Source organism: Podarcis raffonei, chromosome 11, assembly GCF_027172205.1.
Source record: "Podarcis raffonei isolate rPodRaf1 chromosome 11, rPodRaf1.pri, whole genome shotgun sequence".
Taxonomy (NCBI): domain Eukaryota; kingdom Metazoa; phylum Chordata; class Lepidosauria; order Squamata; family Lacertidae; genus Podarcis; species Podarcis raffonei.
Genome location: NC_070612.1, coordinates 37532267 through 37592965, shown reverse-complemented (window position 1 = coordinate 37592965; position 60699 = coordinate 37532267). Strand labels below are relative to the sequence as shown.

Genomic DNA, 60699 nt, shown 5'->3' with positions numbered 1-60699 from the left:
TGGTGGTTCCCTCACTGCAAGAAGTGAGGTTGTAGGGAACCAGGCAGAGGGCCTTCTCGGTACTTACGTCCACCCTGTGGAATGCTCTCCCATCAGATGTCAAGGAAATAAAACAACTATTTAACTTTTAGAAGACATCTGAAGCCAGCCCTGTCTAAGGAAGTTTTTAATGTTTGGTGTCTTAGTGTTTTAATTTGTTGGAAGCTGCCCAGAGTGGCTGTGGTCACCCACAGGTGGGTGGCATAAAAACTTAGCATTATTACTACCACTACTACCTGCTAATGCAGAGGTGTAAGCTTAGAAACAATTCTTATAATTAAAAAGAATACATCTTAACTGAATGGGGCAGACTCTCCACAGGTGACCTGAGTGCATGCTCAGTTTGTTCCACAGGGACTAGCCATTGATGTGAAAGTTTGGTTAAAAAAGGTAAAGGACCCCTGGACGGTTAGGTAAGTCCAGTTGTGAGCGACTCGGGTTGCGGTGCTCATCTCGCTTTACTGGCCGAGGGAGCTGATGTTCGTCCACAGACAGTTTTTCCAGGTCATGTGGCCAGCATGACTAAACCACTTCTGGCGAAACCAGAGCAGCGCATGGAAACGCCATTTACCATCCCACTGGAGTGGTACCTATTTATCTACTTGCACTGGTGACTATGGAGTGGCAGCACTCATCTCGCTTCAGGTCGAGATGAGTCCACAGACAGCTTTCCCAGTCATGTGGCCAGCATGACTAAACTGCTTCTGGTGCAACAGAACACCGTGACAGAAACCAGAGTGCATGGAAACGCCGTTTACCTTCCTGTCACAACGGTACCTATTTATCTACCCAAAAATGGACAGAACTTGCACTTGTGTGCTTTCGAACTGCTAGGTTGGCAGGAACTAGGACAGAGCAACGGGAGCTCACCCCGTCACAGCGATTTGAACCACCAACCTTCTGATCGGCAAGCCCAAGAGGCTCAGTGGTTTAGACCACAGCACCACCCGCGTCCCTACTGTGAAACTTTGAGGCTCCTACTCTCCCTTCTTTATCTTTAACTAGAACTTGGACCAGATAACCCATCAAATAAAGGGTTGTCCTCAGACAGCCCTTCAAGCAGTACATAAAGTAAGACATCATCGAGCTATCCCATATTAATCTTCTCATTTCCCTTTTCCTCAATTATTATTGCTTTTTTAAACAGTGGGGGGTGAATTCTTATTAAGTCAGCAGAAAGTCCAACACTGTCTGCTTCAGCAGCTTCAGTCAATGTCAGGATGAAGAGAGGAATGTCTTTCGCATGCTTTGCTTCTCCCGCTAGCCAGTAGGTGGGTGTGTTTAACAGAGGAAAAAGCAAGGAGGAAGGAGCCTGTCAACCAGCCTCCCCAGCTAATTAGCTCAGCCTACAACAAAGATAAGCGAGCTGGGGAGGAGGACCCCCTGAAGGGTCTTTTGAATCTGGGCAATGTCTGATTGGCAGATGCTGAGGGAGATTCTTTGGTAATCCAGTTCATCAATGAGCTGCATAAATTCAGGAGAGGGCTGGAAGAATTCAGGCATGTGGTGGACACTTTGTGGATGGAGTCTGCAAGAAGGCAGCCCAAAATGGACAGAACCTTGGAATCTCTACAGCATATAATCTCCCAAGTCCTGCCTCACAGGGACCCTGCACTTGCATTTAAAGACTGTAAGTACCAAAACAAAGTTTCTGGACTTTGCATTTGAGTCAGACAGAAACCTGTAACAGGGATGTTGTATAGATCAGCCCATCAAATGCTCTGCTCTCTGTGTGTGTGGTGTTTATCAATATATATTTTTCCTGCAAGAGTTAGTGCTGCGATTCTCACTGGCATGGGAGTAAGCCCAAATGAACTCAGTGGTTCTTACTACTGAGTAGATATGCTGTGTAGCAGTAAAACTTGGGGGGGGGGGGAATTGAGTACTATATTTGCAATCACAGAATAATATACTATACGTACACACTTAAAATCCTAGAAGAGTTTGATTATATGTTTAATAAAGTTTTACATGAAAACATGCTAAACTGTTTACCATTTACAATTGTACCTATATACTAAGATTTACATATGTTATTTCATCGTAACTCATGTATAACTCATATTTGTAGGAATAATGCTAGTTGCAAGTCACATGCACACTTCAAACTGCATCTGAAAACAATCCTCTTTATAAATACTGAGGCTGTTTGTTCAATAAAATTTGTATTAAAGTCTCTTAAATTAAGTTCCAAAAAGTTCTCAGTGTCTCAGACTGCAATCCTGTAGACACTTGACTGCAGGTAAGCACTGAGTAGGACTTACTTTTGAGTAGACATGCATACAATTGCATTATAAAACAGCTTCAATTTGCTGCCTTTAAGCAGAGACTGCTTACTTTCTAGTAAAAGCTCCGTTTATGGCTCCCTCTGTGATCTTTATAGGACAAGGTATTAATTCATATAAGAGAGGGCATCAGAATGCAACCCAAAATCTCTTGACTCTGTGCTTAGAAGAGAAAATTCTTATATATTAAAGAGGAAACCAACTTGAAAATTCCCCAGAATTTATCGTGGTGAATCAGACTAATAATGTAGTCTCACCTTCTCCATCAGCATGGTTTTTTGTTCAGTTCATTGCTTTTTCATAGTTTGTGAAAACTGTCAGTTATAATATTAGTCTAAATTACTCAGTCACATTGTAGAAAAATCACTAGGCTGCCTTTGCTGGGCAACATTTCACAGAGAAAGTTTATTATTATCTATATTACACTCTGCGGCACTATGGGGGAGACACTCTTTGAAAGTATCTGCTTAATTTCTTTGTCAGGAGCTATGGTAAGAGTTAGCAACTTCATCAGCCCTTTGCGTTCTTTCAAAAGGAGCATGGAATGAATGACTTTAAATAAGCAGCTGGCGAGAGAGAGCGAAGTTGTGTATCAGTTATTCCATACATAGTTTGACAGAAATCAAGAGTTAGACAGATAAACACAAATACAGCTCCTGAGGCCACCCAGAAGGAAAACTCAATGCCATTGCATCAGTCCCACGTTAAGCAGCAGTTAACAAACCTTGTGGAGGCAGAGACATCCCACAAGCACAAAGGATTTGATCTAGAAAAGGTGGGGAACTTCCCCCCTCCCCTCCCATTGTGGCAGATTCCTGAAGATCATCTGACAAGGTTTTGATTGAAAATGTATGTACTGGCCTCTCAGACAAAGTTATTGTGACCACCCACAGATTTGTGGGCTGGAAGAATGGCTACAATAAAGCAGGAAAGCACATGGGGCTGGAATACCATTTTCAATGGAATCTTATCACAAAGTGGGGTTAACCATTAAAAAAAATAGTTCTTCCACTATAATATATTGAATATATTGCATCCTGTTAACGGACTTTAGCCAGCTGAATGCTATCAGTCCCTACATTAATCTAGAAGAGGATGAACCTCCAGTAAATCAGTGTTTCAGAAACCTTACTTTCAATATAAGTGTCTGCCATGGGTTTGTATGGACTTGCTTTTTACATTAATTTACTGTTCTTTTCTGTGTTGACTTTAATGGTTTTATGGCTGTGCTTATTGTATTTTGTACATCACCTTGAGAAATGTATATGGGAGGCTAGTAGTAGTAGTAGTATTTATACATATATTATGTTATTTATTTAGAAGAATTCTATTATCTACATGAGTCCCAAAGGCTGCTTATATTTCCCATTCACTTCGCCAGCAGTTTCAGTATATAAGGTCCTATAAGGATTAAATCCTTGTTCCTACAATTATGGTATTTGCCAACCCTTTGCTTTCTCTTTTCCTGAAGTCATTCTTACCAGTATTCAAACTTGAAATGGAGATTTATGTAAAATCACATATGCACAACAAGTTTCATGGCACTATCTTAAAGCTCAGGGCAGATGTATCGTATGCTGCTTTTATGCATATTTTCTGCCCCTTTGGAAATGTATGTGGGAGTCAATCAGGAGTTTCATAGAGTCATAGAGTTTATAAGGACACAGACGATCATCTAGTCCAACTCCTTGCATTGCAGGAATATGCAGCTGTACCATATGAGGATCAAACCTGCAACCTTGGCGTTATCACCACCACACTATAACCAAGGCTGAACTTGAAATGTCAAATTGTCTTGAACAAGCTAATATTTGAACTTAAAATGCCCTGAATACATATACCAGATGCCGTTTCAGTATCAATGTTTAAGGAAGATATGTTGTTACAAACAGGAAACCAGATGAGAAGCCTTGCTTTGCTTGGTCAATAGCATTCTCTAGCTCCATAAGCCAGAGGGAAACAACAAGATGTGAGTTCTATGAATATCACCACTAAAGACCACATATTATTTGGTTGTTATGTTATCCTAATCACTTGGGAATAAGTCCCTTTGATAGTCATGGAACTAATTCTGAGTACTCTTTGTGCAGTAGGATTGCTCTGTAAATCCCTTAAAGTGGGAACAGAGAACCTGTGTCCCTCCAAATATTGTTGGACTACAATTCCCATCATCCCTGATCTGCTGTCTGAGGCTCATGGAAGCCGGAATCCAACGACAACTGGCGATCACAGTTCCCAGTCCCAGCCATAAAGGAAGCAAGCAGCACATTGTTGTGCTATTTTGAAAGAAAGATAATATTGCAGTTACATGATCTGACCACCAAGGTCCACATGGCCAAGCCTTGTTCAGTGCTGCAGCATTACAGATATGACATGAGCATCCTTAGACAACAGTAAAAGGGAAGATGGATTCTGTGGAATCTCAAAGGACTTGGGGTTATATGCAACTCAGTTCTACTCAGAGTAAACCCATTGAAATTAATGGACCAAAATTAGTAGTGCCCGTCAATTTCAGTGGGAAGGGGCACTCAACTGGTGTTTTATGGCAGGTGTGTTCTGCACTATGTAGTTGACACAATAATAGTCCTTTAGTGGTGGGTTTATTCTGCTTTATTACTTCCGTGATGGTTCCCCAATGCTACCATATTACTGCTGTCTGGAAGACCACAGCACAACAAAAGCAGGACCAATATATATATTTTAAAAGGCCAGAACATTGCTGGTATGAAAATGTAATGGGATTTCAGCAGGGAGGTATGAAAAGTATGGAATGCAGGGTTGTGTGTGACTGCCCTGATAACATCATGGGTGAGCAATAAAAAAAGGACATCTGCAGGGCATTGACTAGCAATGGATACAGCCCTTAGCTTATTTTCATCATGAAGCGGTTATACGATCAGCCCTTTACAATCTTCGCATTTTTCTGAATTATTTGAGCCAATTACTTTGGAGATGAGAGAGAAAATGCATAATACAACTGATGAGCAGTTCCCTCATTTTTTTTACAAAAAAAGGAGGGGCAGCTAAAATGTACTGTGTATTTTGTATCACAAAACCAGCCCGGATGAGGTAAAAAGGGGCAAGAGTGGAACACTAACCTGCCCCTGCAAGGGCTCACTCACAGAAGCAAGGAAATAGTCCCTCAAGCAGCAAGAGGCCCAAAACATTACTCAGAAAGACCTTTAAGAGGCCTGTACAGGCCAAAGACCAGATCCATTTGTCACAGGGAGGTGGGACACCTGGACAGAGTGCTCCTTCAGTGTTTCAAGCTATTCGTGCTTGTGTGTTACGGTTGACTCAGGTTGTTCCAAGGTCAACCAGAGTTAACTGAATTAAAAACAGGTTAGAAACCTACAAATTTGTGAACCCTCCACTCAAAGGCTATTTCAATTTCCCAGTGGTTTGGCTTTCTGCAAACTGAAAGGGAATTATGCCTTACAATAATTCCAGGTCTACCCTTGTTTGTAGGCCAATTACATAATCTGTAAAAACCACAAACAAATATCCATGGCCTCATCAAATGGCAGTCTGATGACCACAGTCTTTATGGATTTTTCCAGAATAAGCATGGCCACCATCATTCTTCATATTTATTGTTTTATTAATCATCTTGGGATCAGAGCAGTACTTGAAATGCACAAATGAGAGCGCCTGGGCCAATTTCAAGACACATGAAACTCCTTATTCAGGGGTCCTAATGCTAGTTTTGAAATTGTCTTTGGCAAAAGGCCTGCACAGGCAGGGAGCCAAGATCCCCTTCTGAAATAACATGATCCTCAAGGCCACCACCAGGAGACCTCACGGAGAAGTGGAAACACACGCTGATGCTCAACAGCTACACAAAGGATTATCTAGGAATAAATCACTGATAACTGCCTCAAGCTGAGGGCAGTGGAAAAGCTTCATGACCTCAACTCAAGTCCTCAAGAGAGGGGAAGCCAGGAAAGTAGAAACATAACTGGATGTTTCAGAAATCAGTTCAGAGACAATGAGTGGAGCAATGCTAGAGAACCTGTGGCTCTTCAGAAGTTGTTGGACTTCAACTCCCATCAGCCCTGGTCAGCATGGTAAATGGCCAGGAATGTTGGGAGTTGTTGTTCAACAACATCCTGAGACACAGGTTCTCCAAGCCAGGAGTAAAGTCTGGCCCTCATTTGACTGCCTTCATTAATCAGGAATCTCAAGCAACTGTTTCAGCTTTTCTAGTGGTACTCCAATATTCTTATTGGGCTAGAACTTATCTGATGAAACAGTACTATACTCTAAGCCAGTGTTTCCCAAACTTGGGTCTTCAGCTAAATTTGGACTACAATTCCCATCATCCTTGACCACTGGTCTTGATAGCTAGGGATGATGGGAGTTGTAGTCCAAAAACAGCTGGAGATCTAAGTTTGGGAATCTCTGCTCTAAGCTCAGGATGACTATGCATTCACTTCTTTTGTCTTTGAGGAGAAAATTAGACCTGTAAGCAGCAGGTGTGTGTTTCAGAATTGAATCCCTATTGATATATAGCAGGGATATGGAACGTGTCATCTTCCAGTATTCGTTGGGCTGCAGTGCCCATCATCCCTGGCCATTGGCAATGCTGACTGCTGCTGATGGAAGCTAGAGTCCAGCAACAGCTGGAAGGCTACAGATTTCCCATTTCTGCTGTAAAGGGATAAGAGGAGAGATGCAAAGCGTACTAGGGTGGGGCAATAGGGAGATGCTGAATGGTTCCACTTTCTTCTTGTACCTCGTTGGGGTTTTATTGCCCTCCTGACACTGAAAGAGATCGCTTTTAAAAAGCAGTTTGGGATTAGAAAGTGTAGGCATCGAAAGTATCCCCAAATCACTTTAAAATTTGTCTCCTATCCTACTGTTTTATAGCAGCTTAAGAGTACACCAAGTTCTAATGCGCAGGTTCACTGTAGTCCTCTTCAAAGACACCTGAGGACTCCAGGAGTTGTTCACAGAGTGCTCAGGATGCATCTCTTGCAAAACGCTGGTGTAGCTAAGAGTGGCTAAGAGATTGACTTGTGAACTGGGGAGTGCCTTGTTCATATTTCCTCTTGTGAAGATGGGAAGGGTGGGCCTTGGGATGGAACCACGCAAAAATGGCTTGGAAATGAAGTGAAGGATTTGATAATGGAAGATGAGAATATGACCAGAGATGATTCAGACAAATGGAGGGTCGTACTCTTGTAATGAACACATAGATGCAAAATTTTAGGTTGTGGTGAATAAGGGTCTTTTGGGTAAATAGCAGTTCTCTCTCTCTCACTCACTCACTCATGATACAGTAGTAACATGGAGACTGAGGCAACGTGTGAGGCAATTTATGACAGTGGTTATGGTCCCAATGCCCACATATGACCCTTCACCAGTCAATTGCTTTGTATATTTGTAACTCACACCACTTAAAGCTATCCCATAATGATATGCAGATCAGCATGGTTGTGCTGGCCCCCTGCATCTTTGGGAGCTCCTGGGACTCCAGTATCAAGTAGGAGCCCACTTCTGGACCGTCTTGGGTACCCCCTGCCCCTTGACTTCTTCCTCCTCCTCTTCTTGTCCCAGTGCTCTGATCAGCACTGGTCAACTGGTCTAGTTGCTATTTATATTTCCCACAATGCCCCTGGTGTACTGTCGCTCCAAGGCATGTGGGAAGTTGAACTGGTAGCTTAGACCTTGCTGCCCTGTGTTGCTCAGAGCACTCCCTGTTAACCACCAGATAAGCCTAACAGGAGCTGACAAGAGGGGACAGGACCCAACTGAGTCCCATGAAACTTGGAGACATATCAATGACAGATTAGCCCAACTTATGGTCTTAGCAGTATGAGGGAGTTATAGGCATGTGCACATTTTACAGCATTTTGATTTATAAAATGCAACATGGCAACCGAATTAATATTATATCTCTTACATCCATGTAACGTAACTATTTCAGCCCCATGGCGTTGCTTTTTCTCATTCTACACATTTAAACAATCTGCATGTATCAAACTGAGCCCAACTTTTACAGCTTCAGTCGAGGTGTGTGTTAAATTATAGCCCCTAATGGGAGGCAGCTGTAAGAAGGTGTGCCTATAAGTTATGGTATTTGTTTAAATGATATGGTTTTACTGATTATGTGTCATAGATTGATTGAGGAAATAGAAGACAATTTTAGTAGCCTTGCGACAAAAAAAATATAGTCTTTTACTTAAAAAAAATACAACTTAAAAAACCCAAATATGAAATGTATATTTCTCTGCAGTCAAATGGTTATTTAATAATAGTCTGACAAGTTAGTTAAAACAACTCTTCTTCTGAAAGCCCTTTTAAAGTATAAAACTGACTAAGCAGGAAATACTTACTGTGTGTGTTCTTTATAAACGGATCGTTTGTGACAATGAAATATTCCCAGGGTTATGGCTCTCTGTTCCACATTGCCAGGAAGACTGCAAAACCTCTGCTTGGATAATCCTCTTCTAAAATAAAAGGCACTGCTAAGTTCTTTGGGCACTGTGTGTCCTGTTTATTTGCAATCTTGGCATGATACATTCTTGTTTTAGTGCCTTCCTTCGTAACTGTATCTATTGCTCAAAAGCTGAGTTTGTTTATTTTTTTAAATCGAGAAATACAAAGGTTCTTTGTATGGAGCTGATCCTGTTAGTGGGGAAGGGAGCATTCATGGTGGACCATTCCCTATGCCCTGTTGTCTCGTGATCACCTCCCCACCTCTTCCTTTTTCCATTAAAAAAAAATAAAATATTTCCTATTGACACACATTCGTAGGTGGGTGCAGGAGATTAAGTCTCCATACATTCAAAGCACATTTAAAGCACATGGCTTCTCCCCCAAAGAATCCTGGGAACTGTAGTTTATCCCTCACAGAGCTGCAGTTGCCATCACCTTTAACAAACTACAGTTCCTAGGATTCTTTGGGGGAGAAGCCATGTGCTTTAAATGTGTGTGGATGTGGCCCAACTACACAAGCTCCAGGGCCGCCTTTTGAAGAGCAAGCAGAAGGGTTTCTCAGATTTTAGTGCTGTGACGTTTCATGCCAGTACAGTGGTACCTCGGGTTACATACGCTTCAGGTTACAGACTCCGCTAACTCAGAAATAGTGCTTCAGGTTAAGAACTTTGCTTCGGGATAAGAACAGAAATTGTGCTCCTGCAGCGCAGCGGCAGCAGGAGGCCCCATTAGCTAAAGTGGTCTTCAGGTTAAGAACGGACCTCCGGAACGAATTAAGTACCACTGTACTGGATATAATAGATACCCACAGCTGACATAATAGGACATCAAAACGTTTAGTGCCCATCCTCTTCCCTGCTGAGTTCAGGACAACCCTGAGACTAAGCTGGGGGAAGGGAGGAAGTTGACAGACAGTGGATGTGTTAGAAGCAGTTGTATTTTTCTAGAAAAAGAGGTTCCGGAACTCACCATGACCCGTGTTCTCTTATACAGTGGTACCTCGGGTTAAGAACTTAATTCGTTCTGGAGGTCCGTTCTTTACCTGAAACTGTTCTTAACCTGAGGTACCACTTTAGCTAATGGGGTCTCCTGCTGCCACTGCGCGATTTCTGTTCTCATCCTGAGGCAAAGTTCTTAACCTGAGGTACTATTTCTGGATTAGCGGAGTCTGTAACCTGAAGCGTCTGTAGCCTGAAGCATCTGTAACCCAAGGTACCACTGTAATGGCAATGGAGAGGTGCCGGAACTGAGTACCAGTGAGTCCAGCTGACAAAAGCCCTAGTTAGAAGAAGACAGGCAGGTGGTGGCTGGATGTGGGCAGCCTCCATAGACCAGCCTCTACTGCACAAACTTGTTGACCAGCTAGAAACAGACTTATAGCATAGACGTGCTCTGGCCCTCAGCCATTCTCTTTGCCCAGGCTTCCATTTTACTTTCTTCATTGTTACATTGAGCTAACGACATGGGTAACCTATGCACATCCTTTGTATAATAATTTGATATCACCACCACAATTCTTCTCACACTCATAGTTTAAGATGGTTGAGGTTTAACATGTTTTTTAAAAAACCCTAAATATCAGCTTTCCCTTAATGGCTTTTAAATGGAATTGTTACGAGACCTGTGTGCATATGTATGTGTGTCCTTATTAGGGAAAGAGAAGTGATGGATGTAAATCTGGGCGCGGTGCTGTTTTAACAGACCCAATCTAAAAATCTGAACTAGTTTTGGTTTGGAGGGGTTCCCCCCCCCCAGATCAGATATAATTCTTTAAGGCATGTTACCAGTTCTGATATTATCAGAAGTCAAAGCTGGGAGGGGGCGGGGAAGAATAAGGAAAGAATATCAGGGGAAGTCTTTGGTGAATGTAAAAGCAACAGGTCACCTATCATGCTTCAATCTACTAGATTGCTTTGATGACTTTCAGACATCAACAACAAGTAGCAGAGCACATTAAATAAGCATTTAATAAAGTCTGCCGGTCTCAAGGGAGGAATACAACTTTAATTTGGAAAAACAATTCATTTCTTTGTGGCTTGGGTTTTCACCTTTGTTCAGTTTGTGTCAAAGCTTAATTCTAACATCACAGATTGAGATAACCATCTGTTTTCCATTTTAAGTTTTGGTTTAATTGGGGAAAGGGGTCTCCATGACCTTCTGAAAGGTCGGTCAAATCAGTTTTTATTATTCCTATTATTTTACAGAGCCATTATATTTTCCACTTAGATCATCCATAGAAGTCCTTGAGTGAGAGACCAATCCAATATTTACATTCTATGATTCTCATAGAAAGCAGCTTCTCAGTATAGCTGGTCTATTTTTTTAAAAAAAGAATTTCCAGAGTGCCAATCACTACTTTGGAGGAAGAGGCAAAATAAAGGCTCTTACTGAGCCCCTTCTGAAAAAAAAGAATTATAATGCTAGATTTATTGGTTTTCAACAGCATCTGGGGACCTAATTCCCCAACGGTAGTTTTACATGCTACATTTTTCATCAACATGCAAGGCATTGTCTCAGGTTGCCCTCTTTAACTGTATCAGCCATTTGCCAGAGGCAAGCCATCCCATTTGTGCCACAGATTTAAATAGACTTTAGTCAATGTTTTGTTCCACGCCAACCCCCAATCCCTGAGTGGTGTGAGATTCTAGGGGGTTCCAGGCACTCACCCAGGGTCTGTGTTTCCTTTTGGAAATGAGGCACAGCAGAGACTGCAGTGTATTTATGATATATGGTTTATTTACACACACATATACAATCTGAGCCTACGACGAAGGGATTCACAGCATTAGCACCCCAAGAGGGTCTTGCTTCTCCCATAGGTCCAGTCTAGGATTCAAACAGACATCAAACATCGTGCTCTGCCTGCTGCTCTGCTTCTCTGTCACATAACTCCAGGCTCCCTACTCCAAGCTTCTGGCTCACATTGCTTCTCCCTCTCTACTCTCAACTCTGGCTTTATCTGTTGAAGGAGGGGCCCCACTCATTTGCTGCTGAATTCACGATCCACACACTTATGGGAAAATAAAGCCACTTCTTTCCCCACCCCATTCTGTGAAAAATCACCTGAGATGGACAGTGGTGTTCCACCCATTGACTCTACCCCAACCATCACATCCTCAGGTCTCCCTGTCCCACTGACCACATGTTGGGAGCATGTTGGTACAAGTTTCCAGGTCATGAGGAGAGCTTACACATGTTTATCGGGTTTACCTGTTCTGTTTATTTCTCCAGCACATGGATAGCATGGGAATGGGGTCAGGACAATATGAGTGAGATCAATGACTGATTTCTCCCACTCATGATATTGTATATGTGTGATGTATATTTTTAAACATCTGAACAAGGCTTAGAAATGTGTAATTTAAAAGGGTTATATATAAATCCTAGGCAGGGCTCTGTAGACAGGATTGCAGCACTGCTTCTCCCTGAATAGAAGTGAGACCAGGAAGGGAGACTGGGCTGTGTTTAAGGGAGCAATGCATTGTTAGTTCATTAACCATGAAGCCAACACAAAGTGGCCATTTGTGTCTAGTCTTGGTCAGCCAAAATCTATGACCTTTACAGTTTATGGATCAGGTCATCAGACTTCAGCCTTGGAAAACAATGAATTTATTGCATATCCAAATTTAATCTGTGGCTTCCTTTGCAGATTTCTTTCCCATGTCGACATCAATGTAAAGTTATAAAATACATCCATCATTTTTTAATGCAGGGTTGTAGTTTCATTCCCATGCAAATAGAGATATAGAGAATCATCGGTCATTACTAATGTATTGTCATTTCTCTGTTTTGGCAGTGAATGTTGTAGCAATGCTTCAGGAATTCTGGGAGAGCAAACAGAAACAGAGAGGTGTGTTTTCAAGTGAAGGCACAGTGGTCTACGAGTCACTAAATTCTCCTGGGCCTCCGTTTGTGAGTTATGTTACCCTGCCTGGAGGAAGCTGCTTTGGTAACTTTCAGGTAAGAATATACGCTGAAGCATTTTAATGAAAAAGGACTCTGCTGCAAGTAATTCAGCCTGCCATCATGACTATCACTCTCTCTGTCATAACACTAGAACTTTGGGTCAACCAATGATGTTGGTTTGGAACCAAAGGAAGTTTTTCTTCACACCATGCACACATTCAGATTATGTCTGGGCATATGGGCGGGTTTTGCTATGCTGCTGCTTATTTGAGAATAAAGCATTTGTGACTTACTTCCACCCTGATTCTTGAACACAACACATGGGAAGGATCAGGGGTGAAGGAGGCAGCGGGGCCTGCATGGCCCCTCCACCGACATGTCAGGAACCTCCTCTCAAGAGATGCATCAGTGGGACAAAACAAGTGTATACTATAGATAATGATGCATCTCTAAAACAATTTCCAACTCTTTTTAAAATTCTTATCTGTCTCCACCCTGAATTACCATGTGTCCTGATCCCCTGGCCTACTTGGCAGATGGTGTACCAAGACAAAGTCCCAAGTCCAGAAGCCAATTCACACAAGCCAAGTCCAGGAAACACAGTCTGGGGTCAGTCCAAGTAAGCCAAGATAGGAGTTCAGTAGTCAGGATACAGTCTAGAGTCAATCTCAAAGTAGAAAGCCATGAAGGTCCAAGGAGAAACCCAGGCAAGGTCCCTCAACATGGGCAGTTGAGCAGACACAGTACCTCAGCTCTGCTTCCTTCTTATCCTGTGTCTGCTGATTGCCGCATCTGGGCTTGACGAGGCATGTGACCCTCACCTGCTCTCAGATTGCCCCAGCTGAGGAATCACATGCCTCCTTCCCTGTCTGGCCAGCTAGTGAACTAGGCTGCAGGCCCTGGCCTTCCTCTGCTTCCTGGAGTGCCCTGCCCACTGTTCCCTACATCTTAGGACCAGCTGTGTTCATGGGGACAGGGGCCTCTCTGGTGAGGGGTCCCACTACTCAGCTTCCTGTGCACTAGCCCCTGCTTCCTCATCATCCTCTGTCACCCATGAGTATTTTCTACTGAGGTCCAGCACCGAGGGCCTTCTGGCAGTTCCCTCACTGCGAAAAGCAAGGTTACAGGGAATCAGGCAGAGGGCCTTCTCGGCAGTGGCACCCTCCCTGTGGAACACCCTCCCATCAGATGTCAAAGAAATAAACAACTATCTGACTTTTAGAAGACATATGAAGGCAGCCCTATTTAGGGAAGTTTTTAATGTTTGATGCTTTCTTGTGTTTTTAATATCCTGCTGGAAGCCACCCAGAGTGGCTGGGGAGGCCTGGCCAGATGGGTGGGGTATAATAAATTATTACTACTACTACTACTACTACTACTACTGCTACTACTACTACTACTACAACCTCTCCTTCCCCATCCCCACCTTGCTCCTGTGTGACCCACTCCCAGCTGCACTGCTCACCAGGATCCTTTTCCTCCTCCCCGAAATACTGCCAGTTCATGACACCATGTTACTGTATATTGGGTGCAGCGAGAATTCTACATTCTATTTCAAGAAAAATGCCACTCTTACAAACAACAGAAAACGCTTAACAAGAGAAGTCCCCTTTTGAAATCTGTGCCCCTTGCCGTTTTTCTTCAGTTGCTCATTCTAGGCCTTCTGTATGTTGTTTTTAATATTTATTTATTTATCTGGAATATTTATAAACTGTTATAACATTATGAAATACCATAGCGGTGTACAAAGCAATAAAAATAGAACAGATAAAATAGTTCTGAAATCAGATCCTGCCCACCCTCCTGGGAAAACCTGTAGAAAGTTTTCAGTGTCTGAGGAAATGTAGGCAGTGTCAAGAGTCTGTCTAACTTCAGTGGCTGGTGTGCATAGGAAGCTCTCAGAAGTGCAGTGAGCAGACTTAATTCAAGCTGGATAGAATTTCTTGAACTTGCAAGGTATTTTTAAATGCTTGTAGTGAGACTGGGCTGCCAAAGTTAGTTCCCCCCCCCCCATTTTACTTCTTAAAATATTATGTGAGAGAGAATTTGTGGTTAAATGTGGTGTGGTGAATTTGCTGTATGCTTTTTATAAAAACATCTCACTATCTTATATGTCATCATCGCTGCATAATAGTTCTCTTTGGTTTGCCATCACTTCCAAATACGTCAATAAGCAATCATTTCTATTACTCATGTCACATAAATGTCTCCCTTGTGCATTCCAAAAGTGCTTATAATGCAGTTTTAATGCTGTCTGTGCATATGGGTCATCCATTATGTTTAGCCTCAGTTATCAATACTTGTGCATCAATACCAACTTAGCTCTAGTTGTGGTAGCTGTCCAAGAGAACATTGGGCAAGTTACATAGGATTGAGCCCATCTTCTCTTTGGATGGGTCCCTCAAAAGCTTTTGTAAATTGATCCCTCCCAGAAGATTGTCAAAAGGGAGCAGATGGGTCTAATTGCAGAGAGAAATTTCCAGAGAGTAGAGAATCAAGCACTGGAAATGTTTAATACAGATTCCAAATGAATTGCCCCGAACCCCTGGCAGAGAGTCAGTTTTTCAAGTCCAAAGTCCAGGTCCAATGGTCAAGCCACACAAGCAAAGAGCAAAGTCCAAAGGTCAGGAAACAGTCCAGGGTCAATCCAAGTAGCCAAGTCTGAAGTCCAGCAGTCAGAATACAGTCCAGAGTCAAACTCAAAGCACAGTCCTATAAAGGGCCAGGCGTATCCAAGCCAAGATCCATCCGCATGGGCAGTTGATCAAAGACAGCACCTCAGCTCTGCTTCCCTTTGGTACTTTGCATTCAGATTGCAGCATCTGGGCTGGATGAGGCATGTGACCCTCACCTGTTCTGAGCCTAGTCCAGCTGAGGAATCACACCCCTCCTCCCAGAGCTAGAGAGCCCCACCTAGCCAGCTAGGGAGCTGGGCTGTGGGCCTTGCCTGCCTCAGCCTCCTAGGCCACCACTCCCGCTGCTCCATATGCCTCAGAGCCTGCCATGTTTATGGGAACAGGGGCCCCTCTGGCTCTGCAGATGGGTTCTGCTGCTCTGGTTCCTGTGCATTGACCCCCATCCCCTTGCCATCCTCTTTGAGTACTTACCTCCCCATCCCATGCTTGCCCTGGTGCATCCCAGTCCTGGCTACATCCCTTGTCAGGGTCCTCTTCCTGCTCCCCATCATACTGCCAGTTCATGACAATACTGGTGGAGGATGGGGGGATGACATTGGATGATGTCTTTGGGTTTCTACCAAGCTTGTGATTTAGTATATGTAAGTCGGGAGTTTTTAGTAGAAGGGACAACTGAAGTGCTTAACTTTGTTAAGTTAATGGCACTAGCTGAGCCTGCTATGCATTCTTCTTCATATCTGAAGAGCTGATTACATATGGATGTGATGCCATGACAACAGCTGGCTGGTGATGCTCTTTTAGGAAGGGATAGGCCTCTCCTCCTTCACCTTGCTGGAGGCTGTGTCATATTCTGGGTTGAACAGCAACAAGCCAGGAACTAGCCTGGTCTAGACCTCTCTGGAGCTGGAAGCTGGTTAGACACAGAAGCTGGACTTGCTCTCTGTGCTGAACGCGCAGGAGCCCCTGAAGTCTCCTACAGCTCGGAGTTTGGGATGCATGAAACAATACTTTACCTGAGAGGCATGCTTCCCATCCTTAAAATTCTGGGAAGTTTAATAACTTGGATCTATAAGATAGTTTAAGAAAGGTCACAGAATAAAAAGTGAACAATCAACCAACAACCATATTTGACTGGTTCCTTAGCCTACTAGTCACAAACCCTATCTGACTTCTTCTAGAATAGAGAATAAAATACAGTGGTACCTCGGGTTAAGTACTTAATTCGTTCTGGAGGTCTGTACTTAACCTGAAACTGTTCTTAACCTGAAGCACCACTTTAGCTAATGGGGCCTCCTGCCGCTGCTGCTGCGTCGCCGGAGCCCGATTTCTGTTCTTATCCTGAAGCACTATTTCTGGGTTAGCGGAGTGTGTAACCTGAAGCATATGTAACCTGAAGTGTATGTAACCCGAGGTACCACTGTACCTTTAAACTTATTATTTGCTTTGGCTGAGATATTGGCATCTTTATTTTTGTTCAATTTGCCCATTGCTCAGCAATGTGTTTGTGGCTCAATTTCAATATTAAGCAGTGGGCAATTTTAATTTTGCAGAAATTTAATGGCTTTTTCACAGGCAGGTGAGTAGCTGAGCTACCCACCCCCACCAGGGAATAATGCAATCCTCTGGCCTACATGAATGCTTAGTGCTTGTGAAGTATGTATCAATATATCCACATTTTCCTGGTGTTATTTGCATCAGGATGTCACAAGCAAAGCCATTCATGAAAACAGTACTTTACTTTCCAGTTGCAGCAAAGCAGGGCAACTTGAGGCCTATCTGATAAATTTCTGGCTCCCCTTTTGTTGAACTCTGATGTCAACCCACTCATAATGCTAGCAGATGTTTTTGCTTTTCTTACCAATAGGAATGTCACTGCCCAACTATTCATTTAAATATAGTGAAATAGGTTTAATACATCTTTAATTAACAACAAATGAATCCATATAACTTTTTTTAAAGTATTTTTTACATATGGGGATTAAGCTGGGGGTGGAATGCCTTAACCACCACTTGACCAATACTATCATAAAGATAAATCCCCTGTACTTTGTCAAAGTTTGAACGCACCTGTGCTGGATGTCAAAGAAACATATGATTTAGGCTGAGTCTAGATATTGTGCCCCCTAAAAGCAGCTCCAGAGGATTAGGAGAGTCCCAGGATATATCATTGGATGTGACATTGAGGAAAGGGGCGTGTAGGGGGAAATCTTCTAGCCTTTGTGCCTTTGTTCACCCGCCAGCAAATGCTTGTTGGGGCCCCAGAAACATGTTTTAGCTATGCATAGACTACAAGGAAGGGACGCAGGTGGCGCTGTGGGTTAAACCACAGAGCCTAGGACTTGCCAATCAGAAGGTCGGCGGTTCGAATCCCTGCGACGGGGTGAGCTCCCATTGCTCGGTCCCTGCTCCTGTCAACCTAGCAGTTCAAAAGCACATCAAAGTGCAAGTAGATACCAGCGGGAAGGTAAACGGTGTTTCCATGCGCTGCTCTGGTTCGCCAGAAGCGGCTTAGTCATGCTGGCCACATGAGCCGGAAGCTGTATGCTGGCTCCCTCGGCCAATAAAGCGAGATGAGCGCCGCAACCCCAGAGTCGGTCACGACTGGACCTAATGGTCAGGGGTCCCTTTACCTTTTTCTTTAGACTACAAGGACTTGTGATGTATAAATACCACCTCACTTAGCATTGCAAGCAATTCCCCATTTATGTAGGCGATTACATTCCAAATGCAGAAACACATAAAATGTCACCATTAGCTGTAGGATGGGGATGAACTTTCCCCACCCTCGTTAGCTGTGTGAGGGCCATGCTTTCCTCCGGTTCGCGGTATATACAAGGTTCAGACATCTTGCTGTGCATTAGAAAAACATCATGATTTGAAAACAAACGCACTGATCACCTGAAAAATAGAGAGAACAGTGCAGCTATCATGGAATAATAAATCTGTGTACTGAAAACAAGGCAAATCTTGCAAGAGATATTTACGGAGGTATCTCACTGCAGATTACAACTCCTGTGATTAGACACATGTCAGGTATGCAGCAGCAGACTCTTATCTATATCCTAGTTCCTATTATATATCAATCCTAGTGATTGATATAAACCTTTGGAAAGGGCCTGTGTTTCATTTTTACTATCGCCCAATGCAAGGATGTTATTGCAATATTATTCATTTGTATTACGTTGTTTTCCTTCTCCTTGCCTGCAACATATCCTCCTACACTTGCAGACTGCCTACCCCCTTTCAGCCTTCTGAAGAGTCATCCAAAACTGCAAAAGGAAATGGTGTACAAACTATGTTTAAACTAGGTACTTTAAACTCATTTTATATAAAGCTCTGCAAACTTCTGAGATATGCAATAGGGTTTCTAATATAGAATATGCCATTATTTATTTCCACCCTGGCAAGAGCCTAATTTCATTACCTGGGTTTATTGTGATTTACAGAGATCTTTAATTCACTGGGCATGGAGAATCATCACCTCAAGTATATGAGCATATGGTTTTCATCTCCTTCATTGTAGCCTTAGGTAACTTCCTGAAACCACATCCTTGGCTATTACAAGGCATGCAGTTGTCCCCCAAGTCTCTGCCTTCTGTTTCCATCCAGTGATATTTTGCATTCCCTTCCTTTAATCTCTAGATTCCATCCTTAAACTGCTGCAATGATTAAAATAAATAGGGACTTTAAATTGCAGAACTCAGACCACATAGTTTTCAATTTTAGCCAAAAGCAAGGGGGGGGATTAGAAATCATTTCACCACATAATTTGCCTGGTTTTTCCATCCTCGGGTTAAACCTTCTTTCAGTTAATCCAAATACATTCACAATCTTCTGGTTGTGATGCCCTCAGATTGTTCCTGGGATCTGTGCGTGTGAAGAATTTCATACATGCTGATGGTTGTCTACTGGCACCTATTCTTCCCCCTTCCCCACCTTATGTAGACTCCAGTTCCTCTCAGACCCAGCCATCATAGCCAGTGGCCAGGAATGATGGGAGTTGTAGTCCAACCATGTCAGGAGGGCTACAGGTTTCCAAACTCTGCAGTAATACTGAATTAGATGGAACAATGTTCTGACTCTGATAAGGCAGCTTCATATTGTTACATCACCTCAATCTCCACACCTCTGTGAGATTCCAAGGGTTCCAGGTTACCCAGGGTTCGTGTTTCCTTTGGAAATGAGGCATAGCGAAGGCTGTGGTGTTGTTATGATACATGGTTTATTTATACATACATACAAACAACCTGAGAGGGACATGGGTGGCACTGTGGGTTAAACCACAGAGCCTAGGACTTGCTGATCAGAAGGTCGGCAGTTCAAATCCCCGTGACAGGGTGAGCTCCCGTTGTTTGGTCCCAGCTCCTGCCAACCTAGCAGTTCGAAAGCACATCAAAGTGCAAGTAGATAAATAGGTACCGCTCCGGCAGGAAGGTAAACAGTGTTTCCATGCGCTGCTCTGGTTCGCCAGAAGCGGCTTAGTCCTGCTGGCCACATGACCCGGAAGCTGTATGCCAGCTCCCTCGGCCAATAAAGCAAGATGAGCACCGCAACCCCAGAGTCGGCCATGACTGGACCTAATGGTCAGGGGTCCCTTTACCCTTTAACTTCACAAACAACCTGAGGCTGTTCAAAGCATTACACTCAAAGCGGGTTCCGTCTCTCTCATGGCTGCAATGTTGGATCCAAAACTGAGACCTTGGTAAGCAAGGCTTCGGAAGGCGGCAGTTGTGGGAGGCACAACCAGGGCCACCCCGGTTGTGTACATACCACCAGGCAGGTAAATGGAAGTATTTCTGCCCAGAGATTTGCAGGGGATGGGTGTTGGTAGTTTGGCCAGTATGGAAGCAAAAGATTACTTCAAAATTCAGGTTAGGATGAAATTTGGGACACTGGTGGATGCTGTGCATAAAGATGGAGGAGAAAATAAATTTGGTTTTCATTCTAATAGGAACCCACCAATTTTGATCTTACATGCAAACTGAAAAGCAGCCGTCATTCAGGCATTTCACTTCTCCAGATTTTATGGTGTGGTTCTCCAACCAGTTGATGTGCATAAAAGTGTATCTGTTTGGAGGAAAGTTTGCATGAGAAAGCTCTCTATGCTCCATCGGTTTACCTTGCCTACTCCATGTGCATTTCCAAATCAGAATGTCTATAGAAAGACGATTAAATAGCAGCACAAAAAGAAAGATTCTGGCAGTCTTTACAACTTATGCTGAACTCGCAGAAAAGGTGCTGGCGTTAAGTTAAAAGGAGGAGCTTGTCAGAGCTCACTCAGAATCCTTCAGATTCTACAGAGAAGTATCCAGATTGTCTGAGATGTGTGTTTTTAAAAAAGGGAGTTAGGAGAAACCGCATTTGCTGTGCAACAGCTTCTCTAAGCACTAGCTAATTCTCCTTCAGTTCTAGTGGATTTGGGTGATGTAGGCAATGTTTATCCTAGCATAGCAGCACTAGCTAAAAGGTGTGAATTTACATTGGAGGGTTATGTGTGATGAGCCTGTCAGCAGTTCTTCTCCTCAGATTTAAAAATCTGCCTCTTAAACTATTCTTCAGAATTTAAAATGCTGCTTGAAGGATATGCTTGAAAACTCAGCGTCAAACCAATGGCTTGATTGTGACCACAGACCACACAGAAGGATAATGGGGTTTGGGGTTTTTTATTATTATTTCAGTTTGCGTACCTATCTGACTTCTCCCCCATACCAATCTTTCTTTTTCCTTGGCCTCACAGAAGAGGAGAAATAAGCACTCAAAACCAGAGAGCAAATCCTTACTTTGCTTGTTTACTCAACGTGTGTGCATTTGATAAAATATCTCCTGCCAAATCTACTCCCATAATAACTTCTGCACTAACAAGTTCACTTCTGCGGTCTTTCGTTCTTCATTTCTCCTTGCAGAAATTAGAAGGCTTAGTTTTCCCCTCCATTTCTCCATAATGGCACAGAGTGCAGCAAAGTGATCCCATAACTGATTTTGGATTCGCTTCTCCCAAGCCAGGCCATTCATTGCAGGCACTGAGCCAAGCTTGACATACGAAGGAATACTCTGGCAAATACTGAGGCAAATTGGGCAAGTAGCATCCCAGAACAAAAGCATCCTGGGGGCTTATTTATTTTAGCTCAGGGTGATCCCAGAAGTTTACAGCAAAAGATGCATGTAAGCTCTTTGGAACAAAAAAATGGCGAAAGATGCAAAGGCAACCCCGTTACCCAAATAGCATGTAAGGTAGACGCAAAGGTCTGAAGAATATATTATGAAAGAGTACATAATAAAGCCCTATGTGGCCTAGGACCCACGTACCTACGGGACCGCCTCTCCTGGTATGCCCTGTGTAGGACCTTAAGGGCCACAAATGACAACACTTTGGAGGTCCCAGGTCTCAAGGTGGTTAGATTAGTCTCTACTAGGGCCAGGGCCTTTTCAGTACTAGCCCCGACTTGGTGGAACCCTCTGTCACAAGAGACTAGGGACCTGTGGGACTTGACATCTTTCTGCAAGGCCTGCAAGACAGATCTGTTCCTCCTGGCCTTTGGTTTGTACTCAGTCTGACCCTTATGTTTCCTTCCCCTTATGGTTTTGCTCTATGGGCTACTATTAAAATGAGGCTGCATTTTAAATTGTATTTTAACCCGTATTTTAAATTGGTTCTCTCCCCCCCCCCCATTATGTTTTTATTGTAATTTTATTGGTGTTAGCCACCCTGAGCCCGGCTCTGGCTGGGGAGGGCGGCGTATAAATAAAAAAAATATTTATATTTATATTTATATTTATTTTTATTATTTTTATTATTACAATGCAATAGACTATATACCAATAAATGAAAAGTGCGTTGCATGAGCCAATTGGGACTAGCCCTACCAGTTGGCAGGGTGAGGTGTCCGCCTCAGGCGGCAGATGCTGGGAGGCAAAAAACAGCAAGGCATTGGAGGACACAGCTGTGTGTTGCCTGGCCTGCCTTGTTACTTCGATACTTTTTCTAACACTTGTTTTGAGCAGTCCTTGTAGACACCTTTGCCCTGAGAAAAATTAAAGGGTTGAGCTTTTAACAAAACTCTTCAGGGCTCATTTCACGTAAGTTCCAGTGAGTCCTGCTTTCACAGGATGAACTATTTATATTGCGAGAGGAATATTTTGGGAAATTAATTACAGAAGGCTGCAGGAGAAAGTCATGTGTCAAGGAGCTAAACAATAATTCTCAATTTGCTTAAGCTTTTCTGTCTGCTATTACTTTCAGAAAGAGAAGTAAAATATTCCTGATTTGTAAATCTCTTGGCCTGCAAAGATTTGCCATTTGCTTTCAGACTTATGCAGCTTCTTTGATCTGCTGCTTTGCTGGTCTTACTTAAAATAAATAGTTACTTTTATCTTTCCTTTTACTAGGTTTAATCTTCACAAAGATGGTTTAAATCCAAAATATTTGGATAGGTTTCTATTATAACGTTTATTATGAAAAGCACACAAGTCTGAATTTTGTCTTGGAATCTGAAAAAGTAAACATTTTAACCCACAAGAGAAGGTTGACGCTAAAATAAGAGTTTGGTGAGTTATGTTCCTTGTGGAATGAGCAGATATAGGTGGACTTATCAAAATACAGTTTTAAAAATGGTTGCTGAAGAGGAAAATGGCATTTAATTTTACATAAGGTTCCCCCACCCTTTTCAAGCTAGGAATAATAAACACAGACCAACCCAATAAATGTTTAATGTCCCTTCAGAACATAATAGCCCTGATGGTTGAGACAATCTGCTCCAGTATCCCATATCTCACAACTCAAAGAGTTCCCACGTGTTTCTGGGAAGCCAGGAGTAGAATTCTAACCCAAGAAGGAGGTGGGTCCCACAGATGATATGAAGCATTCAATACATGGGCCTTGTTGGCACGTCATGGTCAGTCAAACTATGTGTGAATGAGCTCGCTCACACCTGCTTTGTTCCTCCCTGGCTCAGTGAGGCTCAATTCTGTAGCCAAGGTTTTACCAATGGTTACAGATGGTGGTTGTCAGGGAACTGCCATCAGCTCAGAGGCGGGAGGTGGAAGGAGCATCCAAAGATCGTGAGAAGCAGCACTTCCTCTGCGGAGGAGGGAAGCTCTGCCTCTAGTGGGGAAGAGATGCAGGGCTCGGAGGATGCAAGAGAGAGCCAAGACACTGTGCAAGAGCAAAGCGAGGGGGAGGCAGGTCCCCCTTTACCCAGCCCTCTCTGCGCAGTAGGTTTACGCGCAGAGAGGGGAGGCGTCGGATGGGGGTCAAGAGACTACTCTGCTGGGGAAGGTTTAAGGACCGCCCACTCTCAGATTCTGCTAGTGACTGAGCAAGACATGGAATTGAAACTTGCTGCACTGTAAATGCTTTTGCACCAATAATAAAGCCTTTGAAAAGACCAGTGGGGATCTTGCCTGTTCTCTCTCGAGCAACCACGCCAGTAGGCATAACAGTGGTTAAGGAAGAAATACCTTAACCACAATCCTGGGTGCTGATGACCTCGTAAAAGGTGCTAAAAGGACACAGGAAGAACAAAGTAAGTGTGAGCTCCTCTCCATGGGTTGCTGTGTTAAGGTGGTCCTGGTAAACCAGGGGAGAGGAGCCTGAAAGCCAAATGCAGCCCTTCTGTCTGGTCCATGGGACTTTCTTCAGGTCATGGGAGAAAAACTAACCACCCTCACCATCTTAATGCCAAGAGGGGATGAGGTAGAGGGACTTAGAGGCTTCATTGGTACCAGACTTCAAGGGTATCATTGTGCCCATGGGCACCATGTTGGCAACCCCTGCATTAAGCCCGCAGTCTGAAATTACCTAACTACACCACTGTGTGCTATAGCCTTTTTTGAGATAGGCTGACAAGAACATTTGGGGGAAATCTGAGCCTGCACAAAAGAAAGAGGAATGTAGAATCAAAAAGGGGGGAAAGTCAACAGAAACTTGGGTGGGAGCATCCAATTCAGGATGACTCATCTCTCAGGAATGGTGGTATAAATATTTCAATTCATCACATTATAAACGACAAAGTGTTCTATGGTGTTTGGATGCTTCTCTCTTACCAGTTGAGGAAACCCATCCTGCAAAGCTCTTACAACCATTGACTTCTATTTCAGTGCTGCCTGAGCAGAGCCGAAGCAAGACGAGATGCGGCAAAAGTGGCGCTAATCAATTCTCTCTTCAATGAGTTGCCTTGTCGCAGGATCACAAAGGAATTTATTATGGAGAGCGTTCAGGAAGCTGTTTCATCCACCAGTGTAAGTTCAATTCCATGGCTTTGTATGCTGTCATTGGCTGCATTTATGGTAAACTGCAGAACAGGAAGACAATAATTAATGTAAGATTCCAGATAAGAGTATCTCCATTGATAGGCTAGTGCTACTATGATTCATGTGCCTTTTCTTGACCTTCATTTCCTTCACATGAGGAGTCCACTTGGCTGATGGTGAGGTCAAGGATCCTGGGAAGTGGTTAATCTGGGCTGATCTCCCTCCCAAGAAATGTGGATAAACTTTATATTTCCTGCAACCAGGGAGTCCGTCCTTTCCCTAAACTTCTATTAGTCTAAGTGGCTGCACATACCATGAGTAACTTCGGTCAACATGGAAAATATTTTAGACCCTGTTGCAAATAGAGGGCAGGTCATGGTGGCCCCATCCATTAGGCAATGTTTTTAGTAACCACATAATGCTTGGAGGAGAAGTTAACAAGACATACTCTTATATTTCCCAACAATTATCAACTTCTCTCCAGAAAGACGAGAGATAAGAGATGAATTGGGTAGCAGGTCCAGGGTAAGGAAATCAGATAGGATAGTTTTTTTCAGATTCTAAGAATACAGTCATGCTCGGCAGCGGGCTCAGCAAAAGTGGAGCCTAGGAAGCTGCCTTAGACAGAATCAGACTATTGGTCCACCTAGCTCAATATTGTCTACACTGGCTGGCAGCAGCTCTCCAGGAATTCAGTCAGGGATCTCCTCCAGCCAACCTAAAGATGCCTGGGATCAAAATTGGGACCCTCTGCATGCAAAGCAGATGATCTGCCACTGAGCAGTGGTCCTTCTCCTACACTGAGCGCTCTGGTGGAGCCGCGCACTGGAGCTGTGATGCGAGATGTTGCGTGCGTGCTGCGCACACTGGACTCCTCACAAACAAAATATTGAGGAGGCTGAAGACACCTTGGCCCCCTAGAGCTGGTGCGCCTGTATCAAAGGAAAATGCATCTCATTGTATATAGCTTGGACATAGTTCCCCTTTCCAAGATGAAACTGGAAAAGTTGACTCATCAATCAATAGTAAGGTAAAGGGACCTCTGACCGTTAGGTCCAGTCGTGGCCGACTCTGGGGTTGCGGTGCTCATCTCGCTTTATTGGCCGAGGGAGCCGGCGTACAGCTTCTGGGTCATGTGGCCAGCATGACTAAGCCGCTTCTGGCAAACCAGAGCAGCGCATGGAAATGCTGTTTACCTTCCCGACGGAGCGGTACCTATTTATCTACTTGCACTTTGATGTGCTTTCCAACTGCTAGGTTGGCAGGAGCAGGGAAGATGGAGCACACTGCTCTGAGTTCCAGAGACAGAGCCAATTTCATCCACAACATTTTTAATCTGGCAGGGTAATTCTTTAAAGTTATTACATTGAACTGTGATATAAAAGGTAAAGGGTAAAGGGACCCCTGACCATTAGGTCCAGTCACTGCCGACTCTGGGTTTGTGGCGCTCATCTCACTTTATTGGCCGAGGCAGCCGGTGTCGGGGCCAGCATGACTAAGCCGCTTCTGGCGAACCTGATCTAGGAGTCTTGGCTGACCACAAACTTGACATGAGCCAACAGTGTGACGCGGCAGCTAAAAAAGCCAATGCAATTCTGGGCTGCATCAATAGGAGTATAGCATCTAGATCAAGGGAAGTAATAGTGCCACTGTATTCTGCTCTGGTCAGACCTCACCTGGAGTACTGTGTCCAGTTCTGGGCACCACAGTTCAAGAAGGACACTGACAAACTGGAACGTGTCCAGAGGAGTGCAACCAAAATGGTCAAAGGCCTGGAAACGATGCCTTATGAGGAACGGCTAAGGGAGCTGGGCATGTTTAGCCTGGAGAAGAGGAGGTTAAGGGGTGATATGATAGCCATGTTCAAATATATAAAAGGATGTCACATAGAGGAGGGAGAAAGGTTGTTTTCTGCTGCTCCAGAGAAGCGGACACGGAGCAATGGATCCAAACTACAAGAAAGAAGATTCCACCTAAACATTAGGAAGAACTTCCTGACAGTAAGAGCTGTTCGACAGTGGAATTTGCTGCCAAGGAGTGTGGTGGAGTCTCCTTCTTTGGAGGTCTTTAAGCAGAGGCTTGACAACCATATGTCAAGAGTGCTCTGATGGTGTTTCCTGCTTGGCAGGGGGTTGGACTTGATGGCCCTTGTGGTCTCTTCCAACTCTATGATTCTATGATTCTATGATTCTATGAACCAGAGCAGCGCATGGAAACACTGTTTACCTTCCTGCCGGAGCGGTACCTATTTATCTACTTGCACTTTGATGTGCTTTCCAACTGCTAGGTTGGCAGGAGCAGGGACCGAGCAACGGGAGCTCACCCCATCACGGGAATTCGAACCGCCGACCTTCTGATCGGCAAGTCCTAGGCTCTGTGGTTTAAACCACAGCACCACCCGCGTCGACCCAATAAAAGGAAAAGTTATGCACGCTCCACCCTCACTCATACATTGTTTAGAGTATTAGTTAAGAGCAATGTCATTACGGATAAAAGATCAGAAAAGTCTACCTGCAACCTTCTACTTTCCCCCAGGGCCACATCCACTCTTGGATTGAATAATAAAATATAAGGGAAGCTAGCAATGGTTTCAAGACTAGGGCTGCCATTACTGGGATTTCAAAGGCAGAATTGATGTCCGGGAGGAATTTCCAAAATGTGATTTGGATCTTAGGCAAGTCAATCAAAAAATCACAGGGGGTTTTTTTGGGGGGTGTTTTTGTAAAACAAAAAACAAAACTCAACAACTTTCGGGGTGTCCTGGTTTTTGAAATATGGCAACCATATTCAAGACTAAACCAGTGCTGTAAAGTATCCTAGTCTTTCCATTCACTTTCCCACATCTCTGTTTCAATCCTTTCTTCTCTACTGTGTTACTGCCTCTGGCAAGGAAATGAGTTGGCAGGAGCTTTTGTCACTAATGCCGAAACCGAATCAGACTGCTAACATCTGCATTTGAGGTTAGCTTCAGTTTGCGTGGGCTGGCTTGGTGATGCTGTGGATTGTCCTCAGCTACTGGGTTCTTTCAGGGAAACATCTGCATTTACTAATGGATACAGATTCCTTGTATGCACCACACGTAGCATAGTATTTACTGTATGTATTTATATAGACACAGAAGCACTAGGTAAATGCAAGCTAATTCTGTTGGAGAGGAACTTATTTTCAGTACCTCACCCACATTATTGATTTATTAAAAGCTAAGTGCATTCACAGCCTTGGGATTGCTCTGCAAATAATCAGAAATTAATGTACCGAGTTAAAAGCCTATCAGAAAGTCCCGTGATACTCTGTAAATGTCAGCCCAGGTTTCAAGTTTCTTAAATCTGCACGTATGAACATCTTGAAACTAGAGATGCCATCTATTTTAACTTCCCCCAAATCTGTCTAAGGTGCCATTAATCCCTGTATATAATCACTCTCTGCACTTTAAAGCGCAAGTGGGGAACCTGTGGCCCTTCTGGTGCTGAATGACTCCATTTCCCATCAGCCCCTTGTAACATGGCCAATAGTAATGGAAGGTTGGGGTTGTAGTTCACCAGATGTAGGAGTTAATTCTGTGTCCAGGGCAGCTGTTTATCAGCTTCATCTGGCTGAGACCCTACCTGTCCGCAGACTGTCTCGCCAGAGTGGTGCATGCTCTAGTTATCTCCCGCTTGGACTACTGCAATGTGCTCTATGTGGGGCTACCTTTGAAGGTGACTTGGAAACTGCAATTAATCCAGAATGTGCCAGGTAGACTGGTGACTGGGAGTGGCTGCTGAGACCATATCACACCGGTCCTGAAAGATCTTCATTGGCTCCCAGTACGTTTCCGAGCACAATTCAGAGTGGTGGTGCTGACCTTTAAAGCCCTAAATGGCCTCGGTCCTGTATACCTGAAGGAGCATCTCCACCTCATCATCCAGCCCAGACACTGAGGTCCAGCACCGAGGGCCTTCTGGCGGTTCCCTCACTGTGAGAAGTGAGGTTACGGGGAACCAGGCAGAGAGCCTTCTAGGTAGTGGCGCCTGCCCTGTGGAACGCCCTCCCACCAGATGCCAAGGCAATAAACAACTATTTTACTTTTAAAAGACAACTGAAGGCCATTGGTGGGCACCAGTTTGGAGAAGTCTGGATGATATAATAACCTAGATTCAAACCAAGTTTCCCCCATTTCCCACTGAATTTCAAATGATATCACTAAGAGGGAGAGGATGGAAGTCATTTCTCCTTTATCCCCCATTATCATGCTGAAAACGTGTCCATGTGGATTAGGCGTTTGCAATGGTTAAAAATCAGTAATCTTATTGCAGGCGTGTTACAGCTTCTTACAAGTTGCTCAGATTCAATATTTTTAGTCATTGGCAGCAGGGGGGAAAATACAGATCAGGAGAAGCATGTTGCTAATCCACTGAAAAGTAGAGCAAAATTCATGAAAGTTTTTTTCCCTTTTTTTAAATGCTGGCTCAGTGAAAGACGTATGCTGCTTGAGACTCCAGAAGATTTAACAAAATCCTCCCATCTGTGCAGAAGGAACTGCTGATAAGCAAACGGGAGATTTGAAACGACTTGGGAAGAGGGTTAAGAGCAGTGTGAGACACACAATTTGAAATTGTTCCTCTTTGATTGAAAGTTATAAGATTCTGGGGAGGTGGGAGTAGGAGTGCTTATAATGTTGGTGTATTTGCAGAGCAGTGGGGAAGGCCTGGGGTATATCTGGTTTGTGGATGAAAGGATGCCTTTCTTCTTGAGCTTTACGAGTCTCATGCCCTTTTGAGGGACAATCCCATACATACATTTTGGAAAATGGACTATGATTTATTTAGAAATGATTTCAAAAAGAAGGTTCATTTAATGCAATTCATCATTTTTAATGGAAATTTTCTAAGGCGAAAAGCTTAAAATTGCAGAGTTTTAGACAGATGTCCCTTGGGATATTTAAGAGCCAGCATAAATATTTCAGCAGCAGTGTGTTAATGTTACTGCATTTCAAAAGCTATAAATTTGCTGACAGTTCTGCTAAAGAAACTGTCTTGTGTACAGAGTTGTGTTCAGCTCTGCATAGCTTCTCTAGAACGTTAAGGATTATGAGAAGAATTATAAGCATTTGACTCACAAATTGTCCCTCCAAATGGAAAACAACAAACCACTGTGTCTAAAGCTTCAGTCCTCCACGTCTACAGGGCTGTGCTATGCTAATGGGTTGCCCTACCAAATGAGAATATGCAATATTATATATTCCAGTAACTTGAATCCACAATAGGTATGGGGAACCTGTGGCCCAACAGGTGTGCCTGGGCTACATCATTCCGAACCATGCTGAGTGCAGCTGGTGGGAGTTAAGAGTCCAATGATATCTGGAGGGCCATGGGTACCTGCTCTGCAAGTATGAGCCATACCTCTTGAAGGATGAGCAGGTTCTTGGTGGGTCTGAGTTCCTCTTTGACCCTTGACTACACCCCAGACTGGCTGTAAAACTGGGCAGATGCTCATCTCCATACCTAGTCCAAGTATAAGAGTCATTCTGCATTGAACTGCAACCTCAACGACAATGACAGCCTTCAAAGACGACCAAGCACCTGTTTGTAACACTTGATGGAATGCCTGTACCCTGAGAGTCAACATCTCAGGCACCCCCTGATGACCCTCTCTGGGAAAAGGTGGAATGGAGGTTTCAAGGGAGAAGGCCTTTTCAGTATGGCTGCTCACCTGCTGTGATGGGATTGGAGGGAAGGCTGGGGGCAGCAGCCCCAAGCAAGGGAAGGTGCACAATGCAGTGGCCCAGTGCTGACTTCCATCAGCAGCCCCAGCAGTTCCTATGTCTCAGATTCTCTCTCTCTCTCTCCTCCCTGCTCGCCCTCCCTATTAAAGTGGGGTGCCTCCCATTTTATGCAATTTCAGTTATGCATGTGGGGGCCAAAAATATAACCCCCGCGTAAGTGTGGAGACATCTGTTGTGGCCCTTATGTCTATGAAGTGCTGTCTGGATGCCCATGTTATCATATTTTCGGTGCCAGGTTAAGATGTTCCTTTACTTCCAGACCATTGATGGAATGGAATGTGCTGTTTGTTTTTTGTTTAATGACTTCATGCGAATTTAATATTTTATGGATTTGTTGTTTGCTCGCTTTTGTTTTTAACCAGGGAAATTTTAATTGTGAGATGCCTTGAGTGCTCTTCTAGAAAATGTTGTCTGAGAAATTTTAATAAACTAAACTAAACTGTCCCAGCTGGACTGTCCCCTTCATCACCACATAAACATCTCCATCTCAAACCAGCTGCTCTGTGGAAAAGAATCCAAGAGACAGAAGGGCAGGTGAAAAAACCAGCTACACAATATGCCCGTTTCTGCTTGGCTGGTTTGGTTTTGCTTTAAGTGTAGGGCTTTTAACACTTCCATTGTATCTTATTCATTTTGTGAACTGCTTTGAGGACTACATGCAAAAATGTTAGGTACAGATTTACTAAGCATGTAAGTAAATATATAGCTTTGTAAACTGGTCTAAGATGGTGAAGACACCAAACAGAATCTCTTGTTTGGTGGATTTTGTTGTTAAGATCTGCTGCTGCTCCGAGGCAAACTCAAACCAGACCTACCACAACTAGCTCACACCACCCAGTTGTGGTTATAAGTTACTGCCTTATATTCCAGTTGTTGAAAATCCTCTTTCAGCATCATTGAAGGAAGATGTGAACATTTCAGAAAACCATGTTTTATTTTAGGAAGATGCACATAGAAATATATGTGGTTTAAAACTAGCCATGATGATGCTTATGTCTCAATGTTATACCCTGGTCTGTAGCCGAAAGGAAGGGAGGAAAAGAGGCTATTGTGAATGGTTGTGTTCCACTTCCCAGATGATGGTGGTAATGGGAGGCATTAAATACTGTGATTTTATTATGGCTTTTGTAGTAGAAAATGGCCTAGTTCAGGCAACATGCTAAATCATAGTTGAGCATTATGAGAATGAGCTACAGTGAAGCTCAGGCTCCCAACTTTCTCCCAACTCTGGCATAACTACAAAGAGGAATCTAGAAACGTGAGCTTCTGGTTTAGATTAATTGCAACCTGTCCAGTCATTTGAACCTGTCAAACTGTGCTTAATGCTAACTGTGCTTTGGTTAAAACACAATTTAGTTCCATAATTTAGGATTCTTCAGAAACTTGCTAAACTATGGTTAATTGAAACTGGAAGAGAAATTTTCCAAATTCCTCTTTGTGGCCATGCCAGAAGAGAGAGAAGGGAGAAAGCACAAGATTCCCTGTAACTTGTTCTATCATTCTAAACTATGGTTTAGCCTGATGTCTGAACACATCCAATTTGTAATCTGAGGATGTGGAAATGGTTTGCATTTTTCCCCACCTAAGAATGTGTTTATGTAATTCAGAAAGTTCCTTTATTCTTGTTAAAGGGTACTTTAAATGATGCTGATGACCCAAGCACAAGTATTGGAGCCTATCATTATATGCTGGAATCAAATATGGGGAAGACAATGCTGGAATTTCAGGTACAATTTAATTCTTTCAGACGAGCCAGTTTTTTAAAGGTTTGCAGCGCAATCTGTATGCCGTGTTCAGTGGGTATATGACTTACTAAAAAAAGGATCTCAGCCTCAATAAAACGTATGGCTTCATTTATGTTTTGTACCTCCCTCCATTTCTTCCAACATGAACATTTATGCTATTCATACAGAGTAGGACAGAAAGCAGCATCTGAAAATGTTCAGTTGAATATTGAAAAATGAACTTGCAAAAGTAACTAAATAAGGCTTGCGGCTGTGTATGTGCACATGCTTTTTCCATATATTCTGATTTGGCTTTTTCCCTTTGTACCCTGTTTTCCAGATTAGATTCCAGTTGGAGAGAAGTTACCCTTTATTCATCTTTACAGTGATTTAAATGTGTACTGGAAAACTAACTAAGCAGTCTAAGCTGATACTACTTGATGTTCCAAAAAAATTATTCAAGTCATATTTCAAAATCTGCCCCATGAACAAATTTCCTTTACAAGTATAGCTATACCAGCTTTGCTTTTGATGGTTGTTTTTCTTGTGTCTGATGAAAGGCAGACCATGGAAGTTTGACATAGCAATAGAATATCCAAGCGGAGGCAAGATTGTGCCTTTCTGGAACAGATGACAGCATGTTTGCAACACAGAATACTCATAAAGTGAAACACTGGACCCCTTCCAATTTAAGTCTCATTTCAGACAAATGGTGATGCTTACACATGCCCCATTGTAACCCCATTGCTATGAAGGCAGTGTCTAAATTCTGGGTCCACTCTTCCAAATTGTTTTCTACATCCTTTTGCCTAAGACAATGACCAAGAAAACAATAAAAGATAATAAAGAAAGAGGGGCATAATCATTGTTCCAGGTACTTCCATGGTGCACTGAATAACTTTACTTTTATAATACTGCAATTACAAAAGTTGTTCTATAATTTTAAAAAAGTAACAAAAAGATAGGCAATGTTAAACTAATAATTGCCAGTAATAGATAAAAGGGGTCCTTTTACCTTTACCTAATAGACAAAATGGGACACAGGAGGCGCTGTGGGTTAAACCACAGAGCCTAGGACTTGCCGATCAGAAGGTTGGCGGTTCGAATCCCCGTGACGGGGTGAGCTCCCATGCTCGGTCCCTGCTCCTGCCAACCTAACAGTTCGAAAGCACGTCAAAGTGCAAGTAGATAAATAGGTAGCGCTCTGGCGGGAAGATAAACAGCGTTTCCATGCACTGCTCTGGTTCGCCAGAAGCAGCTTAGTCATGCTGGCCACATGACCCGGAAGTTGTACGCTGGCTCCCTCGGCCAATAAAGTGAGATGAGCGCTGCAACCCCAGAGTTGGCCACAACTGGACCTAAAGGTCAGGGGTCCCTTTACTTTTAGAAAATATAATTGTCTCAGTACATACTTTAGAATCTCTCTCTAGTTATTAATGCTACTCTCTTGGTAAATGTCAGTATTCCAACAAATTTAAGAGCAGCATACATTGGGTTTTTGTTTTGTTTTGCTTTTTGTTTGAAGGGCAAGTGATCTGGTGTGACTCAGACTTGGTTCCACTCTAATCCACATATAAGCATTCAATAATGTTCTAGAAAGTCAAAAGAGTTCAGACATATTAGAGCAATGACCTTGAAGGCAATACAGAAAGACTAGATAATGGCTCTTCCTTGTGAACTCACACAAAGTTCCTGTGCAGGTGGAGGAATTAGGTAGTTCCATGGCTGTAACATGAGGTTCCAAAACAGCCCTTCCATGATGCTTTTCAAGATGGAAAAACACATTTGAATCTAACCCAGTTCTCCCACAGCAAATCCCCACTATTGTTTCACATACTGAAAGAGAGATTCTACTTTGAAGCAGTTCATTCAGGAGCCATTGGTTTTTCTTCCATAGGAACTGATGATAGTCTTTCAACTGCTGCACTGGAATGGAAGCCTCAAAGCTTTGCGTGAAACAAAGTGCTCTCGACAAGTGAGTAACACAGCACTAATAGTGCACTCATTTCCCCAACAGCAAAACTATACTCACTTCACCTCTACCCAGCATGTTCCTTATGTTCTATAGACATGGTCCATTCTTAGGTGCCATTGATGGGAATTGAAATCAGTGGGATTTTTAAAATTTAGGCCCTCAGTGAGTCCCATTGAGTCTGAGACACCTCCCAAGTTAAGTGTGTCCACAAATTAAGATTCCTCTTTAAAGACTGTAATGTCGTTACAGATGTTCTAGGTTTAAAAGGATCCATTAGTGGACAAGTGCAAACCTAGGGTTGTATTCAAAAAGTCCCATTAGCACAAGGACTTCTATCTACACAGTGGACTTCCCATCCTGAGTCCCTTCTCCCCAAACCTGTTCTATGGTTTTCTCAACCTTCCAGAGCAGTTGGGGAGGAAGAAAGACATGGGGAGAAGAAACGAAGAGAAAGTCTGTTGCACAGGTGGAAGTGCTTGAGATAACAGGATGAATTCCCTGGATGCAACCCATAATTCTTTTTTTTAAAGAATTATGTAATTTGTATTATAAATATATTAATGGGTTTTTTAATAAAAAAACACCACTGCATTTTAAAAATTATATACTTTCATAATTGCATAATTAACGTTTAAATAATTATGTAATGAGTTGTCTTCTTTAAATGTTAAGACCTGCATATTCAGTTACATGAAAAATTAATCTCTTTTAAATAACCCAGTGATTAAGGACTATGCTCACTTCTACCAAACAGACAAAGGCCTTTGAATGTCAGTTGCCAGGAATTGCAGGTGGGGAGAGTTCTGCTTGTGGATTTCACATGAGCATCACTTGGTCACTGTATGAACAGAGTGCTGGATGAGATGGGCCTTTGGTCTGACCCAGCAGGACTCTTCAAATGTCCTTGAACCCAAGTGATGAGCTGATAGTTAGATAGAGAAGCATGAATGAATGATGGAGCAGCAGGTTAACAAAACCAAATTTGCTATGGGTATCAAGTTCTATTATTTCAAATAGTAATGGGGCAAGAGAGCAGTTCAGGTCACGCAAGGCAAGCCCTTGCTTTTGGACATCTAGGCTCCCGCACAACTAGAATTTCTTCAAGCTACCTTAACTACAATTTATTTGTTTGACTTCCACAGTCAAACATGTTTCCAATATCTGTTCTGAAATGTCCATGTCAGTTGCGAAAGATCCCAGAGCAGAACCTAACTCATTATTTTAGAATAGTGGGGAAGGAGAGCTGGAAATAATGCCGATATATTTCACATCTGGCAACCAATGTGCCCCTTTGGTTTCAGATAGTACATGGGTAGACAAGTCTATAAAGCCCAGGACACAAATCTTCATGGCCCTTTAGCAGCTATGGTGGCTAGAAGTATCAGAGGTAATGTATTTAGTGTTAACTCTGGAAATGTATACTCTCTTCTGACCAAACTAAGCCTCTTGATGTATATTGTGCTCTAAGAGGCTTAGTTTGGTCAGAATCAAGTATACATATCCAGAGTTAACACTAAATCCCATATTTTTTGCTCTATAAGACTCACTTTTTCCCTCCTAAAAAGTAAGGGGAAATGTGTGTGCGTCTTATGGAGCGAAGGCAGGCTGTGCAGCTATCCCAGAAACCAGAACAGCAAGAGGGATTGCTGCTTTCACTGCGCAGCGATCCCTCTTGCTGTTCTGGCTTCTGAGATTCAGAATTTTTTTTTCTTGTTTTCCTTCTCCAAAAACTAGGTGCGTCTTGTTGTCTGGTGCGTCTTATAGAGCGGAAAATACAGTACATTACTGCTGGTAAATAAACCACCATAGCTGCTACAGTAAGGTTACCAGACGTCCCCGTTTCCCGGGGACAGTCCCCGGATTTACAGATCAGTTCCCTGGCAAAATCCATCTATTTAGTTGGAAGTTGAAGTGTCCCCGGATTCATTGAAAATAAAATCTGGTACCCTTATGCTACAGGGTCATGAAAATGTGTGTCCCAGGCTTTTTAGACTCATCTACCCATGTGCTATCTGAAACCAAAGGAACACATTGGTTGTCAGATGGGATTCCCCTGCCCCTCCAGCTCTCCTACCCCACTACAAAGCAATGGTGTATTTGTTGCTAACTCTTTATTTTTTTGGGACGGGCAACAGGAAGTGATCTCCTACTATTCCCAGTACAGTTTGGATGAAAGGATGAGAAGTCACATGGCTCTGGACTGGCTTATGAAGGAGCAAGAAACTCCGGGCATTATTTCGCAAGAGCTGCAAGTGGCCCTTCGAGAGCTGGAAGAAACCCGGAAAGCTGGACAAGAGCTGCGGTTTTACAAAGAGAAAAAGGAAATACTGGGCTTAGCACTGAGCCAGCTGTACAGTGATCAAACCGCTGCCTCTTCAAATGATGATCGTATGAGTCTAGCCCTAAGTGGCTATCGCTAGGGCAGCCTAGGGCACCGTTTGTATGAAACAGGTTTGCAAGGCTGGTCTGTAATGAGCTAATCCTGGATCATTCAGATCAATGTGAAACAACAGCTTGCCTTCAGCTGATTGTATAATGTACAAAGCAGAAACTCTCAAATCCCCCCCCCCCAAGGTGAGCAGCATGAGTTCCAGGTGCATGTGGAATCCACACATCTCATGTGCAAGTTCACAGAATGCATGAAGAAGAAGCATTACTCACACATGCTTCCTGTTTCACTGCATGTGAAACAACTAAAGCTGCATTACAGTGTGAAATTCTGTGTGACGAAGACAGATTTTTAGAATTATTATTTTTATAAAAAAAATATAGCTTAGGTTTGTAACTTCTTAAAGAACAGCAACAATCATTTAATAGCGTTGTATAATCAAAGTAAGTGTGGCAGAATTGTTTAGTATGTGAATTGAATTAATACATCCGAGAGATGTACAGAAATAAGGAGTGAAATGTCCCTGCAATAAGCAAAAACTGCCGGCTGATAGATATATATATATTGTTATTTAAAGTAGTGGTTGAAGGGACAACAATAGGCTTCTAAACTTAGGGAAATCTATGACACAAAAGCAGAAAACCAGTTGTTATACTTGAAAAATGACCAACGCGGACATTCTTCTAGAAAAATAACTTGAGTCCTGATAATAAAATACATTAGCTACAGCAAAGCCTGTGTAGATTTTTTTTCTTGTTTACATGAGTAGTAAGTAAAATAACAACACTGTGATAGGCCAGTATTTGCAATTGGCAAGCCCATTGCTTCTGATAGGAACACAAATCTCAACTTTTCATTATTTTTGCTCATTGTACTGTATCAATACAGCAAATGAGAAAAAGACAACAATATATTTGATCAGCACCTGGAAGCAGTGGCTGGCTGTGCCCAGGGCCACATTCAGTTTTCAATGCCCCAGTAGTAAGACATGTGGGGCTACTGCATTTCTGAACATCAGAATGTCATCAAAGAACAACTGACAACATCAGTGATAATATTTATGTGTGATGAAATCAACCCTTTTGCAGGGCAAATGTAATGAATTGCTTTTACTTCTTGGCAGGGAAACAGACAACCATGTTTAATTTGTTTTGCTCACTACACTTATACTAGTTTCCTTAGCAAATGAGAAAAACAGCTTAGGAATGATTCGGGTGGTTTAATAGCACTGAATGAAGTACAGTCGTACCTTGGTTCTCTAATAGAATGCATTCCGGGAGTCCGTTGAACTCCCGGAACTGTTCAAAAACCAAGGCACGGCTTCTGATTGGCTGCAGGACGCTCCTGCAGCCAATCGGAAGACACATCAGACATTCAGCTTCCAAAAATCGTTTGGAAACCAGAACACTCACTTCCAGTTTTCAATCATTCAGGAGCTGAAACGTACGAGTTCCAAGGCATTCGGCGACCAAGGTATGACTGTACTGCTGCTGCAGCTGAGGACCAACCAACTTAGTCACAAAATTGTATGCTTAAGTTATAGGTTCCAGGTTTTTGAGAAATTGACAGTGCCTGCAAATCCTTTCATCTGAGCGAGATCTCACTTGCCCCACAGCTGACATTATATAAGACAATGTATGGAAGATGGGCAGGTGTGGCTTAGTCAAAATGGCCCCATGCGCCAATTGGGGAGGCTTGGTGAACCTATTAGGCCAGTGAGATGAAGGTTTCCCATCCCTGATCCAACAACAACAACAAATTCAGAAAGTTCAACTGTACTTTGGAAGTAAATAATAATAATGACTTACAATTTTGGTCATGATTTTCAGCATTTGGTGAAGATCTTCCTAAATTTGAACCAAATTATAGGATGTTGTCAATGCCTGCCTTGGCTCTAACCTAAGCTACCTCTTCCACTGTCATGATAAACACTGCTCTGCTTATCAAGCACAATGCAGCCAATCCTTTCTGCTGGTTGTGTACTTGTGACTCTTACAGGAATTTCCGTTGCAAGCAGATCAGATACACATATTCAGGCCTTTTTTCCAGACAGAACAGGTGGCTGCGGATAGCATGGCGACTGGTGCAGTGGGGTCCCCCCCAAAAGCCCCAAGTTCCGGCACCTCTTTTTCTAGAAAAAAAGCTCAGCACGTATTATGAAGAGCCCTTGACAATGAGTTATCAACACTGTGTTGCAAAAAGGAAACCAGACTGTTCTTTCAAGATTCATCTATAGCTGTCATGGGTCTACTGCAGCAAATGGTAAAGAAATAAAATACTGGGAATTAGAATCAACCATTAATTTTTTAAAAAAGTATTTTACTGCCTCAAATCTTCTGTATCTTATTTGATCTCACTCAAGTGTTGAATTTGGGCAATCATTTTGTAAAATAAACCGTTGTGAAAACATTACAGGAAATATGTGCTTATTGCGAGCATTCCACATATTGTATGCGAACATTACAATAGGCTGCTTCTCTCTATGGTCCATGTGAAAAAAGTAATGCTGAAATCACTAAACTTAAACATGCCATGGAATGTCAATGGAGAAGTAAACACACAAACCCCCCAAAAAACCCCTACCTATGCACATTTCTTATTTACTTCTATCCTAAATATTCTTGACTTTTTCCAATCTTGGCAGCAATTCTTAAAACCTTGACCTCCTGAACCATAAAATTGCAACCATTTTTTCTTCAAGTTTTAAAAAAACAACAACACCTGGCCAACACTGATTTTTGTTTTTGAAAGGGAAAGTTACCGTAGTTTTATTTGCTGAATATTTCAGTCAACAGCCAAAGAGAGACTGCTTTTGGTGAAGCCTGAAAGGCCCTTTCTCTCTCTCTGAGTGGGGCTGATAAAATGTTTGCCAGAGAGGAACTCACCTTTCCTCTTACCTCCACCTGCTGCTCTCCCCTCTGAAACTTCCCACACCAACTGCTTTCAACCTTGCCAATGTTTGAGACCTATAGTTATCTTGCAAACATGGGACTGGAACCCCACGGGAGCAAACGCAAGTTGGGAGGAGAGGTAGCAGAGGAAAATGGATGGCTGTAGGAAGGGTTAAGCACTCCCTTTTACCTCATCACCTTCTCCTCTTCAGATTACCTTCTCCCACAGCTCCTCCCACAGAGGAGGCAGTTTCATTGCACACAGCAGGTGCACGACTCACCGTTTTCTCTCTCAAGTTTTCATTCAGTTTCAACACCGACATTTTCCCATGGCAGTACCTGAAAACTGGGTGCCCATTCTTCCGGAAGCGAGGCCAGGTTTGGTTTCACCAGTTCTCTGCAAAAAGCCAGGGCTCCTTTGCTTGGATGCCATTAAAGAGCGGTTTTAGGAGGCTCTGCCTTGCCACATGAGCTACTTCATCCCAGGCATTGCTGTTCTCGCACACATTAAAGGTTGGGTTCGCAGGATCCAAAACAAATGGCCTATGGGAGGAAGAGAGGCATTGTCCATATGAACAAAGACAGGAAGTGCTGAGAGGCAGGTGCCTCTTTTACAGTACATTCAAATGTAATGCTGTTTTCACACACAGAGCCTATCGTTTCAAGACCTCTTGAGCTGGAAATAATAATAATTATTATTATTATTATTATTATTATTATTATTATTATTATTTATTATTTGTACCCCACCCATCTGGCTGTGTTTCCCCAGCCACTCTGGGCAGCTTCCACAAAGACCAAAATTACACTAAGATGTCACACATTAAAAACTTCCATGAACAGGGCTGCCTTAAGATGTCTTCTAAATGTCAGGTAGTTGTTTATCTCTTTGACATCTGATGGGAGGGTGTTCCACAGGGTGGGCGCCACTACCAAGAAGGCCCTCTGCCTGGTTCCCTGTAGCTTTGCTTCTCACAACGAGGGAACCGCCAGAAGGCCCTCGGCGCTGGACCTCAGCGTCCGGGCAGAGTGATGGGGGTGGAGACGCTCCTTCAGGTATACTGGGCTGAGGCCGTTTAGGGCTTTAAAGGTCAACACCAACACTTTGAATTGGATAGCTCAGTTGGTGCTGATAACAACAAGGTTGCAAGTTCAATCCCTGTATGGGACAGCTGCATATTCCTGCACCTGCAAGGGGTCGGACTAGACGATAATCAGGGTCCCTTCCAACTCGACCTATGATTCTATGATTCATCAGCTGAACGCATCAGCTGAAAGGAAGTGATGCCATTTCTTGGGTGAAGGAAGCACAGATCCAAAACCATGGGAAATTGCAAGTCCAGGAATGAAGGCAGGAGCCACACACAAAACTGGAGCTGTGTGGGTGTGGGTGTGTAGAGAGAGAGTTACCCAGCAGTATGAACTAGACATTTTCCAGAACAAAGTACAACATTGCTCTTGTTCTGGTAAGGGAACAAACATCAAAAGACAAAGGAAGCAGCAGGGCAGCCTGGTTGATTTATGAGCAATGGCCTTCCCAGAATCAAAGGCCCTGTAAAAAGCAAAAAGCCACAAGAAAGCGCCCCCCCCCAACAGCACCAGCAAGCAATATTCAATGTCATGAACTGGCAGGACAATGTGGGGGGAGGAAGAGGGTCCTGGAGACTGGGAATGAGATGCACTGAGGTAAGCTGACGATGGGGAAGGAGCAAGGCCATAGCTAAGGGGTGGTGAGGTGGGCCCCTCCCAGAAGCGCAGGTGAGAGGGGGGAGCAAAATCAGCCAAAAAATATGTCCATAAATATGTCTATAAATAAAAATATTAATTATTGCCTCATAAGAAAAGCTTTTAAATAGAGGGTGAATGGGTGGAGTGGGGTGGGGGAGAGCCAGAAAGAATAACTAATACGTCCATGAGTAGGGGGCGCAATCTGGATGGTTCTGCCAGGGGCACAATATCACCTCGCTACGGCTCTGGGAAGGAGAGGTTGGTGGAATCGGCTTTTCCTAGCAGTGGAAGCTCTAGATTAAATTTCAGCTGCTGGGAGCATGTACTAAAGAGGCAGACAAGTATATAATGGGCTTACTCACCTGGTTTGCTTTAGAAACACCTTTTGGAAAATTGGAAAATTGGGTCTGTAATGTCTGTGCCATACAGCACAGATTTCTTGATACTGAACCAAAAGCTTCAGGACGGCTCTCATTCCCTGTACATAGCTGAAAAACATTGGTTTCCCAGCCAACTCCCATACATAGATGGTGATGAGTTCCACAGAGTAGGAGGAAGGGAGCCTGCGAAACCTAAACACACACACAGCACACATTTAGCAGCTGCACAGAAGGAGCTGCCACAGGGAACAGTCAAAAACAAAAACTGTAGATCAAATAAAGGCTGGAGAGACAGTAGCAAAATCCAATTTGGGCCTCCCGTTTGATTTAATATCCATGCCTTGCAAAGAATGATAAGCCAGGAGTAGCTAAGAAAATATACCAGTAGATTAAATATTGTTTCCCCCCTGGTATGTATGCTCTCTTTTTGCAAATGTGTGGGTCACTCGCTCACAAGAGGTTGAAACAATGCAAAAATCTACAGATTGCATTGTACCTTGGGAAAACAGAAGGATCTGAAGTTGGTCCAGTACTCAAAAGCTTGCATTGGCTGTCCATACTCTACTAGGCCAGGATCCAAATTATTGGGTTATTTTGCAAGGCCCTTAACAACTTGGGTTCGGGATTATTGAGATTTACAGAGAAGTAACTGATAGTGTTCTCCCATGGTTTGGATGTGCAATTCATATCCATCAGGAGTCATTACTGAAATGAGGCTGCATTTTAATGTTGTACTTAATCTTGTTTTTAAGTTGTGTTTTAATCAATTGTTTTTACCTGGTGTTAGCCTCACTGAGCCCGGTCTTGCCTGGGGAGGGCAGGGTATAAATAAAAATTATTATTATTATTATTATTATTATTATTATTATTATTATTATTCATTCTGTATTGTGTGCCCAACCAGGTCAGACAGGCTCCCTCTCTGTTGAACTTCTGGCACTTACTGAAGACACTTACATTTTTTGTTCCAGCAGGCATTCTAAACTGAATTGTGATACTATAGCCTTAACCAATTTTTTTATTTTCATTGCATTTCTTGTGTATAAATTGTTTAAATCAAAGGGCTCCCAAACCATGGTCAGTGGTCCAGCAGTGGTCCGTGAACTTCATTCAGCTGGCCATAGGGCATCTGGCACAGTACGTTACAATTGCTACAGCAGGCAGAAAAACCATTAAGTGTTCTGCCAAGAACCTCATCAATTTTCAAGTGGTTCATGGGGAACAAAGTTTGGGAACTGCTTAAGGGCTTAATGGCAACAGCAGAAGGACGAGGAGGAGATGATAAATGAGTTCAGTTGTGCTTGGACACGAGCAACCTACTTGTTTTCCTCTCCTGGTGTTGCAAATGAAGTTTTGAACCAGTGCTTCATTAAACGTATGAGATCTTTCACCCTCTCTGTTGACGCCTTGACAAACTCAACTTGGTGCTTCAACAGGGCCATAGTGTACAGCTGGATTTTATCACTGTCACTGCAGTGGTAGAGCTTGCGGTAAAAGCTCTCTTTTAAACCTGTTAACACCAAACAAGAGATAAGGCTAATGACACTCCCTTGGTCTCCATTTCTTAAATCAAATCGGACAGATTTCGGGCTAATGGAAATATTGTTGCAGTCTGAATTACAATAAAGGTAGATCTCCATAAGTATTATTGGACAGTGAGGGGGTGGGAGACACCACCCCCAGCCAGCTCTTACCTGCTGATAATGTAGGCCCAAACATGTCATAACAAGGCATTATGTCAAACAAGTGGCCGTGGTGATCTTTATAACACTTAAAGTAGAACCTTAAGGAAAATGGTGTCCTTTCCTGCAATATTACCCTAAGTAGAAAAGAAAGGGGAGAATATGCTTTAATTCTACCTCTACTTACCTGGGAGTAAGCCCTATTGAATTTCATAGGGCTTACTTCTGAGTAGACATAGTTAGAATTTAACTGTTAATCAGTGGCATGCTAATGACTTTACAATAATTGGAGGAAATGAAGGGAGAATCTCAGTCCAAACCTGTTGATCCAGGAAGGTTTAGTTAGTCTTTTCCCTAACTCTTCTAGTACTTCGGGAATTTTTCTTTGGCAGTCTTCTAAACTTTGAAAGGCACCGCTAAAAAGAACTATGTCCACATCAGATGAATCTTGCACATCAGTTCCTTTTATATATGAACCGCCCTGTTACGTAAGATATTAACAGAAAGTTGGTTAGTCCTTGACTTTAACCCACCTAGTACCAATGTTCCCAAGGAAGAGCAAGACTAGCCATGTGTCAGCTGTTCAACCCAGGCAATCTGCATCACTTTGGATCACAAATGGAGGACACTGCTTCACTGCTTATGGAGTAGATGACTCTGAATGGCTCCCATAATGTAGGCCATATCACATATTCATTAATGTGATGACTCTGGTTCCAAGCATCAGACAGGACTTTGATACACAAGAGGAGCAGTTAAGTCTGTCTTACCCACCACAACTTGGGCAGAAGAGTGAGACCCAGTCCCTGATCTCAACCCTGGAACTGGACCTTGAGACCCTGGTGCCATAGCACCTAGAAATAGGCCCCCCCATCTGCAGCACACAGTTAGAAGGAGTATCATGCAGTTTAAATAGCCATGGCTTCCCTCAAGGAATCCTGGAATTTGTTAAATGCACTTAGAATTGTTAGGAGGTTCCCCTTACAAAGATACAACTAGCAGAATGGTTCAGCATTCCCTCCCTCTTCTGATGGGACTCTGGAAATTGTAGTTCTGTGAGGGGAATGGGGGCCTCTCAGCACCCGTAACAAATTACAGTTCCCAGGATTCCCTGGGGGAACCATGGCTGCTTAAAGTGGTATGATACTGCTTTAAATGTATAGTGCAGATGGGGTCATAATACTTCCTGTGCATGTCGTACCCCAAAATGAATGAAGTCTCATTATGTTAGCCACCTCCCATTTTCCCATACGTGGAACAGATGAAAGTAAGGGAAAGACACACAAGTGCTTGAATCCAAACCCAAGAGCTGTCCTTTAAAGTTATCCACTCCACTCCTTATGGATTGAGGGTAGCATGGAACCTGGGCCCATAAGGATATAAATCTTCCTTTGGAGCTAGGACTTCATCAGAACAAGTTGCTTGCTCCCAATGATCTGTCCATGGTCCTGCATACCATGTATCTGACCCTCTTGTTTCTCCTGAAATCCAGACTCCTGACTATCATCATCATGGACTGTCATCTCCCTTAATTCTGGTTCTTCCTATCATCTCCAACCACTGGTTGGACACTCTGCCTCCTGGGCCAGGCATAGCCTCTGCCACCTCTGGACAAGAAAATTAAGCCATGCAGGTTCTTGAAAGTGATGTTCACCTGGGACATGGCCTATCTTAAGAACATTAGACAACCCTGTTGGATCAGGCCAACGTTCCATCTCACCCAGCATCCTGTTCTCACAATGCCTATGGGAAGCCTGCAAGCTGGACACAAATGCCACAGCACTCTTTCAGCAATTCCCAGCCACTGGTATTCAGAGACAAACTGTCTCTGTCAGTGAAGGTAGGACATAGCCTTCCTCTCCATAAATTTGTCTAATCCTCCTTTAGAACCATCCATGCTCCCAACATAAATTGTATTGGGTTGCAAGCCAAGTAGCTGCTTCACTCATGACATAGAGATAACACACACCAACACAGTCTGCTGTGCTGTGTTATGTCAATGTGAGTGTTTACTTTGCCCTGAATACAGTATATGCATGTACATATCAGATTCTCAGCTGACATATTCATGGCAAGTCACTAGGTCTTGGCTAACTTCTTATGTCTTTTCTCTTACATAGAAATTAAGAGTGATGAAGCAGCCCCAAGCAGCTTAAGATCCTGACTTACCAAAGTCCATTGATTGCAATGGGCCTACTCTGACTTAGTCAAATACCACCTTTTTTTATTTAAATGTTTTGCCTCATGCCCCCAAATTTCTCAGCCCATTGCTGTATTTGAAGGGAAGATTTACATATCCCCCCAAGTAGGAAAATATTGCATTTTCAATTCTTATAAAATAGCATATCCTCGCAGCAGGATAACCTTGAGGGAAATGGGATGTGTGCAACGAAGAGGGAACTATTGCACATTTATTGCATAAACACACACACACACTCAACTGTTTGCAAAGGTCCTTAGACATGAAATACTAGATACAGGAAGTGCAACACTACTGTGATCAATCTCAAGTAGAATGTGGCATCATCAGTACCTTTGTAACATATGTAATTGGTAATGGAAACACTTCTTCAATGAACTCAATGATCTTTTCAACTTCTGATGCACAGCCCCACCTTACAGCATTTGAGATTGGTCGGAGTTTTGCTTCCACAAATTTCGTTAATTCCGCAGGTGTTTTGTACTCTAATATGTTTTCAGGTTTAAACGCAGTGGACATTTGAGCTATACAAGAGAGAAATCATGGTGAATTACGAGTTTTTGCCTGAAATGAAGGGATGAGGAGAAGCTCTTAAAAAGTAAGGTTTAAAATCGGGTGGTCCTTGATAATCCGAGCAATTCAAAACAGCAGTGCTACCTCTTTTGCTGGCAGTGAAGTGATGCTCTTGTTTCTCATGGTACTCCCTGGCATGGGCTGTTCCAAACTGCCTGGGGCACATCCTACAGGATGTCAGTGTTTCCGTGGCCACAAATTTTGTTCTCCTCTTACGAGTCATATCCCAGTAGCTTCTGTGATTGCTGGTCAGTATCATTTCATGATCAGTCTGTTAATAAAGAGAAGAGATGAACTGTATATATATTGAGCTGAGATGCAGGGCCTGGAAAGAGATTACAGATGGGAGCAAGGAAGTATATGTGGATAGTATTCTAGTCTTTAAAATGGCATAGCAGAAAGTAAAATGCCTTTTTTTATTTGATATCTGGTTTTAGGTTTGTCTTTCTTAATGTAGACAGGTTTACATTTTTGATCAGCCAGACATTTTAATCATTTTGTACTATTTTTATGATATTTTCTATTTTATTGTATATACTGCTGTACACTACCTTGTTATGCTACATGAACTTGTGATAGATAAATGTTTTTACAAATAAATGGATAGTAATTTATCTTCTCATATTTATATACCGCTATTTTTCCCCACATGAAACCAAGATACCCCCCCCCCAAAAAAAAACCATTTATTTGCTTAAACAAAGGAGGAGGAAGATGACACGTTCCACCTTACCTTTGCATGCTGCAGAAGACACTCTCGCAAAACCTCCTCGCCACAAGTTTCACAGTGAACTCTCCCAAGATGTTTAGCTTGAAAATGGTATCTCAGAGCTGTGCGGCTGACAAAGTCATTCCCACATCTCTCACAGTTGTAAGATCTGGGTCTTAGGCCCCACATCCTTTAAAAGGACAAAACAAAAAGTTAACTATTCACACACACACACTGGGGAGTGGGTATGGGAGAGTATCTCAACTATAAGAATAGCTGAATTAGGAGTGTCATAGGTCTGGAATACTGCATCCGGGCGTAAATTGGGGAAATGTCCTGGAAAATCTGGACGTATGGCAACCTATGTTGGCAGTGCCAGTTTTCCATAAAAATATCTTAGAAACTGCATTTTTTGTGATTTTGCTCCAAAAACTTTGGGCGAAAACAAAAGAAAAGATCAAAAACTTTACCAAAATAAGCTCAACAATTTTCTGTCCAGATTTTCACTGTTTGAAATATGCCAACCTTAAGCTAAACGCCAACCTAAACACATTACTCCAGGGAGCCTGTGGATTATTTGTACCATACAGCTTAATTCTTTCAAAACTAGTTGATCAGAGCCTGTTCTGCTTGTGGCAACATAGCAAGGTGGCCACTCCCTAAATTATTCCATGTGCTTCTGCTCCTTTCCCATTTGTTTTTCAAATACACGCTATAAAGGGGTAAATTACAAAGGAAGGGTTTTCTGCCAAAAATAATCTTACCTTGGCAAAGCCATCCTGTCTGCCTTTCGTAGCAAGTGTGTTTATGTTCTCGTTTCCCAGTTACAGTCCTTTGAGGACAGCACATTTCTCAAGTATGTACCACCCCCAGATGCTTAGAATTCTGGGAATTGTGGTTTGTGCCTCCACTGTTGATTGTTCTCTTTGGGAATTTATAGTTATCACGCCTCTGGTCAGCCCTGGAGCCACAAAAAGACAGGATGCAGCTCCTTTTTATACTCTTAGAAGCTTTGCAGCAATGCAAAGAAGAATTATCCATCAGATGCAAAACCTTCTCTTTCTTTCTTTGTTATGGGAGTTCCTGCCACTTTGCAAAGCTAGTGTTGTTGGTCACCTGGACAACACTTTTTGGCAAATATTTGATTTCCCCCACCACTTGGTTTATAGACTGTGGTTTAATGTGAGCCCCGAAACCCAGCCCAGCTTCTTAACTACATTTGCAGGCCATAGTTTGTTCTTGATTTGTAAGCCCTGGTTTGTGTTAAGTGTAGCTTAGTGTTATATGTGAATCCAGCAGAATGTTCTCTTTTGTCATTTTCTTATTCATAAACATGAAAAACACCTTTTTGGGGGCTTGGGTAATCTAGACGTCTCCATTTTTACATTGTTTAGTCTTACCCAACTTTCACAGCTGGTGATTCATATTGCAATTCTAACCATGTCTGCGCAGAAGTAAGGTGCATTGAATTCATTGGCGTTTACTCCCAAGCAAGTGGAGTTAGGACTATAGCTTAGTGTACAGACACTTACCCATTCCATGTGACAAATGTGACAAGCTCTGCTTGAAATCTTCTCCCTAGATCTCCCTAAATCATTTCTGGCCCAGCACTCTTGTATACTTACTCTCTGCCAAAATCACAATAGAGGCAATTATGATGTGTAACACACATACACACATACACACACACAGAGAGAGGGGGGGCAGAGGGAGGGGACCACCAATATTTAAGTTATTTTAAATGTCAGGCAAAGGTGTTCTTGTTTGTTCAGCCATTTGGATCTTGATATAGTTTGATATTTGGCCTGTTCTTTGTATACCACATTTGGGGTAGGGACAATTGTTTTCCATGTCAGTTCCTGGTGAATGGATGTTTTTAGTACTACCTACCATTTTATTACTTTTGGTTATTTTACAGTACATATTTTGCTTTACTAATTTGTTGTAAGTTGGTTTAAAACTTTTTTCCTGTAGAAAGCAATAAATAAATAAATACAGTGGTACCTCGGGTTACATACGCTTCAGGTTACATACGCTTCAGGTTACAGACTCTGCTAACCCAGAAATAGTGCTTCAGGTTAAGAACTTTGCTTCAGGATGAGAACAGAAATCGTGCTCTGGCGGCGCGGCAGCAGCGGGAGGCCCCATTAGCTGAAGTGGTGCTTCAGGTTAAGAACAGTTTCAGGTTAAGAACAGACCTCCAGAACTAATTAAGTACTTAACCCGAGGTACCACTGTAGAACAAACAAAACTGAAACAAATTTGCAGTCAGGTTATAGAAGCAGCAGGAATGTGGATTCTCCTGGAGCCTTTTGCTGTGCTGCAGGAACAGTCCCTCCCCTAGACTCAAAATGGAAATTACATCCTAAAGATGACTGCACAGCCAGTGGCGCACTTCGGGCTTTCAAATTTCAGTGGCACTCTGTGTGGCACAAAAATTTAGCACCCCCCTGCCTTTCACCTTATGTTCTAAGCCGTTGTTGCAGCACTTGCTGCAGCATCCTCTTGGCTTGGCACCCGGTGCAAGTGAACCAGTCACTCTCCCCTAAATTCAGTTCTGGCACAGCATTTCATAGAATCATAAAATTGTAGAGTTGGAAGGGACCTCGGGATCATCCAGTCCATCCCACTACAATACAGAAATACACAGCTGTCCCATACAGGGATCAAATCTGCAACCTTGGCATTATCACCACCACACTAGAACCAACTGAGCTATAGAGAGGTTCAATCAATATTATTATTATTATTATTATTATTATTATTATTATTATTATTATTATTATTATTACCCTGCCCATCTGGCCAGGTTTCCCCAGCCACTCTGGATGGCTGCCAACAGAATATTAAAAACACAATAAAATATCAAACAGTTAAAACTTCCCTAAACAGGGCTGCCTTCAGATGTCTTCTAAAAGTCAGATAGTTGTTTATTTCCTTGACATCTGGTGGGATGGTGTTCCACAGGATGGGCGCCACTACCAAGAGGCCCTCAGTCAGGTTCCCTGTAACTTTGCTTCTCACAGTGAGGGAACCGCCAGAAGGCCCTCAGCGCTGGATCTCAGTGTCCAGGCTGAACGATGGGGGTGGAGATGCTCCTTCAGGTATATAGGGCCGAGGCTGTTTAGGGATTTAAAAGTCAGCACCAACACTTTGAATTGTGCTCGGAAACATACTGGGAGCCAGTGAAGATCCTTTAGGACTGGAGAGCCAGTGTGGTGTAGCGGTTAAGAGCGGTGAACTCATAATCTGCTGAACCAGGTTTGCGTCCCCGCTCCTCACATGCAGCTGCTGGGTGACCTTGGTCTAGTCACACTTCTCTGAAGTCTCTCAGCCCCCCTCACCTCACAGAGTGTTTGTTGTGGGGAGTAAGGGAAAGGAGAATGTTAGCTGCTTTGAGACTCCTTCCGGTAGTGATAAAGCGGGATATCAAATCCAAACTCTTCTTATATGGCCTTGGTGGCCACTCCCAGTCACCAGTCTAGCTGCCGCATTCTGGATTAATTGTAGTTTCCAGGTCACCTTCAAATGCCCATGTGGTGGTCCACATCACTCCTAGGGGTGGGAAAACATGTTTTTAAGAATTCAGATCTCCATACTTCATAAGCATTTAGAGATAGTGGCTAATTGTGGGCTTCCAAATCTTGTTGCACTCCAACTCCCATCAGCCCCAGCCAGCATGGAAGTTGTAGTTCAGTAACATCTTACCATCTGAAAGGCCAAGAGTTGGTCACTCCTGTTTAAAGCCAATTATAACTAAACATTTTTTTCTTCCATCCTTTTATATATATATATTTTGCAGTACCAGCATCTAAGGAACTTGCTGGATGTTGCACTTGAGACTCTAAATGTAGGTGACTCCATTTCAACTACATCCAGAAGTTTCATTGACATTGTAAATGGTTATAACTAGATTACATTTTGGGCGAATTAACTACCATTTTATTGCTATAAAGTGACACAAACAAAATGTTCTTTTCAAAATTTGGCAGCATCTAAATAAAAGAAAAATTCTGCAATGTTTAAAAATTTGCCCAATGTTTTTTTAATAAAAAATAAAAAATAAAAAGCCTAAAAATACACAGTATAGCTAAATGCATAACAGTAACGTTTACCATGTGGTGGAATGAAATAACCATGTGAAACATGATACAGAAACTCCAAGAGTTAGCATATACATCCGGATACATAAACGCATACAAAAGTGTATGGTTAGATGAAGCAACGTTGTTTTATATTTCAGAGTGCAATGAAAGATAATATCAGCACACACAGAGAAAAAGAGCATTCCCTTTAATGGGAGTCAAGCAAAAGATGTACGATCGTATATCAGAATCTTAGACTTCCTGCAGCACATATAGACAAAGGGAAAATTATTTAGGCTAGCCCCATAATTTTATGCAGCATTTAAAAAGCATACACAATTTAATCTTCTGCAAACTTGCTAAATATGTACAGGGCCAGGCTACACAGATTATCCACAACTGGGGCACATTTCCCCATGTTATGATCATGGGGGAGGGCTGAACTTCTTTATTTTAGTTACAGACAGACAAAATTATTTGCACACTACTGCCATTAACGGTCAGACTAAAGGAGCTTTCCCAACGTTTAGGACTATGGTTGCCTCCAGAATGTCAGAAGTTTGTGGGGAGGACTCCGTCGTATACCAGAAATGTTGCTTTGTAGAATTAAGGCAGTTTAAAGTGTTGTGGCACAAGTACAGTGGTACCTCGGATTAAGAACTTAATTTGTTCCGGAGGTCCGTTCTTAACCTGAAACTGTTCTTAACCTGAGGTACTTTAGCTAATGGGGCCTCCCGCTGCCGCTGCGCCACCGCCACGCGATTTCTGTTCTCATCTGAAGCAAAGTTCTTAACCCGAGGTACTATTTCTGGGTTTGCAGATTCTGTAACCTGAAGCGTCTGTAACCCAAGGTACCACTGTGGTCTGCTTAAAAAAGATATTTTTGCTGTTAGGAAAGTGACAGGGAAATGCAATAAAAAGTGTGGTATAACCCATCAATTGATGGGAAGATGTAAGAACATAAGAAGAGCCTCACCATAAGAAAGCATGCCAGTGCAAGTAGATAAATAGGTACTGCTGTGGTGGGAAGGTACACAGTGCTTCCGTGCGCTCTGGTTTCCGTCAAAGTGTTCCGGTGCGCCATAAGTGGTTTAGTCCTGCTGGCCACATGACCTGGAAAGCTGTCTGTGGACAAAAGCTGGCTCCCTTGGCCTGAAAGGGAGATGAGCGCTGCAACCCCATAGTCACCTTTGACTGGACTTAACCATCCAGGGGTCCTTTACCTTACCTGCATACTCTTACACACCTCAGTCAGTAGAGCAGGAGACTCTTTATCTTATGGTCATGGGTTCAAGCCCCACATTAGGCAAACGATTCCTGCATTACAAGGGGTTGGACTGGATAACTCTTGCAGTCCCTTCCAACTCTACAATTCTCTGATTCTATGTCCCTCCCCTTTACTTGTATGACCTCTGCACAAACAAATCAGGATGCTCAATAAAGAGCAGGCACTGTACAACCTCTGTGAAAGCTTTGTGCTGGCAAATGAGGGCGAATACTCAACAAACAGGTGGTCTGTAATGTACTTGAGACCCAACCGATATGGTCAATGCCAGGGATGGGAGAATGTGTAGTCTTAAACATCTGGAAAGCAGGACATTGTGGACTTGGAGCAGGACTTGGTTTCAAAGCTCTACTGATGCTCCCTGGCCCAGCTACTGTATCTCAGACTTACTTGCTTTCATTCATTCAGCCTTTATTGGCATAATGACTTACTTACCTTGTAAGGACAAAAAAGGGAGAAGAACCATATAAGCAGCCATGAGCTCCTTGGGAAATGGCCGGAACAATTTTTTAAAAAATGTAATACTATGCCATTCCAGTTACTCATACGTTTTTGCTCTACGCCATTTTCTAAGTAAGACTTGTGGATCACTGGTAAGAAAGCTTTAGGTCTTAATTTCAATTAATATGATTGTGTCTTCTCTCAGAGCAATTGCAACAGGCATCGTATAAATCGGCTGCTTTACATATTTTAACGTGGCAAAATGATGAAGGGCTTGGCTTGCAACCCCATCATGTTCAATTCCTGTTCTGTACTTTGCCATGGCAGGAAGCCAAAAAGCTTGTGTCGGTGGTGTGGATCAAGTGTTAAAAGAGCTGGGGCAGAGATGACTCAGTTCAAGCTCCCCACCCCTGTTCTGCTTATGGGATTGACACAAACAAGAGTTGGTTTAAGGCTAAGTGTGGGATAATCTCATGTGTGCTGCCTTGGGCATCTGACAGGAAAGATTACAAGTGTCATAGAGAATTCTAGATCGCAGCCAGCAGCTGCTTTAAAAATAAGAATTCTAGTTCAGTATGGCAGCTGTCGTTACTATGGACCGTTTTCTTTGGGCCAAGGAGACCTGCAGAGGTGAGAACCTCTAGCTGCCTCATGGGGCAGACACACAAATGGCAGCCATTTCCATATCAAAGGGTTTACAGAGGCCTCAACTGGCAATCAAAACAAGAGCAATAAGCCCCTCTCTCCCATGCAAACTGAAATATTAGGGTGAGATGCTGGCTTCAGTGCTCATTCTTGAGTGAAAAGGAAAATGATTAAGAAGGTTCAGAATAAAAGTTGTTGCCACCAAACACTGTCAAGCTATGCTGGCGGAACGCAGAAGAAAACACTGCTACTGAACAATTGTGTTTTTAGCTTATGAGTGCTGAAATTCAGATGTTAACGATTTGTAGCTGACCTCCTCGTCACATTCAATAACATTATGGATTGAAAAGAAGACCACTCTGTAGCACCACTTCCCCCTTGCCTTATGGATTGCATACTCATGTGCAAACATCAGAAGGGAAACCCTGGAAGAATAATCGTGCAAGCTTGAGAAAGCCAAGTAGCTTAACTCTAAGGTGCACTAATCAGATATTTGAGTCGTATTTGAAAACCACAAACATACAGGAAAGAGAATAATAGGTTTGGAGATGTAAGACAGCTGAAGTCGGTTCTCTGTGCAGAAAGCAGATCTGTTTACATCTCTGATTTACTAGCATAACTGCAGCGTTAGCATTTCATGTTTTAAGTTTTCCAATCAGTCGTCCAGTTTTAAACACATCATCATCTGTTCCCCATGCTATGATGCAGAAGACAGACTGTTTTTTGGAAGGCTGAGTGGAAGTGAGGTTGGCTAACATCACCCCCAGGTGGGAGCACTTCAGAGAGAGAAATATAAGTGCAGGATCACTTTTATTTATTTATACTTTCCTCCTCAAAAGTATGCGGGTTTAAGTTCTACGCAGATAAATAAAGGAGTCAGTTATCACATCTTGGTAGGTGGACAGTCTATAAAATGTGGTTTTTCTTCCTTCATGGTTCACATGAAGACCACACAGGAGTTTGACTCCTCTTCATTCCAATGTCTTCATGATTTGCAAGGATATGCAAGAAAATGTGAAGGTGGGGGGAGGGCCTTTTCCAAGAAAGCAAATAAAAATACCATCCTTTCTATTAAACTTTGCAAGTTTTGATTTCAAAGTGGAGGTCTACAGTGCGTCAGTTTTTTATATCGGCATGGGGGGGGGTCGGGACCTGTGGCTCCCCAGACACTGTTGAACTTAAAAGTCCCACCATCCACGATCACTGGCCATGCTAGCACCCAATGGCACCCAATCTGGCACCCAATGGCACCTGGATGGTCACTGGATCTACTTGCTTAGAGCTTGATTCTACTGACTTAAAGCTCCCATGACACACAATGTGCCCGAGGAAAGGAAGTAGAGCAGAAAATTGTCCTCCAGGTTTTCACCACCTGCAAAAGAGGCCCATTTTCCTCTTTAGAATTTTACATTTTGGGTGTGTGTGTGTGAGATTGACCTAATATATTATTGCAGATTGGCTGTGGATACATGCGTTTTTATTTAAGCGTTTATTGTACGGCTTTCTAATGAATGTTTCTGAAGTGTGCAACAGAAATATAAGACAACATGTACAGTAAAAATGAAATATCCGTTAACTATCTTGAAAAAAATCCTAATTACACACGTTCCGTATAAGCATACAATATAAAATATGTGGCGTAAGCTCTCTTTGAAATGCCAGGTTTCAATAGCCATCTAAAAGCAAGAATTCCACAAAGCTGGATGCACAATCTTAATGGGTTTCTACTTGATGTCAGGCATACAGATCAATTAACGATGCCTTATTTTAGAAATTAAATCATCAAGCAGGGGCATATGGGGCAAAGGGGATCCCCTCAGGTATTGATGGCAGGGGGTTTTTCTTCTATTAAAAGGTGTGTTTTTCCCTAGCACATTGTAGCCCCAGGCCTACGCTTCCTGATCTCAAAAAGCACCATGGGATGCTACTTCATGCTATCCTCTCCTGGGTTTTAATCAAACTACAAGAAGCTGGGGAGGGAAGTAGCTTTGGAGCACCCGAGATCAGTATGCTCAGATTTTGTTCGGAATGTCATTTTTATTTTTATTTTAAATCTCTCAGCATTTTAAAATAAAAACTTCTAGGGGTGGGGACTCACCCACAGTGGCCAGGTATATAGCAGATAACATCCCCAAGGATGTCATGGGGTTTTCAGAAAATGCAGGTCCCAGGAAGACTGCAATGTAAACACTGGTGATACAATTTGTAGATAAAATAGGGCACCTTGAAAGGAAGCAAAGCAGACAAAAACTCTTGTACCCTGAAAGTTTCAGAAATGTTATCTTCCCCTTTGATAACTTTCAAATGCAAATTTCTCAATGTTTTTTTAAAAATGTGTGTTTTCAACACAGCACTCAGTTGAAACAGTTCATTCTTTTGACTAGGGTGTATCGCTGAATACAGCTAGCTGTACAGTTGTCCTTAACAGATTCTACAACACCCAGAACACAGAAAGGCTCAAGATGCCACACTCCTTGTGCCCTTGCCTTATGAGTCTAGAACAAGCCACAGCTCCTGCATCTTAGAGGAGGGACCTTGCCACCTGAACAACTGAAATATTTCAGCCCATTAAATATTGCAGAATGTAGAGCATGGGTGAATAACTTGTGGTTCTCCAGACATCACTTAGCTCCAACTCCCATCAGTCCCAGCCAAGTGATGGGTTTGGGAAGACAGAATTTGAGTCCAATACCTGGGAGGGACACAGGTTAGACGTCCCTGATTTAGAATGTGTCGAACGATGTAGAAAGAAGTCCAAAGGCTGAGCTGAAATCCTGTTAAATACATCCGAGAAATCAGGATAAAGCTAGAAGAAAGTCACATACGTTTGTATTTAAAAGATTTTATTTTCATTTCACCAAAAATAAAATAAAACGCAACAGTGTTTGCAATACACATGCCCTTCAATCAGTGCTCATTATATGCACACCATTTTTATTTGAAATATAAGAAAATAGGCTTTATTTCTCCTTTACAAATTAAGGAAAACCAAAAATTTGCATATAACGCTTATACATGTACATATGCACACCATTTTCAAAAATCCTTCTCCTCAAGGTAATATTGTACAACTTGGGTCTTTTACTATGCAAGGTTCGAAAAAATTCCTGTTGCAGTTGATATTCCAGAAATACTTTGATGTTACCATTATTAAAGCCAACTTCTAGTTATCAATATAACTACGGATCTGGTGCAAATTTACTCTCAAATCCACTCTCTTTTTTCTGAAGACTTTGCAAATTAAAAGACTTCAGACTCCATCATTCATTCCAATTTTAAAAAGGTAACTATTTTAGATTTTTACAGTAATTTGCTACATGGTGCCATGACTAACTTAAAAAAGATGCCAGACCATTGCTTTTGATCAAAGAGATGTTGTCATGTGCAAAGATCTGAATTTCTACTTCAAAACAGCAGGTTTAAGTAACACAGCAATTCTAGGAGGTTTTAAGTTATTGAAGGCTAAGACCTGAGAACTTAATATGGCAAAAAAAAAAATTTTTTTTAAGGTGGCTAGAACTTTAAACATTTCATTAAACAAAGGATAAAACATTGTAAACATGTAGGAGCATCAGAGCAAAGCAGAGTTTACCCATGCATTAAAAAAAAGTGTGTGCATGGGGGCAAGAAGGGGGGGGGTATTTTCTGCATCTAAGCAAAGCCTTTGAAACTGAAATTAAGGGACACGTATCTAAAAATTCACTGGAGTTTTAGTTCATGAAATGCATACAAAGCATACACTTAAATGAGGCAACCTTTTAAATTCCAGAGTGCAATGAAAGATAACATCTTCCAGAAGAGATTTAAGAAAGCCAATCTATCAGGAGGAGGAATGTTCTAATGGAGAACAGGTGAAAGATACACAGCAATATAAATACAAAATCAGCTCAAAGGTCAGCATCCTGCAGCATGGTGCTAGTAAGGAAAAATTAAGGCCACATTCCTTAAGAGTATTATCCTTACAATGCACGCCTGATTTCACATATGGCAAGATGTAATGGAGGAGGCAACTTTTTTTAAGCAACAGGATCCATTACAAACCTGCCATATCCATCCCTACCTCCCCATGCCTCACTCACAGCTAGAAAGATACAGATTTTACAGTTAAAATGCAGGTATATGCAGCAGCTTTGTGAGATTAACTTCAGCCAAGCTGATTCTGCAAATATAAGCAGCTTGATGCTTCTGAGAGACTATGTACCACTGCTTTAGCTAGAGGAGATTTCAGACATCCTATATTCTGTGTATCCCTCTCCTTTCCTGAATTGTATCTAACGATAAAGACACACAGACGGGGTGTTTCAAGGCATTTATAAACAACTTTAATGTAGATTTCTCGATGAACATTTGGTGTGTTTCAAGCTACTGTGACCACTTCAGAGAATTCTAAAGAACGCAGCACATCTTTTCCCTCCATAGTTCTCCACCCGTTCAGAAGCTTTAAGTGTGAACGGATATTCGTGCAGCATTTTCCAGAATTACCTGAAGTTTGCACAGGAGCTCAAAACACAAAATGTTTTTTAGATATTACATCAAAACTTGTTTATAAGCGCCACACGTTTCCCCTTTGTTTCTGAGGGTACAGTTCTGCACGATAAAATCCTAATGTTTGAGCCTGATGACATGTGGAAGCCGCAATCCGAAGGCAGTAGGAGAGATGGGACTTTTTTGTACCATTCATCTCACACACAAAAAGCTGATAAATGGCTGTCACCAGTTGGTTCTAAGTAATTGAGTCTTAAGCTTTTCACACACAACCCCCATCCTGCTTTCATTAAACTCGTGGGGGGCAGAGGAGGACTGTGGTTGGCAGCCCTTTCGCAACGTTGCATGCTCTGCTAACCTCAACCTCCAAAATCTGAAAGAGGAACCTAGGTGAATACAGCTGTATGTTTATAAGACATCACACTAAATGGGTGAACATCACTGGAACAATGGGCATCTGGTTTTCATTTAAAGAAGATGTACAGAAGATAACTCTCTATTTGTGAACATTAGGTGTATGGTACATACATGGTAGATACATGTTTCTATGTGTGTATTTATCTTTAAATAGCTGGATAACATTTACCCAAGGGGGGCGGCAATAAGTCTAACTATGTAACATTGAAGTTGTGCTTAAATTGTGTGAAGACAAAACAGCTGGAGGTGCTACCTATAAATTGGCTAAGCCAGACGATTTGGATGGAAGCCTATTTTGTTACAATCCCCCAAATCCAGGGCTTGGATGCATACATAGCAAAAAAGCATACTTCTATGTTTCCAGTGTCATGTGCACAACACATTTCCTAACACTGAAGAGAACAGGCAATTCACCGGATGGTGTAAAAGCTCCGTGGCTGCACAATGGAGCACCACAGAAATGTGAATTATGTTCCTTGACTCCCAGTCTCAAAAGAACCAGAAAGTACTTCTGAATGCAGTTTTCCTATCAGCGAGTATGCATATAATTACACATTTCTATAGCCGTAAAATATTGCGAATGGAGGGTTTTTAAATAAACAGACATCTTTTTATATATCATTAACATATTCCTTGTGCAATCATTACAATATACTCTAAGGCACATGAATCATTACTATTTGATTTAAAAGCAGAACCAAGACCGATACCATTCAGATTCTTTTCATACAAGATCCTCAAAGAAAAGCTTAAAATTAAATTCAGTATTTGATTAACAAGTGGGGGGGCACACACAGTTTTCAAATTTCTAAACTATATTTCTACACTGAGGTGATTGCTTTTAGAAAAGCAATCTTTAAAAAAAATGAATCTTGAGCACAATTCAAAGTCAATTACTTTAACGGAACAGAAAATTTACCATAAAGAAGGAGTACACCCAAACTAGACATTAGCCCTAGATTTCTCTTAAACACAGTAGAAAACTCTTTAACTCCACATATAATTCAGCTAGTGAAAATATATACTCTATTACTACAGTGCATTTTTCTCCTGAAAGAGACACCACAAAACAGATTCAGATTAGGTTAAAACAAGATACAATACCTGTGAGCTGCCACTTACAGCTTGAATTTACAAAAAAAAAAAAAAAATGGGGGGAGGATTCTAATCCCTCCAGTTTGCAGTGAAGTAATTATGGTACCCAGCAGTTGGCATTAAACCTTGATCTCACTAGTATTTTCTGGAAGATTGACGAGTTTTTATAGCTTCTCCTACAGACTGAATCCTAGGTCCAGACAAGTTTGATTAATATTGTTTAAATAGAAAATGTCACACATTCCAAAACCCATTATTTAAAAAATAAATAATTGAAAAATACTCTTAATCCAACAGCGCTTTAATTTAAACAATACAGTCTTAATTCTAGAAGGCAGGTGCACTATATTTTCAAGTACATTTCACATTTCCAGTAGCAAGCGCATCTATATATAAATAGAGTACAGCCTCAAGTGACTCCCTGCCCTTAAACAAAAAGGGAAGCAACAGAATCTTGACCATCAGTACTATTATATGGGGGGGAATGAAAGGGGTGAAGTCGCAGGAGTGGACTACAGGCCAGAAAGAGGGGAGAAAGTATAGCCATTCAAGCACTAACCAACAACCATAGTTCATGACAATAATTATCTCCTCCCAATCAAAGAATGAATGCATGGTCATGTTTTCCACTGAAAGATGAGAAGCTCTGAGGCCATTTTAGAAAGTGAAGCAGAAATTGATGAATTTCTACTTCAGTCTACTAGAGACCCAGAAGTATTAAATCTTTATTACTTTAATGTATACAATTATTTTTCTCCTCTTCTTGCAAATTTCAACCTATCTTATTGTGAAATCAACGCAGAGGGGATATGCACTGAAAGCGCTGCGAAATAAAACTATGGCATGGTAAGTTCTGAATGCTTCCCTTGAACAAATTATCATGACTTTCTTCATAGTAGCCCAAAGCTGTTTCAAAAACTGAGACCGCACAACCTTTGGCCATTTCCCTTAGTTTGGCTCATTTGTTTCAAAGTTATATTATCAGCTGTTTCTAAATCACGGGACAACTTACGAGGAAATGATGTGAGCTTTACTGTATTGGGCTAATATAACATAGAAAAGTGGAACGCTGTAGCACTTAAATATTGGAGATTAACAAGGTTCCACAGCATGTATTAATGAGGATCCTCTGGGAGAAGTAAATTAAGTCAAATCAGTATTTAAAAAACATCAAATCAACCAGAACAATCTATAGCGTCAGCCAAACAACAATGGAAACTGGTTTTTTTATACGTACCCTAATGAGATAGGAGTCAAAATCTTTGGGGTTTTACTCTGATCAATTGCACACTGAAAACTCCCCTCACAAAGCTATTTGCAAAAAAAAGCTGTTCACTACGTGGCACTGGTAGCACCCAGCCATGTTGCAGACAAAAATAAGAGATTTCTACCAATAATTATATTATTTCTGATATTTGCATAATGTCTAGAAATTACTTTGATAAAACGAAACTCAGAGCTTCCCAAAATCTAACATTTTCACTTTAGTTGTTCACTTCCATATTGTGTGTCTTAGCAGCTGCTTATAATCGTTTTTTTAAAAAACGTGCTTCAGAGCGGGTACGGTATTTACCATTCAAGACGCTACAGACATTGAGGAAGTCTGATTAAACAGCACCCTGCAAAGAGAGAAAACAGATCACGGGAGAGTTCTTGTTTAGCTGCTCTTTTTTGT

At 42.3% G+C, this 60699-nt stretch overlaps 2 protein-coding genes across 2 annotated transcripts; one reads left to right on the top strand and one right to left on the bottom strand.

The window, feature by feature from the left end:
- Window positions 1–1069: 1069 nt before the first annotated feature.
- On the top strand, window positions 1070–38817 carry LIX1 (limb and CNS expressed 1). The gene is made up of 6 exons (XM_053408423.1): window positions 1070–1669; window positions 12562–12725; window positions 24404–24544; window positions 31952–32047; window positions 33942–34019; window positions 36155–38817. The coding sequence occupies exons 1-6, from the start codon at window positions 1561–1563 to the stop codon at window positions 36437–36439; spliced, it is 873 nt and encodes a 290-aa protein (XP_053264398.1). The 5' UTR covers window positions 1070–1560; the 3' UTR covers window positions 36440–38817.
- LOC128423344 (2'-5'-oligoadenylate synthase 1-like) lies at window positions 24517–48183 on the bottom strand. The gene is made up of 10 exons (XM_053408422.1): window positions 48104–48183; window positions 46596–46761; window positions 45947–46133; window positions 45623–45813; window positions 43410–43570; window positions 43102–43226; window positions 42728–42917; window positions 41390–41599; window positions 39639–39842; window positions 24517–24597 (listed from the first exon to the last, which is right to left on the bottom strand). The coding sequence occupies exons 2-9, from the start codon at window positions 46758–46760 to the stop codon at window positions 39686–39688; spliced, it is 1386 nt and encodes a 461-aa protein (XP_053264397.1). The 5' UTR covers window position 46761; window positions 48104–48183; the 3' UTR covers window positions 24517–24597; window positions 39639–39685.
- Between the last annotated feature and the right edge of the window lie 12516 nt (window positions 48184–60699).

Coding starts and splice junctions, on each gene's coding strand:
- LOC128423344 (XM_053408422.1), bottom strand. CDS start 46,760: ATGTGGGGCCTAAGACCCAGATCTTACAACTGTGAGAGATGTGGGAAT. Junction 46,134..46,595: donor GTCTTCTGCAGCATGCAAAG/GTAAGGTGGAAC, acceptor CTTTATTAACAG/ACTGATCATGAAATGATACT. Junction 45,814..45,946: donor CTTCACTGCCAGCAAAAGAG/GTAGCACTGCTG, acceptor TCTCTTGTATAG/CTCAAATGTCCACTGCGTTT.
- LIX1 (XM_053408423.1), top strand. CDS start 1,561: ATGGAGTCTGCAAGAAGGCAGCCCAAAATGGACAGAACCTTGGAATCT. Junction 12,726..24,403: donor GCTGCTTTGGTAACTTTCAG/GTAAGAATATAC, acceptor CTTCTATTTCAG/TGCTGCCTGAGCAGAGCCGA. Junction 34,020..36,154: donor AAACAAAGTGCTCTCGACAA/GTGAGTAACACA, acceptor GACGGGCAACAG/GAAGTGATCTCCTACTATTC.